The sequence below is a fragment of the Pinus tabuliformis genome, chromosome 8, assembly GCF_031772625.1.
Source record: "Pinus tabuliformis cultivar Carrire ecotype Pingquan chromosome 8, CPIR1, whole genome shotgun sequence".
Classification (NCBI taxonomy): domain Eukaryota; kingdom Viridiplantae; phylum Streptophyta; class Pinopsida; order Pinales; family Pinaceae; genus Pinus; species Pinus tabuliformis.
This window is the reverse complement of record NC_142294.1, coordinates 2038104255-2038176343: the sequence shown is the minus strand read 5'-3', so window position 1 is coordinate 2038176343 and position 72089 is coordinate 2038104255. Positions and strand designations below refer to the sequence as shown.

At 38.4% G+C, this 72089-nt stretch overlaps 1 protein-coding gene across 4 annotated transcripts; it reads left to right on the top strand.

Moving 5' to 3' along the window:
* The first annotated feature begins 34668 nt into the window (after positions 1–34668).
* On the top strand, positions 34669–65674 carry LOC149244624 (Ribosomal protein L18e/L15 superfamily protein). 4 transcript variants are annotated; one of them, XM_089374923.1, is made up of 5 exons: positions 34669–35028; positions 35135–35744; positions 64088–64171; positions 64364–64456; positions 64869–65674. In XM_089374923.1, the coding sequence occupies exons 2-5, from the start codon at positions 35328–35330 to the stop codon at positions 65121–65123; spliced, it is 849 nt and encodes a 282-aa protein (XP_089231049.1). In that variant the 5' UTR covers positions 34669–35028; positions 35135–35327; the 3' UTR covers positions 65124–65674. The 4 variants fall into 4 exon arrangements, with proteins under 4 accessions (XP_089231049.1, XP_089231051.1, XP_089231050.1 ...); XM_089374925.1 differs by having other exon boundaries at positions 35120–35744; XM_089374924.1 differs by having other exon boundaries at positions 34669–35041.
* The last annotated feature ends 6415 nt before the right edge of the window (positions 65675–72089 follow it).

Sequence of the window (72089 nt, the reverse complement as noted above, 5' to 3'; positions counted from 1 at the left end):
ATTTTCAGCCTCATTTTATTTACTAGGAGAAGTAAACTTTTGGAGTCCAAAAGTTCCTAGTGGGGAGGCGTGATCAAATTTTAGCTAAAAAAATGAAACTGCCTAGAATGTCTTGAAGCCAATGTCAAGTCGAAGTGCTCATCATTCTGAATCCAACGACATTCGTTTCACCTCAATTTGACACTGTATGCTCAAGTTATTGCATTCTGATCGTTTTTCCCAACAACTAAAAAAGGAGCAAGTTGTTGACTAGGATTTCATACTACTGACATCACTCAGGGTGATTGTGCAAGTATGGACCAACAAGATGTCGCCAAGTGGCAGGTTTTGGTTCATCAATTTTTGGTCTTGTTTTATTATTTGGGCATGGACCAATGAAATGGTGCCACCTTAGAGCGTATTAAAATTTTGGGTATGGTTTGATAAAGCCCCGTGCAGGGCTCGAACCCTCGATCTCCGAGGTAGCAGTGCAGGGAATTTCCATTAGGCCACATGGTGAGTCTTAATATTCATAGAGAAAAACCTCTATTTAAAGTTTCAACGGCGCTCATTTAGGGAGAGGGGTCGAACTGCCAGCCCCGGCCCTCGGTCACGGCTATGTCATATGACCCGTCGTTAACATGGAAAGCGCCAACAATGGAGGGGTTCGGGTCTGGCCTAGCCCTTGGTCACCTAACCACCATGAGACCATAGGCATTAACTAGAAGACACTAATGGAGAGGGGGCTTACCACTAGCCCAGCCCCTAGTCACCTTACCTACATAGAACCTCGGCAAGCACTTGGTGGAGGGCGCAAAGATTAATCCTCGGCCCAAGGGCATATGCCATTGCATAGGAACACAGCGCACGGAGTTAAGGGGTCTGGTGGGAAGGGTGGGGCATTGGCCTGGTGCTCAGTCTCGTGGACCCAATGTAACCGTAGCCCAACAATTAAGGGGCTAGACCAGCGGGGGTCGGCATTAAGGCCCAACCATGGCCACATGGCCCATGTGACCTTTATTTTCGCCCTTAAGGTTACTGGATGAATTAAATGTCCAAGAAATTGCACTGTCAGAGGGTGAAATTGTCATCTTGTTAGTGGAAAACAAGGTGAATTTGTAGGACATTTAGTCTATTGGTTCGATTTGTAGGACAGATAACAACAAAACTACATGGAGAGCTTGTAGAGCCATATCTTTGTGAGTTTTGGTCCTTTTGGAGCTTAAGGATAGTCCACTTAGGGGTTTTTGGACATTTTGGATCCAATGGTGACCTCTATTTCCTGATTTGAGCACATCTAAGGAGAATTTTCACAGGTTCAAGTCCAAGGGTGTATGGATCAATCAGGTTTTTGGAGTAGTTCTTGAAGGTGATTGAGCATCGAGAAGGCCTTATGGGGGTTTTATTACCTTCAGAAGTCTACTGCAGCAGTTATTACTTGCAGGGTTTAGCTGGTTTACTTTTCTCACTATGTCATGTCGAGAAAAGCTTTGTTTTTGCTCTTCAATGTGGAATTGAAGTGGTTTCATGCTCATGTAAGCTCATTTTCAGTTGGAGTATATGGTCTTTGTAGGATACACCTTATGTTGTTGTTTGATGTGAGAGTTATTTGCAAGAGAACATTTCCTTGAAGGGGAAATAGCCACACGTTTAATCAACAAAATCTTTATGTACTACTTTTCCACTGAATATATGGGGCGGTTTAGCTATGTTGGCAGGCTCGGAGATGTAGATGAATACCTGTATGAGTTACGTGATGTTGTGTTACTTATGTTTAAGTTTACATGTGAAGACTAACTCATAACTTGAAGAGAACTTTTGGAAAACTCGTTTTATGTTAAGACCCATTTTTCCTTGCAAAGCGTCGGAACAATCCTTGTTTGTTTTTGGAGAAGAGGAAATTGACTACCTCCTCCATTTTCAGATAAAGGTATGATTGATCTTGTTCCTCAAGCTTATCAGAGGCCAAGAGATGTAAGGGTTGGTTTGAAAGTATTTAGGACAAAGATTCGATAAAGCCCTAATTTAGGGTAGATCCAACACAAGTGCCAAATGAGATTTGAACCAAGGTGCCACAACCCTTAAGGAGCCCATCTAAGTGCATAACATAAGCTAGGAGTGTCTCCATTAGAATCTTGGAAAAAGCTAGTATCAAGAGAGGTCTATTGGCCAAGTTAGTGAGAAATTTGAGCATGTGTTGGGCTTATTCTTATTGAAAATAGAGCCAAGGGTTTTTGTGTTTTTGAAGGTAAGATTAAGACCTAGATTAGGGTTTATTTGTGGTCTAATAAGGCTGGTACAACATATGAATAAGGCCAAGTGACAATGCAAGACAATGTGGAATATTATAAGGGTCATCGAAGGTCTAGGAGGAGGTTTTTAACTCTGATTTGTGGTTGGTTTGGTACCCTTGTTGGGGAAATTAATTGCTTAATAAATAAAACAACTAATCACCTAAACACTAATTATCAATTCGAGGAACAAATTTTTGTTTCAAGGCAGTCTACAAACTATATGCAATTAATTACCAACAACTAACACTCGTTCTACATGATTGGGTTCTACACTCTCAAGCTCATTTGACAAAAAATAAAATGTAAGACTTGAAAAACAATACTAAATTTAAAAAGCAGAAAGTAAATGACAGGAAAAGAATTATGCTAATCACACGGTTTGAATCAATACTAAATTAAACCACACCTTGTTGAATTGGAAATTTAACCTATTGCACCCAACAAAATTCAAATGTTAATCTAGAGAAACAAATTAAATGAAATCTAGAAATTGCAAGAAACAACAAATCTAGAAAATGCAACAACCAACAAATTACTTTAAAAAAATGAAATTTACTTTAAGGAACAACAATTGAAATTCAAATAAATAAGCACACAAATAAACTACTTTAGATGTTCAAGGCAACACCTCATCCAAGGTAGTGGGCCCAATTGCCCAAGAGTAAGTTCTGCCTTGAAAAATAATTTAGATCATATTACAAGTATACAAATATGAAATTCCACTAATAGCTCCTTTCATTAAAAATCAAAAATAGATACAATACAACTCTGAGCTCTACCTTTAATTCAATAATTGTCCATCCCCCTCTATTTGATCTCTATTCTCATTTAAAGACACGGAGACCAAAGGGAAATTACAACTAAATTGATTACAAAATGATTTCCCCTTACAATTTTGGGTTGATTACAGAATCTCAATAAACAAGATCAAATCTCTCCATCATGATTCAACTGGAACTAGTCGAATCTGGTATTACAATTGGGAGAATTTGGAAAACGGCCACAACAACAAATCTGAGAAAATTGCCTTCAGAGAACCTTGCATTTCTTTCAATCCATACCGAATTTGGAAATTGCTCAGTGGAAAACTAATTTGGTTTGTTCTGCACAAAACCTGTGTCTCAGATTTTCAAGATTCATCTTCATTTGCCTGAAAAGTCCAACGCAAAACTATCACTTTTTATCCCAACGAATTTCTGAGTTGGAATATTTGATTATGAGATGAAGATCAAATTTGCAATCTGGAAGAGATCTTGGAGGCTAAAATCATGAGTGATGTTATAACAAATTCATTAATAAACCATCATTGGCAAAATCATGCATAATAATCATCAATTTATTAAAAATAAAGGAGAACAAATATTACTTATACACAAGAGCATAAATTATTATGAAATGGAATTATATGATAAATTGTGATAAATGACGTGATAAAATATTGTAGAACTAGATGAAATATGTGTCAATAAATGGTAAAAATAATGACAATTTAGTGGCCCAACATCTCCCCAAACTAAACATGTTGCATGCCCTCATGCAACCCAATGCCTCTCTATTAACCAAGTTGTAATACAATAACCAAGACACTCACTCCAACTGCGGATATTGATGGAACAAAAGGCTTCTTCCCCATAGGTTTCTTTAAAACAATAGTTATTCAATTCTAGCAATGTTGGTGGAGTTGTAACATTTTGCACATTATTTTTCTATATTATATTTATGAATTTGCAGCGAAATATGATATAAGCAACAATGAACTTCATTAACCATTTTCTCAAAAACTACAAACCATATTTGTTGAAATTTTGCAGACATATTTTTATTATATCAATGCTTCTCCACTCCGAAAATCAAAGATATCTGATGCACAGATCCCGAGATGGAAGCAAAATGGTTGCAAGTGATAATGTTTAATTTCTCAAAAACCATAAATGAGTTTTGCCTAAAATTTCACATGTTTGTTCCTAATACCTTAATGCTTCTCCACACCAAAAATCAAAGTAATCTAATGAACAGTTTTCAAGATATCAACAAAATGGATGTGGGTGACAGTGCATGATTTTTTCAATTTTACAAACTGGTTTATCTTGAATTTTTTTGGGTTTGTGTATTTTAATGATGCCTCTTTGTCATCCAAAAATCACAAGAATCCAGTTCATGGTTTTAATGATATACACGAATCAATTTATGCACTGTATAAAAATGAAATTGTATGCCTTAAATGAGGAAGAAAGGAGAAAACATCCATCATGCATAGCAATTTCTCTGCCAAACTGGAAAATTAGCATGCCCTCATGCTACATTAGAAAATAATTTGACGTTGTTGCTACAATCGTTGGTTAAATCTCTACTTGGTGTAAAACAACAAGGAATAGGCAAGGAATAGGGGAGGTTTTGAGAATGAATAAGGATATCGATGGATGATAAAGAGTATTGCTGACATAGTCATGATAAATTAATTAATGAGAAATATGCTCCCCCAAATTGAAATCTTTTGTGGTTCTGAAGAATGCGAAGTGGTAAAGAAGGGGAGATAATGGTTGAAAAATATGAGTGAATAATGCTCAGTGGTTTTTCATGACATTCTCCTAAACTTTTAATATATCATAAACTTATGCTATTTTACCTCAATTTTTACCTCCATGAAAGCGTGGAATGACATAGATGGACTGATATTTGTTGAAGCTGATGTAGGCTAAGCTAATGCTGAAAGTGATACGAAAGGTGGAAGCCATGCAAGCTGAAATAAAGTAATCATAAAGTGTAGCGGGGTTCCTTCCCCTAAACTGATTAGTTTCCATGTCATCAAGGTTTCTATAACACATCTCATGAGTAGCCTCAATCAATAATTCATCACCTCAATTACCTCATTATATATAAAAGTGGCATAATCATGTTATGAATTCTATGGGATAATAATGGATAAAAAGGGAATATAAAATAGGGTAAAAATGATGAAAAAAATATGCATTCCCTAGACCCATTAGCTTTGGTTGTTATGGGCACACAAATGGTGATACATGGGATGAATTAGTTATCTCAGTCTTTGCTTCTCAAGATTTGATCAATTACCTGGCATTCACAATCAGAATTAGGCCTCTTTATTCTAACCCAAAATAATAGAGGTGTCATTAAGCTACGAATAAATGACGACTAATTGGGTAAAGTAACTATCTTTATGAAACATGTAGAATAAAAGAATGATAGATTACATGATACAAAATGTCAAATGTCAAATCTCAAATATCCTAAAAGTTTCATCTTTGACATGTAAAGTGAATATTTAGAACTCATTAATAGATATAAACCATAACCATCATCATCTAAGAACTGATTAAATATGGCCCCATGAACCATGACTTCTAGAAAGCCTTATATATGTAACAATAGGCTTTATCAACAATTAGTTTTGAGAAAACAAGGTAACCAAGTATATCATAGTAGTGAATTAACTTCTATACCATATGCATGGCCACTGCTGCTAGTAGGCGTCCATAGTCTCGACAATGATGCCTTTTTAACCTATTGAGATGCTAGTGTCCCATCTATTAGAAATAAATACATAGGTACAAGAGCATTTCAATTTACTTAGATGTCTACTGAAGATCATTATTCTGGCTTGGAAACCAGTTAATAACAATGCCATTGACGGGAGCTAACAAAAGTGAACAAGTCGTCTCATGATGAGACCTATTGCCCTTCAGTTTTACAGCCAAAGGCTATTACCCTAGCTTGGTGACTAGTAGTGGTAATGTCACTTTATTAGGACCTATGATCATAGTAGATCGACTCGTGATGAGACCTCCTGTCCTTCAGTTGACTATTTATGTTTAAAGTTCAACTATGGTTATTATTAATCAACAAAATATTACTTAATAAATGGGGTGGCAGGTCAACTCCTTAAGAGCTAGGGATGGCATAAAAAGTTTTGTAGTGAATATTTTTAACTTGGATAATCTTGCTTCTCGAAAACTAATAACCTTAAAATGACTGTTGATAAATATATTTTGCTTTGTTAAGATTGGGTTGAGGAACAATTCGTTAGATAGTGATGGAAATATTTAAGTACAGTTTTGTGATAATCATCATAAATTTTATAAGATCAAGGACTTGACAAATTAAGAAAGTATTAGGTCCCTATACTACTAGTGTAACCCCTTATTGTTATTAATGCAACCCCCTTATTGTATTATTGTGCCCATATAGTCCCCTTGTTGTTATTATTATGCCCCATAAAAGCCCACTATTGTTATTGTTGTGCCCTTACAATATTATTGTTATGTAGGCTCAAATTGTATTGGGACCCCTTAGACTCCTATATATAGAAAGGAGGTCTTGTCATTTCTATCATCCAAGAATTGTTCATTTTTATAATGTAAAGGAGGTTCCCCCTCAAAGAGGCTGATTTCTAAGTCATTGATATATCTTTTCTATATTTTTGTCAGCTGGTTTCATAACATTTGGTATCAGAGCTTTGGATTCTAGGGTTTTGCTACTCCAAATAGGTCATCGTGGAATTTTCGCTATAATGTTTTCTCTACGAAGTTTCAGAATATAAAAAATAAACCCATTTGATCTGAAATCATTATAAACCTCGGGTCCGAATTTCAGATCTTGTCTCGCTATATTTTTGGAGATATGATCTAAGGAAGTTAGGGTTTTGGTAAACTCCAGAATTCCATCACAAACAGGTCATCGTGGCATTTTCGCTATAGTTATTTTTCTACGAAGGTTTAGACTCTGAATTTAAAACCCATTTGAGCCAAAATCTTGATGAAGCTTAGGCCCGAATTTATGATCTTGTTTCACTATATTTTCGAAGGTATGATCCAAGGAAGTTACGGTTTTGCAGGATCCCGAATTACATCCCAAACATGCAACCTTGGGAACATCGTCATAATTTTCTCTTTGAGCATCAAATTGAAATTTCGTAAGAAGTTACAAAAGAGGACGGACTTTAGTTTTCTTTATATTGATGTTAGGTCCAAAGGTCGAAACAGTGACACACAGCAGGTCGTACAATTTCACTCTACTAAACAATCTATAATCAAGTCATATTAGGAGATTTGGCATAACTCTTTATTCAAGAATCCAATATTGATCAAACTGGTGGGGTTAGAAAGAGGACTCAGAGGGCTACCACAAGAAGATATTTCAGAACTTGAAGATCTAAAATTACAGAGTTAATGGCATTTAAATATTGAGCTCCTAAAAATAATGACTCGAATCAAGAAAATAGAAACACCTAGTAAACAAAATTGGATGGATGATTTGAATAATACGATCGAAGCTAGGATAAATAGTTTTATATGTGCCATGGAAGCTAATATCGATGGTATGGAAGCAGATTTGAAGAAAGGCATGGAATATTTGAAGAAAGACATGGAAGGTTTGAAGGAAGGTGAGACAATGTTGCTACAAGAAAGACTTCCTAATGATGAAAAGGTAGTAGACGAAACTCATGATGAGAAAAAAATAAATGTTAATCATGATTTCATAGAATCTAACATTGGATTGAAGACCCACCATATTTCAAAGATCTATATGAGGAAGTTTGATGGCAAGGATCCCATAACATGGATACTACAGATGGAGAAATATTTTGATCTACATGATGTGCAATTGTTACAAAAGGTACGTATTGCATATTTATATTTAGAACCGAATAAATTTTTATGGTATAAAGGCTTTTTTCTCATAAACCACTTGTTACCTGGTCATTTTTCATGGAGGAAATGATAACACATTAGGAGGATACAAAGAGCAACACCTTCTTTAGCCAATTGATAAATCTCAAACAAAAGGGTTCAATGGCATAGCAGATTGAGGACCTACAAAAATTGAATATAAGGGTAAATCATATTCCGGAGAAGCATGGGATTGATGTCTTCATAGGGACTTTAAAGGATAACATTCAGCATGAGGTTCGTCTTTGGGGACCTGATTCATTGGAGAAGACATTCAAGTTGGAAAGAAAAATTATGGCAACAAGGAAGCCTACCACTCACAACTATAAAGATGGAAGTGTTGTTGTTCCTGCCTTTCAACACCTATAAGGTTGACACCACAATAATTGGAAGAAAAAAGAGAAAAAGGGCTCTGTTACAATTGTGATAGAAAATACACTAAAAGTCATAAGTGTGCTGAGAATAAATTAATTTACATACATAGGGAAGAGGAGCAAGAAAAGGAACAAGAAACGTCAAAAGAAGAGGATATACACCAGGAATCAATTCCAGAGAAAGAATAAATGAATCTGACCATATCTAGTAATGCATTGATAGGAATTACCACTCCTCAAACTCTCAATATAGAAGGGCATATCAAGAAGAAAAAGGTAATAGTGTTGATTGATTCGAGTAGTACCCATAATTTTATTCATTGTAAGATAGACAAAGAATTGAAGTGCTTCCTATATCCAACACCAGAGTGTCAAGTAATGGTTGCAAATGGAGGAACCATAAATTGCTCTGGAAAGTGCCATAATATCAAGCTATCCATGGGAGAATATGTCTTGAATAGTCCAATACTTTCCATTCCAATGGGTGGTGCATATGTTGTACTAGGAGTCCAATGGCTACAATATTTGGGTATGATAGCTTTTAATTTTCAAGAACTTTTCTTGAATTTTTTTTGGGAAGGAAAGGAAGTTGAATTAAGGGGTATCGCAGGAAAATCAGGAAAGATAATCAGCTCTAACAACATGACAAAGCTTCTAAAGAAAGAACAAAGGGATGTAATTGCACAATTATATTCACTAGAAGTTCCCACATCGAAATCATCTATTTCTCCAAATCTCCAAAACGTTTTGGACAATCATTCCAAGATATTTGAGACTCCCAAAGGTCTGCCACCTATTCGTGATGATGATCATGCTATTCATTTGATTCCAGGAAGTGTTCCCCCAAACATCAGGCCTTACAGATATTCATATGCCCCAAAGAGTGAAATTGAATGTATGGTTGTAGAAATTTTAGAGGTTGGCATAATTCAACCTAGTCAAAGCTCTTTCTCTGCTCTAGTGATATTGGTACACAAGAAGGATGGATCATGGCGCATGTGTCTGGATTATAGGGAGCTCAACAAGCTTACTATTAAAGATAAATTTCCCATTCTTGTCATTCATGAATTATTGGATAAATTACATGGAGCAATTTACTTCACCAAGTTGGATGTTCATTCAAAATATCATCAAATCATAATCAAGACTAAAGACATTCCAAAAACAACATTTAGAACTCATGAGGGTCATTATGAGTTTTTGGTCATGCCTTTTGGCCTTACCAATGCACCTTCTACATTTCAAGCTTTGATGAATTCCATTTTCAAACCCTTCCTTAGAAAATTTGTGCTAGTATTTTTTGATGATATACTAATCTACAGTAAGTCTTGGAAGGATCATGTTCAACATGTTGACAGGGTGTTCAAACTATTGGAGGAGAAACAATTATATGAAAAAAGCTTCAAATTTTTCTTTGGAGTACAAGAGGTGGAATATTTGGGTACTGAGTTAGCTCATGGCTCATCTTATCATCTGCAATCTGATGGGAAAACTAAGATAGTGAACAAATGTTTGGAAGGATATCTTCATTGTTGTTTATATGATAAACAAACACAATGAGTCAAGTGGTTGCGTCTGGCTGAGTGGTGGTATAACACTTCCTTCCATACTCCAGCAAAAATGACCCCATTTATGGCACTTTATGGATATCACCCACCGTCCATCACATCATCTTTAAAATAAAATTCTAAGGTTCAAGCAGTGGAAGATCACATCAAGCATCAACAACAAGTTCTCAAACTCTTAAATGATAACCTCACTTTGGCGCAGAATAGAATGAAACAACAGGCAAATCAACATCGCAACGAAAGAAGTTTTGATGTAGGTGATTGGGTATTTCTACGACTACAACCATACAAACAAATGTCCCTCAAGAAAGCTAAGAAGGATAATAAATTATCACTAGAGTATTATGGTTTGTACAAGGTGTTACAAAATATTGGTACTATGGCATACAAATTGGAGCTTCCTACATCTTCTCGAGTGCACCCAATTTTCCATGTTTCATGCTTAAAAAAGGTTATAGGTGAGAAGATCCCATTTCAAACAATATTGCCAGAAATTGACGAGGAAGGAAAAATCATATTGCAACCAGAAGCAGTCACAAAAAACAAGAAATCGACAGCTACAAAATTGATCAATTTTAGAGTATCTCATCAAGTGGAAGAACTTACCCGCTGAATATTCCACATGGGAGGATGATAATTTTATACAGAAGCATCTAGAGCTACTCAAGCGTTGAGGACAACAATTTTTTAAGGAGAGGGGCATGTTAGGTCCCTATACTACTAGTGTAACCCCTTATTGTTATTAGTGCAACCCCCTTAGTGTATTATTGTGCCCATATAGTCCCCATGTTGTTATTATTATGCCCCATAGAAGCCCAATATTGTTATTGTTGTGCCCTTAACAATATTATTGTTATGTAGGCTCAGATCGTATTAGGACCCCTTAGACTTCTATGTATAGAAAGGAGGTCTTGTCATTTGTATCGTCCAAGAATTGTTCATTTGTGTAATGTAAAGGAGGTTGCCCCCTCGAAGAGGCTGATTTCTAAGTCGTTGATCTATCTTTTCTATCTTTTTGTAAGCTGGCTTCATAACATAAAGTTGAGAGTTGGCATGATGAAATCATCTCTACATAATTATTCCTTAAAGATAAGATCATGTTTATATATAAACAAAGATAAATTGACTACCCAATCATTATGTCAAAGAGGACCTCGAACATTAAATTATTTCCCATTCACCAAGGAGAAAAAAATGAGAAAGACCTATAAGTGTTGAACCAAAAGCGTGAAAATGGTCTAATAACAATAGTTGTGACTGAGGTAACGACGACCATGACTTAGGTAACATCAATTATGACTTAGGTAACAACAATTGTAATAGAGGGAACAATAGTTGTGACCTAGGAAACAACAATTGTAACTAAGGGAATAACACACGTGACTTAGGAAACAACAGGTGTGACTGAGGGAACAACAAATGTGAGTTAGGAAACAACAATTGTGACTGAGGGAACATCAATTGTGAGTTAGGAAACAACAGGTGTGACTGAAGGAACAACAATTGAGAGTCAGGAAACAACAATTTTGACTAAGGGAATGGAAACAGTGAGTCAAGAAACAACAAATTTCACTGAGGGAACAACAATTGTGAGTCAAGAAACAACAATTGTGACTGAGGGAACAACAATTGTGAGTCAATAAACAACCACTGTGACTGAGGGAACAACAACTGTGAGTCAGGAAACAACAAATGTGACTGAGGGAACAACAACTGTGAGTTAGGAAATAACAGTTGTCACTGAGGAAACATCAACTCTAGCTAAGGTAGCAACAATTATAATTCGATGACTATTTATCCAACAATACCATTTTAATCTTGTGGACATGAAATATCAAGCATGACTGTGTCAATCCCTCCCAAAAACTAATTCAATGGGTGATCCTAGCAAGGTGACATGGAAAATGGTTATTCATCCAACAGTCATAATCACTTTACAAAATAATGAGGAATTAAGAGTAAATCATTCCTGACAAGACTTACCATAAGAGTGTTTAATATTAGATATGAGGCAACCATATACTTGATAACACTAGGGAACAAATGGACAGATGTGGAGCAACATCATGAAACTTAAAAACTTTCTTCTTTTATTTTGATGAAGGAACAAAAGTCGTGACTTTGAAAGAAACAACACTTGAAACATAAAAACATAAGAGAAATCAGAAAAGAAACAACACTTTATTGAAAAACAATAAATAAATAAATAACATAAGTTACAACAACTGTGATTTCAAGTGCAACAATGTTGTTTCCTAAGGGAACATCAATCTGTTTCCAAGAACAACAATATGTCAATGGTGAATGAATGGAAACAAAATATCTTTTGGAAAAATGATTTGGTAGCAATGACTTGGATCTTCAAATAAATTCTTCATTTCTCTTGTTATGAATCCATCAAGTAATAAAAAAAAGTCTTCACATTGTTTTCTTTGTGTTGGTGGGCAATAACGGGAACAATTTTGCAACAAGCTCTTATGATCCAATTTTTTTTAGATCATGGCACCTAGAAAGACTCAACATCATATGATATTAAATTTCTTAATAGATGCTTAGATGAAATTCCCTTATTTCATTAACATTGCCTTCAAGTATCACTCGTTCATAAATTAATCTCCTTTATTCTCCTAGGACCTGCAAAAAAACAACATCTACCTGCAATAAAATATGAAATCATGAAATAAGAGAGGCGAACAACCTCTCTTAATCCAATACATATGAAAAAAATAACAAGTAGTTACTCTGTAAAACAAATCCATAGAAAGATAAATAAAATGCATTTGTTACCTATGGGAGAGCGGTGGCCAACCATACTAACCAACAGTAATCATAACTTCTTCGTTGTTTGTCTGATTTGAGTGATTCTAAAGAAAAATGAAATTGAATTTAGAGATATATCTCCAATAGAAACATGTTTTAAAAATCTCATGTGATGATATGTTAAACATGCTCAGAACAACCTACATAAGAAAGTTGTTTTCAATTTCCCAGTTTATACCAACAATCCATATTTTAAGCATAAATTTTTCGTTTGATGATGGATTGAGTTAATTCAAATTGTAAATGAAAGTAGATTCATGTATCGATATCCAATAGAAACATGTTTTGAATACAAGAAGAATCGACGGGCCAAATGTGCTAAGGAACATCTGAAAAATAGAGTTTAAGAGCATTGATTTACGATAGGCGCAGTCAATATTTTGGTCATAACTTTCTCATGTGATATCAAAATAGAGTGATTCAAATTTAATTGTAACTATATTCATAGGGGAATATACCATAGAAATAGATTTTCAAAATCTAGTCATTTAAGCCTCCAAAAACTGACTATCCCAACTTTGTCCCTGAGCTGCCTATTAGATACCCTGTCGATGTTTTGGTCATAACATTTTCATTACAAATCTAAATTGAGTGATTCAAATTAGGTTAGAAAGTAGACATAAAGGGATAATGAAGATAGAAATAGGTTTTGAAAATATGCCTATTTGTGCCCTAAAAACATGATTGTCCTGAATTTTTTTTTTTTTTTGTTGCAGAAATTTGATCAAGCCCACATGCCAACAGCGTGTTGCAACAAAACAATTATTTTTACAGATAAAGAAATTTATTTATTTATCTCCTTATTTATTCTATTTTCTACACTAACCTATTCTACTTTGAAAAATAAAACATGCTTACATATAAGAGTACTTCCAATGGAACCATTTTCGAAATAAGGCCTTAAGTATGTACATACCCGAATTGAAAAATGCATGTTAATAAATACTAGGGTATGAGAAACCAACTTCCCCATTAAGGACGATGTCAAGAATTGTTGAAGTATGGAGTGATGTTGCAAGAAAATGACAGAGTGAAACCAATCTTCAATATAGCCTTTACTTTCTTGATTTCCCACAATTGTCATATCGTGAAGTTCTTGAGTTTCTAATGTCTGCTTTATCTTGATGACATGTTGATGTGGACTAGAAGAAACCTCATTTTCTTCCATAACTTCTATAATTTTTGGATTTGAAACCTTCCCAATCTCAATATAAGTTTTTTGCAATGGTGCAGGTGACATAGAATGGGTGTGAAGGGTGGGTAAATTTTGCAATTCAAGTTTCAACATTGTAAGCATGTTGTACTGGTTTATTATTGTGAGGAGGTGGAATTAGTTGAACATGAAATTGTGTAGGGCATGGAGGATTTTGATAATGTAGTTGATTGGGCTGTGTGACTGATCTTGATAGATAAACAAGATGTTGTTGAAAAGCTAGTAAAGAATATGGATGATGTCTTCGTGCTACAAGATGAGGGAGAGTAGTCATGTAATCATAAGATGAGGCATGCCAAGCTTGTGGACAAGATTGGCAGGGGTTATATTGAGATTGACACCGCTGCCCTAACACAGGAGTATGTTGAAAATGCAACAAGATGATGGACCTTAGTGGAAAGGAGTCACCTTCACTAAGTGGGCCCGCATGCTATTTTTGGCACAAAGTCTATTTTTAGACATATGGATCATGGTCTATGAGTTGCAGGATGCTATTTGTGGATGATTGGTCATGTTGGTAAAAATATATGGACTTCTATTTTAAGACATATGGGCGGAGTCTATTTTTAGACCACCAGTCTAAAAATAGAACAGTCGAATATTATTAGCTCTTAGTAATATTTGGACTATAAACATTATCTTATCCTCTTGGAGCACTTCAGTTCGAGCTACAGATGTGACACATGCAGCTGTTAGAAGGAAATACGCTTTTCTTATGGGTCAGTTGAGCTATTGCATGATGGACTTCAGTTAGAACTCAAGTGATTGAGTTTGGTGGAGTTGATTGAGGAGTTGATGGAGTTGTGTTCAGTTTGACTTGGTTGAACTAGTTGTATTTAGTTTAACTGCAAATACACTAGTGATGAGTGATGTGAATTAATTGTTAATTAATTCACTAATTATTAACTCATAAAGCAACTAAAGAGTACATCAGTTAACTCAGTGCATGGACAGTTCAGTGGAGACAAGTGTTAGAGGTTGAGACTGCTATCAGTTGTGACTATAGTTGTGCATGAGATTTTCACATGCATTGATGGAGATTGCCAATGAGGATTGCGTGGTTCAGCCAAGGGAAATACGAGTTTGGATCAGCCATTCTCATGCAGGATTGCGCACTGGAGGCAGGCAAGCAGCAAAGGAGATTTGAACCTGTGATTGATTCATATCTAAGCTAGTTTGTGTGTAACAGGTGAAGATAGTACTGAGTACTTGTGAGGAGTATTGTACTATGTATTGTTACATGTTCTCTATCATTATAATATACAGATAGTTGGGAGTTTCAGTTGTATGCTTTCCCCGTGAACATACTGCGTTAATGTGCGCATGCGATTGATGTTTCATTGTTTTTAATTCCGCAAAATTGATGATCAACGTAGAGGAGGTTATGTATTATGCATGCATTCCGCAAATAGTGTAATCAGGATAATATCTGTGAATAAGTGTCATATTATTCAAAATTTCTACATGGTATCAGATTAGAGTTGATCATCAGATCTATTATTCAGAAAGTGTTTACATTTTATTTCTTCAGGAAGAGTCTATAATCGGGCCAGGTAGCCTCTGGATTCATCCTTCTTTTGGAAGGTGAGATATCCGGTAAAAGCCCATACAGTCAATCTCTGCACGAGAGATACTTTGTTCTCACGAATTTTAGATCAGAAGCGGTTGAGTTTTGAGCTGGTGGAATTCGAATTTGCAGCAGTGTTTTCTTGGTGTCAAAGTTGAAATGTCTTTCAACAGATTGCGATTGGAGTATGCCCTTGAAGGCAGCTCGAATTATATTGCATGGAAAGACAGGATGGAGGCGGTGTTAGATGACAATGGTTTGAAGGAGTTCATAGAGGCTGAGGTCCCAAAGCCTACTGATATTGCTCAAGTTGAGGCTTGGCAAAAGAAGACAACAAAGTGTCGAAGGATTCTGTTGGAGGGCGTGAAGGATCACATTGTATCCAGCCTGCATGGAAAGGCTTCTCCATACTTGATGTGGAAAGCGTTGACAGATCTATTCCAAAGTAAGAGCGACCAAAGGAAGTTGGCGCTCAAGGATAAACTCAGAAACATTAAGTGTGAGAATGGAGACAGTATGCCTGAGTATCTCACGAAGTTCACCCAATGCCGGGATGAGTTGGGAAGTGTGGGGGATGAGGACTTAGTGAGCTTGGCTCTCCTTGGTCTTCTGAAGAGTTGGCATTCCTATCAGGACTCTGTCAATGGTCGGGAGAAATTGCCAAGATGGGACAGACTTTGGTCGGATCTTGTGCAAGAGGAGATCAAGCGGAATACCAGGGACGGATCTTCATCAAAGGCATCTGATGAAGAAAATTGCGCTTTGGTTGCCAAAGCAAAGAAGGGGAAGGAGAAGGGTTCTCTTTCCGAATCCAGTTCTTCCAATGATGGGAAGAAGGTTGACAAATCGAAAGTGTGATGCTTTCATTGTCTTGAGGTGGGCCATTATGCTGCAAATTGTCCACGGAGGAAATCCAAGAAGGGATCCGGGGAAGGATCTGAAGGTGAGGCACTTACTTCACAGTTTGAGTTGGATTTCACACTCTTCGCATGCATGGTTTCATCCATGGTGGAAAGTGGTTGGTTTCTTGACAGTGGAGCTTCTTTCCACATGACCGGTGACAAGAGTTTGTTCAGTACTTTGGAGGAGAAAGATCTCCAGATACTCATAGCGATGGCTAATGATGAGAAGTATAGTGTCTCAGGTGTAGGCACGGTTATTTTTCATAGGGAGCATGGAGCTCGCCTTACCTTGACTGATGTCAAGTATGTACCAGGACTGGAGCGAAACTTGGTGTCGATCGCGATGCTGGAAGACAAAGGCTATGATGTAGTCTTCAGTAAGGGAAAGGTTTTCCTTAGACACATCATCACTAGACAGGTGAAGCAGATTGGTTCACGAGTCAAGAACCTGTATGCTCTTGAGGTTCAAGATGCACGCAAAGCCTTGAGCAGCGAGGCAACTGATGGAGACTTGGTGGTTGAGAGGGAGCGTATATTACCTCTCAACATGCAGAGCCAGAAGAAGTCTCAGACGACTGGGGAGGAGCCACGATTTGTGCAGCAGCTTCAGGAGGTTGTGGAGCAGCCACAACAAGGGAAGCTGAGAGGAGATCGAGTAGAGACATCTACTCATGCAGAGACCTCCAGCAGGGGGAAAATTCGAGCCAAGTGGGCTGAGGGATCACATGCAGCCATACCTCCAGGTAGGAGGTGGGGCGATATAGAGTGATCATCCCAAGGAGGAGGGGCAGGATCCTTGAGGTACCCAACCTCTTGGATGAGACCTTGCTATGGGAGCCCCGATGTGGAGTAGTAGGAACTGACTGATTGGGTAGAGACAGATGCGAGCGGCAGAGAGAGCGATAGTGTAGGGAATCTCAAGACAACGCATAGCTAGCAAGCTGCAATAATGCGAGAGGCACAAGTGTTTTGCACAGTGCTAGGTGGCACAGAGAAGTGTGCAATGGTGCGATATGCATGGAGATGTTGCAGTAGCGCAGATGTCAGAGAGGGAGCACTTGTCAGCAGCAGGTAGAGCTTCAGCATCAGAGTATGTTCCTAGCCCAACAGAGTGGTCAGTTGGGAGTGTTCTTGTTCTAAGTGTTGTTGGAGCAAGTGGACCGGGCAAATATGTTGCATGCAAAACATTCCAGAGTTGCAGGATAGGGGTTGCAGATAATCCATATCTTGTTGAGAGGGAGTGTTGAAAATGCAACAAGATGATGGAGCTTAGTGGAAAGGAGTCGCCTTCACTAAGTGGGCCCGCAGGCTATTTTTGGCGCAAAGTCTATTTTTAGACATATGGATCATGGTCTATGAGTTTCAAGATGCTATTTGTGGATGATTGGTCATGTTGGTAAAAATAGATGGACTTCTATTTTTAGACATATGGGCGGAGTCTATTTTTAGACTGCCAGTCTAAAAATAGAATAGTCGAATATTATTAGCTCTTAATAATATTTGGACTATAAACATTATCTTATCCTCTTGGAGCACTTCAGTTTGAGCTACGGATGTGGCACATGCAGCTGTTAGAAGGAAATACGCTTTTCTTATGGGTCAGTTGAGCTATTGCATGATGGACTTCAGTTAGAACTCAAGTGGTTGAGTTTGGTGGAGTTGATTGAGGAGTTGATGGAGTTGTGTTCAGTTTGACTTGGTTGAACTAGTTGTATTTAGTTTAACTGCAAATACACTAGTGATGAGTGATGTGAATTAATTGTTAATTAATTCACTAATTATTAACTCATAAAGCAACTAAAGAATACATCAGTTAACTCAGTGCATGGACAGTTCAATGGAGACAGGTGTTAGAGGTTGAGACTGCTATCAGTGGTGACTATAGTTGTGCATGAGATTTGCACATGCATTGATGGAGATTGCCAATGAGGATTGCGTGGTTCAGCTAAGGGAAATACAAGTTTGGATCAGCCATTCTCATCTATTCTCATGCATGATTGCGTAGTGGAGGCAGGCAAGCAGCAAAGGAGATTTGAACTTGTGATGGATTCAGATCTGGGCTAGTTTGTGTGTAACAGGTGGAGATAGTACTGAGTACTTGTGAGGAGTATTGTACTATGTATTGTTACATGTTCTCTATCATTATAATATACAGATAGTTGGGGGTTTTCAACTGTATGCTTTCCCCGTGAACATATTGTGTTAATGTGCGCATGCGATTGATGTTTCATTGTTTTTAATTCCGCAAAATTGATGATCAACATAGAGGAGGTTATGTATTATGCATGCATTCCAAAAATAGTGTATAATCAGGATAATCTCTGTGAATAAGTGTCATATTATTCAAAATTTCTACAGAGTATTCCATAATGAATTATGCAAGTAAGAAAATGGAGAGGAAGTGCTTTGAACCATACATATAGGCCACAGTTTCCATGGTTGTGAGCTTGTTGCAACTATCCATGGGATGATCCTTTAGGCACTGAGGGCAAAACACTTTTTCATTTTTTTCTTGATTTTTCTTAACCTACAAAACATCCAATTGTGAATTTAGAGAGCTAATAAAATCAATTTTAAAATGTTCAAATACATCATTGATTTCAGTTCCTATATCTCCTGTTCTTATAGCAGATTTGGAAAAGAAAGAAGATTTTTTTCTAGAATTCTTACCAACCTTGGAGATTCCTCTTGAATACCTTATGCATAAATCACAAACATCATCATATGATAGCTGACAAACATCAAATTTTTCCTAACAGATTTAAGAGTTCTAAAAATCCGTCTTTGATTCCTTTAAGTAGGAGTGTTTTCAAGGCCTCTTTTGCCAACTGTTTATACATTGATTTTTAAAGGTTGTATTGAAATCACTCCACATAGTTCTCCAAGTTTTTGTCTTTCCCTTCTGTCGTATTACAAATATATTCATTGGCTTTGCAATAGTCTTGGTACTTCTTCGAGAATACATTCTCCATGTCCTCCTATGTTTGAATGAAATTCCCACAAAGGCTCATAAATCATCGGAGAGATGCTCATTTTAGAATAAGAGGAAAAACTTTCAACCTTTGAGCATTAGTATAGTAATCATATCCTCTACAAAGTACTTCAAACTCAAATAAGAATGTATCTGGGTCTTCGTTTGCCAAACCATGAAAATTTGGTAGAGCAGATGGGGGAATGATGTGCATTTGTGTCACTCCTAGATCTCTTATAGGCAATTCAAAAGTAGCAATGTGTGGAGTTTCTTACCAAAACAGAAGATGTTATTCATATGTTGCTTTAAGGCTCCTCCTTCGAATGTTCCTGCCAATTGGCTAGTGAAATGGGTGGTGCTTACAACACCACTTGAGTGAAATCATAATTTTTTTTCTTCTTTCAAAAGTCTACCTTTAAACTTCCTACTTTTGTCCATGCATGCTATATGACTTGAAACTATTTATCGAGGGAAGACCTCACCACAAGTTATCTAGGGTGCGTGTGCAGGTTCTTACCTTTCGTCTTTAATATCCAACCCTCTCAGAGTCAGGTATGCATCTACAACTAGATATTAATGTGGTAGTGTTATTTGACTGTCTCCCCAACAACGACACCAAAATGTTGGGGAAATTAACTGCTTAATAAAAAGACAACTAATCACTTGAACACTAATTATCAATCAAAGGAATGACTTTTTGTTTCAAGGCAATATGCAAAATATATGCAATCAACTACCAACAACTAACACTGGTTCTACATGATTAAGTTCTACACTATCAAGCTCATTTGACAAGAAATAAAATGTAAGACTTGAAAAATAATACTAAATTTAAAAAGTAGAAAGTAAATGATAGGAAAATAATTATGCTAATCACACAATGTAAATCAATACTAAATTAGACCACACCTTGCTGAATTGGAAGTTTAACCTAATGCACCTAATAGAATTCAAATGCTAATCTAGAGAACCAAATTAAATGAAATCTAGAAATTGCACGAAACAACAAATCTCGAAAATGAAACAACCAACAAATTACTTTTTAAAAAATAAAGTTTACTTTAAGGAAAAACAATTGAAATAAAAAAAATAAATAAGCACACAAGTAAACTAATTTAGATGTTCAAGGCAACACCTTGTCCAAGGTAGTGGGCAAAACTACCCAAGAGTTAGTTATGCCTTGAAAAATAATTCAGATCAGATTAGAAGTAGATGATTATGAAATTCCACTAATAGCTCCTTTCATTAAAAAATAGAAATAGATATAATACAACTTTGAGCTCTACCTTTAATTCAATAATTTTCCATCCCCCTCTCTTTGATCTTTGTTTTCATTTAAATACACAGAGACCAAAGGGAAATTACAACTAAATTGATTACAAAATGGTTTCCCCTTACAATTTTGGGTTGATTACAGAATCTCAATAAACAAGATCAGATCTGAAAGATCTCTCCATCATGATTCAACTGGAACTAGTTGAATATGGTATTGCATTTGGGAGAATTTGGAAAACGACCACAACAACAAATATGAGAAATTCACCTTCAAATGACCTTGCATTTCTCTCAATCTAGACCGAATTTTGGAAAACTGCTTTATCGAAAACTAATTTGGTCCATTCTGCACAAAACTCGTGTCTTGGATTTTTAAGATTCATCTTCATTTGCCCGAAAATTCCAATGCAAAACTGTCACTTTTTATCCCAACGAATTTCTGGGTTGGAATATTTGGTTATGAGATGAAGATCAAATTTGCAATTTGGAAGAGATCTTGGAGGCCCAAATCATGAGTGATGTTCTAACAAATTCATTAATAAACCATCATTGGCAAAATCATGCGTAATAATCATCAATTTATTAAAAAATAAAGGAGAACAAATATTACTTATCCACAAGAATAAATTATTGTGAAATGGAATTATACGATAAATTATGATAAATGACATGATAAATAATGGTATAAATGGATGAAATATATGTCAAGAAATGGTAAAAATAATGACAATGTAGTTTCCCAACAACCCTAACCGAACTGGAAAAACCTCAAGTTTGTAGCATATTTTGAGCCTAGTTGTGTGGCAGTCCCTTCAGTGGTAAGTGATCAAAGCAGTTGTGATTGAGCTCTTCATCAGCTAGACGATCAATGTATCGTGTTCTTATATGCACTTGTATCATTGGATGTATGAAGGGATTTATCCATGGTAAGGGAGGCCTAAATTGTTGTATTAAAGTTGTTAATATAATGAAGAAGGGTTGATTTTGTTTTTTTAAATAGTTATGTGCGCTAGTTGATTCATTGATGTGTAATTTCCATTGTGCAAAGTAGGATGGTTGAGGTACATGAGTAGGTTTATGTGAGTGATTTTAATATCTAACCCAGATTCTCATGCTCCATGGAAAATCAACAATGGTCTGTATCCAAGGTTGGATTGTAGTAGACACTAGCTTCATTCTTAGATGGTTTGTGGTTATGGCTGTATTATCGAAGGTTCCCTTGAGGTAGTGGAGTAATTCAATATACATCACGATAATGCACTAGTACGATTTTGCGTATGATATAGCTCTTAATCAACCACATCTCCTCCATCTTGAGTAGTTAGTGAGTGCGCTTCATGCTTTGCTTCTAGTTTGGTCAACGCTTGTTATGAATTTGTGTTTTTGGTTGAAGTTTGGCCTTCAAGTATAGTAGGCTAGTCTCATAGGTTCTATGTTTGGTTATCATGATGTGCTAGAAAGTTCACTATTGTAAAGGTGGAGGTGACAACGATGGAGGGGGTTGGGGTATTGCAGGTGGTTCACGAGCTTGAATGTGGGCTGTAGAATCAATACACGCCTTTCATCAGTAGAACCATGACAAAATTAAAGGAGAGTTAAAGGATGTGGAAGAGGATGTTATGGTGGAATGAGCATACTTGTCAAACTCTAAGGTAATGGAATCCATAATAGCTTGGCTTCCTAACATGGGTAATACATACAAATGATGGAGCCAATACTTCCATAGAGTGGAACTCTATTAGAGAACAAAGATACACTTAGGCCAAATTTTGTTGGATGAAAACATTTCCAAGAATGGAAATCTAATGGTGTTGGATGATGTGGTCACATAGTTGTAAGATATTGACAAATGACATGTCAGCTTGTAGGTTGAGGGAGTTGTGGGTCTTTGTCCCAGTGACGGTCACCAAGCTAAGAAGGTTTGAATTGAGGTCGATGCCTCCCTTTTCACCTAGTTTCTATGTTTGTGCTCCTTATAAGGTCTTTGTTTTATTTCCAATGTTGATTAGGTAGTTGGGATTTGATTATGGTTAATGTTTTGGGTATACATAGGATCCAATTTTTGTTTTCCACTATTGTTTATCGTATGCCCATACAATGCCTATGGGCCAAGTTTCAACTTTCTTTTAAGTTCGCTAATACTATGGATATAAGATCTTTGAATCCTCCTTTGTGTTGGTTTCCCAAGTAGCATGCCAAGGAGGAGCCAATGCCAATGGATATATGTAACCATTTAGTATGAATGAATATAAGTTTTAATTGATTAACAAAAAAAACCAACACAACCTTTATGCAAAGTTCCTGTGAAATGCATGGCCATGGCCTCTTACTTATAGATTGATGTTGAGCTTGTGTGGGTATTGGTTCAAGAAGGAATGCCCAAGTTTTAAGAAACCATGCCTAATTTGACCAAAAGGAGGGTCAAATGCCCAAATATTGATGAAATGGGAGTCTTAGGTTGATCTAGGCTCATCTACTAGCTATTTTTAGGTACCCTTGGGCACTTATGTGTCATGAAATTCCCTATTTAGGGATTCATAGGAGTTGCATGAGAATCAAAATATATCTCACACCATTAGACAAGTTTAATGAGAAAGCTCGTATGGATCTTGATTCGGTTATTTGTATTGTCAACAACAATCGAATTTTATTCAAAACATAGTGTCAAGGAAGAAAGGTTGAGATTGAGTCACATAGGCAAAAAGAACTTGGTTGTTGTAGTGAAGGTTGAGTTCATTGTTGGCCTCAACATTCATTTGATTGGTTTTTGTTTGCATGCATTTGTTTCATTTCATCTAGGGAATTAATGAGAATATTGATAGGCTTGCCTTGCTCCTCTTTGACATTGTAAAGCCATGTGTACGAAATATTTGCAATTGTCTATTGCTTACTTGCTCAAAGACAAATTTGATGTCATTACTAGTAATGTTTCTCTAGTAATGATAGTTAAGTTAAAGAAATATAGAAGTGATAAGCATGTAAACACTACTTATGGTTTTGTGGGAGGTTCACACAAATAAAGAAGTGAGCTCACTTTTGCAAGTAACGAGATCATTGTGGTGCCTAAGACAAAGTGTTGGTAATTGTAATCAATGTGACATATGTTATATACTTTGGTTAGGGAATTGACATCATTATACGCTTCAATAGCTCATTGAAAGCACTTTCAATTATGATAGATGCCACTAATCCCGTATTCACTAGGAGAGGGTGTGGCAGTTGATCCTCTACATTAGCTTTGGAAATCTCCCCTATAATGGGTTAACTTGTTTTCATACCATGCCCATTTTTAGTAGCACAATCTATTGACATAGATTTATCCATTTTTTGTCGTTTGCATCGCTTTGCATATACACAAGATAAACTCATCTTTTCCATTGCAACCAAGGTGATCATTGTTATTAATAACGTCATGGACTTCATTTTTCGGACTTTAAATTAATTTTGCTTGCGGACCCAAAGTCCTTTTCAATTCTAGCCTTGCATTTCATTGGGTTTTTGGGTTGACATATATAGTGACGATTTAAGCAAAATTGGATTCAGTAAACTCTTACATGTCTTTGTCACTCAAGACTTCAATTATAATCACCAAAATAGAGATGGACATGCCATTTTTACGTGACGAATCACACTACCACATGGAATTCCCAAAATGGCATAAGATCCTCCCTTCCTTGTGCAACATATCCATCCCTAATTCTATTTAGTGTCTAATTCCCCTATTTCAAGGGTATACTAGTTGCACAAGAGGATGTTCACAATGGTAAAGAAGTGGATTGAAACTAACAAACTAAAATGTATTGGGTTAATTGTAGTGTCTTAAACTTGCCCTTGGGTAGTTGGGGTTCCTAGGTAGGCCACCTATTCCAATATGACTTTAGCGCAAGCACACTCAACCATTGAGTTTTTCTCGATAATTAACCCTATTTATCTTTCCACCCCATCTCTCTATACACAAGTTAGGAAGGCCTAACTATGAGAAAAACTCCACGGTTAAGCAAGTTGGAGCAAGAGTAGCACTACAAGGGTGACCTTTTTGGGATGTTTTAGATATCAAATGCAAGTGTCAAACATGATGATTGACACTACACAATTCATTTCCTTGGTTTTAATCCACTTGTTCACCCTTGCAAGTGTCACATGATGCAATGAACATTGTGGATTCTTCATGTCTATGTAAAATTGCCATCTATGAATGATGTCATGGGAAATGGAGTAGAGTGAATGACTCAAGTATTAAATATTAATGTTCTTGTGAGAGATGTGTGCTAGTAAATGGCTTGGATATTAAATACTCCACACAATTAATCTTGCAAATGATATTTCATAATGTTGCACTGCTAAAGCCCTATATTTTTTCCACAGAAAAAATTCCAACCTTTTATTAATAAAAAGGGTTACATAATGAGGTATGTAAGGAAGACACCGAGCCATAACCGCCATCATAGGCACGACTCAGCAAAACAAAGCGATCTCTGACAGAGACCCATTACAGGAGTGGAAAACCTCCCAAGTCACTCAAAACAGTTGAGTAACGTCCTATCGCCCACGCAACTGAAACGAGAGCCACCGCGAGGGTATGGCACCGAAATGACAGCAGCAAAGAGGCATAGGACTGCGTGGATCCAATACAAAAATCCACAAAGGAAGCCGCTAAGAAAAATCTAAAAACTCTGCCCGGGCATCCACATATTGGGAAAACAGCCCAAGAAAGACAGCAGAGGAAAATTAGGAGAGAGTGGAGACATGGAAAAAAGGAAAACGACAACATACACAGATATATACAGGAACAGAGGAAGCGTGAAGGAGGATTAAGCAAAAATGGGTTGATCAACAGGCCGAACAGACCCGTTATCAACCTCCAAAACAGTCCACAACCCCATCTCACGAGCTACTCCTTCTTTAGAAAGACGATCCGCTTCAGAATTCCTTTCCCTGTAAATATGTCTTAGAGAAATCTCCATAAAACGGTTCCTGAGCCGAGAGACTTCTTTAAACAGAGGAAGCAGAGAAAGATTATGACAGCGATGAGTCCCATTGAACCATTGAACCACATTCATGGAATCCCCAAAAATCTGAACTTCTCGCACATCTCGGAGGATAAGCCAGCTGAGGAGGAGATGAAGGGCTTTTAATTCGGCAAAATTATTTGAACCCTGACCCAGACCTACTGAGGCTTTGAGAATCTTTACTTCTGAAAAATGTATGACCAAGCCAGCCCCACATCGACCATTGTTATCCGACGCCCCATCAAAATAAGCCCACGGCATAGATTGTCTTATGACTTCTTGACAAACAGCTCTGGAGGAATTAGGAGCTTGAGGAATAGGGATGCTTTCATAGATGGCCGCTCCCTCAGCTGCAAGCCTTCCTATAGGGAAAGCAGAGTCCTTGAAGATGGCTTGATTCCTGGCCAGCCATGTCCCCCAAGTAATGATTAAAGGGATGGATCGTTCCCTTTCGTTTAATGAAGAAAACCACCAGCTCTGCCAGGCCTCTAAGAGTCCCTGCCCTTCCCATCTATGAGGCACGTTTATTAAGCCAAGCGTTGCTGCCCAAAGACTAGAGTTGAAGGGGCAAAAGAGAAATAGATGCTGGACAGTTTCGACACTGTCTTTACACAGAGGACATCTACCAGGACCAATTCTGCCTCTTCTTTGAAGGAAATCCCACGAAGGAACTTTCTGGAAAAGGACACACCAGAAGAAGAGTTTTGTTTTAGCAGGTCCTTTTAACTTCCATAAGGGTTTAGCCCACCAGCCCGGAATTTCCCACCCCTTTTGAGACATCATCCATTTGTAACCTTCCTTTGGGGAATAAAGGCCATTCTGAGCAAAAACCCATTTTAACTCATCCGGAGAGTCTGAAAGCCGCACCGAAGAGTTGACGAGATTCCTTATGTACCTGTCCCATTCCTCCAACCTGTCTTCAATCAAATCTAAGTCTCGTCCTTTAAGCCACCCTTGATTCCAAATAGAAGAGGCCCTGGGATCAGCAATCTGGTTTAAAGTGAATAATCCTCTGTCTCTTAAGAAAGCCACCAAATCTTGTGATAGATGAAAATCCTCAGAACAGCCAATCCAAGGATCGCGCCCCAAGCGGATCTGAGTTCCATCTCCTACATACCAAGCCAACCCCTTCTCAATGATGTTAACCGAAGCAATCACTGCTTTCCAGACCACCGAGGAATTTTTGGACGATTTTTGCGGCAGTCGGATCCAATCGAGTGTTGATAATGGATCTATATATTTCTTTTTAGTCACTGTAGTCCATAAATTCTCCGCTGAAATGATCCTCCAAGCCAACTTTGCTGCAAGGGATTGGGAGAAGCTAGCAAGGTTTTTTATCCCCCAGCCCCCCCACTCTTTAGGACGGGTAATTTTGTCCCATGCGATCCACGGGGTAACTCTCTCAGACTTAGACCCTGCCCACAGAAAGTTGCTGCAAAGTTTCTCAATTGAGTTTATAATACCTTTGGGCACCCAAGTCAAGCTCGCCCAATAAACTGGGATAGCCATTAAAACAGATTTTATTAAAACAAGTCTACCTGCCCGGGAGAGCCACTTGTGGCTCCAATGCTTCAGATTTGATTCCAATTTTACAAGGATCCACTGCCAGTCTTTTATCCTGTAATTATCTGGCTTCAGATAGAACCCCAGATATTTGAAGGAATCCTCAAGCGATTTAACTTCAAAGTTCAGAACCAAAGACACCCGACGCACCTCCTCTCTAGCCAGACCTGCACAGGTAATAGTAGATTTTCTCTCATTGATGCAGAGGCCAGTCGCTTTCAAAAAGAGGTCCAAGATCCTCTTAAGCATCCTGCAATCATCAAGGCTGCCATTGCTGAAGAGTATAATATCGTCCACAAACAGAAGGTGAGTGACCCAGAGATTTGGAGCAACTTCTATTCCTTTCAATAAACCTTGACTTTTTGCTTCATGGATCAAACGACTGATACCGTCTGCTGCCATCAAAAACAAGAGAGGAGATAGTGGGCAGCCTTGGCGTAGGCCACGTTCAGGACGGAAGAAACTGGAGGCTGCTCCATTGATCAGAACAACTATGGAAGAAGACGAGACACAACTCATAATCCATCTTACAAGTTCAAAACTAAAGCCCAGATGAGTTAGCAAGAGTCTCAGGAACATCCAGCTGATTCGATCATAAGCCTTAGATAAGTCTATTTTTACAACGACTCCTTTTTTCTTTCCAACTTTGAGACTGTGGAGCGTTTCTTGAGCAACTCCCACAGCTTCATGAATTTGCCTGCCATCTAGAAAACCAAACTGCTCCAGGGAAACATTTTTAGAAAGGAAGGGTTTTATCCTGACAGCAATGATTTTAGCAATTATTTTATACACACAGGTACACAACGAGATGGGCCTGAAATCGGCAAAAGAACCTGGGATATCAGATTTTGGAATGAGAGTTAGAAATGTAGCATTAAAGGGTTGATAGATAGAACCTGAGAGTCTAGATTCTTCCGCCACCTCCACTAACTCATCGCCAATGAATTCAAAAAAATGCAGGAAAAATTCAACAGTCCAGCCATCCGGCCCAGGACTTTTGTCTTTTTGCATCGATTTGAGGACGCTTTCAACTTCCTCTTTTGTAATAGGAGCCATAAGAAGTTCATTATCTTCCTCCTCTATGAACCGAGGAAAAACCTGGGCAACCCTTATAACTTCTGCAATTGTGGCTTCACCTGGGGCTTTAAAGAGGTGTTTGAAATAGTTTACCCCTTCAGTTGCCAAATCTTCAAATGAGAGCGCTATGTCACCGTTTGCTTTCTTCATTTCCCATATAGTGTTTGTATTTTTTCTCCCTTTTGCATAATTCTGAAAAAACTTAGAATTTTCATCCCCTGCCTGTAACCAGACCGCTCTACTTTTAAGACGCCAGCTTTGCTCCCTCAGCTGCAGAATTCTCCTTCTTTCCATTTCCAACTCATGTATCCTCGAGCGCGATGCACCTGTGTCATAGCCCTGACTGTCTGGATCCTCAAGAAGAGCAAGTTCTGCGTTCACTACTTGCATTGTTTCTTCCTCCTTTAGCTTCTTTTGATGTGCCCAACTTTTTGAAGCAGCCTTCATCCTTAATAAATTTTCCATAAACAGTTGATTGCGGTTCTCATTTTCACTTACCACAGCTTTCCTCCAGGTTTTATGAAAAAGACTTATGTAAGATGCATCCGAAAGCCAAGAGGAGTTAAACTTGAAGGGGATACCTGGTTTAGTTAAGTTACCTTTCACCTCTAGAAGAACCTGGAAATGATCAGATAGGCCACCATCTCCAACCCAATGCCTGAACGCCTGAAGTTTCTCCGACAGCAAATCGCTTATTAAAAAGCGATCTAATTTCTTCCCAATCCAATCATCGCCAATCCTTCGGTTGCTCCAAGAGGGGCACATCTTTGATGGGTTAACATCAATAAGAGGCGATAAGGCCAATTTCTGATGAATGAAAGCAGAGAGGGGGTCCGCTCTAGCATTGACACCCCAGGATTCAGCCAGGCCCAAAGAGAAATTGAAGTCTCCGCCAATAATGAGATTTGGGTGCGCCAAAAAGGACTTCGCGAAGAAAGAGTTCCAGAACTTCTCCCGCTCCAAATTAGGGCCATAGATATTCAGAAAAAGAAAAGGAATACAGAGCTCGTTGGAATAGAGTTCCACCGCCAAAACGTTTTCTGCTCCCCAGGATGAAATTTCACGCGCTGCCTTCATATTAAATCCCAGAGCCGCACCTCCTGAATGTCCAGTAGCATCCACGGCATGAAAACTCCATCCCGGCAAAAGTTTATGCAGACAGCCTATAATGTCTTCTCCTTTCCCAAGCGTTTCCTGAAGGAGGAGGATGTCAGGTTTATTCTCCTTAACCAGATCCTTCAGAGCTAGTTTTTTGGGGGTACTAGCAAGACCCCTGCAATTGAAAGATAAAATAATCATTTAAAACCTTCGGGGGGTGATTGCTTTGCTCTAAGCACCCCTGGCAGGGACAACTGCTTTCCTCCAGCAATATCTATGATAGCCTTCAGCTTAGCTTTTGATAAGTCCGACTTCCTCCCTCTTAACTTCTTTGGACCTATGGACACCTCGTCCGTTGCCAAACCGCCTGCAACTAGCTCTTTTCCTTTTCTGGTAGCTAAAGGCCTTAAATTGTAATGAGGTTCACGTCCTCCTTCTCCGAAATGCAACGGAGCCAGATGAAGGGGAGATGTCACCGTCAATAAAACACTATCAGTTGTGTTTTCTCCCTTCTTCAAGTCTGTTATAACTGATGAGAGTTTACATGAACGATCTAACTCACCACTACACACCACATGCAAGTCACTTGATAAAATAGGTGATGAGAATAAAGGGGGGGAGGACAGGCCTGATATAGATCTTCCATTGCAGTAGCTGCTTGGACACCAGCTGCAGAGGGCTGATTTGATACAATAGCACTCGTTTCCTCCTCAGACTGAGATATTCCAGTGCCCTCCATATGTTCCAATCCTATCCCCTGGATATCAGCCAGAGCTTCAGCCTCCTTGGACTGGACCACTTCCTTCTGAGCAATGTTCTTCATTTGATCCTTTTCCTCTGACTTAGAACCATTTTTCCTCTGCCTTCGACGTCTACGATGACCCTGTGGGCAATCCCGAGCCAGATGTCCATATACTTTGCACCGGTGACACCTGAACGAGAGGTTTTCGTAGTCCAGGGTCTGGATGAACTCTTGGCCTCGGTAATTTAGTAGGATATCTCCCGCCAAACCTTCTTTTGGATTTAAAATTACCATAAGGCGGGCTGCACTCCAGTCGTGAGAATGTAGATAGGATTTGTCAGCCTCGAGGAACTTACCCAGAGTATTTCCTATGGAAGAGAAAACCGAATCGGTCCAGAGGTGAATAGGAAGTCCCATTAGTTTGACCCAAACTGGAAACTCCTCTGATTTTTCTTTCTGGGCATCAAAGAGAGGCGTCCATTTCCTGAGTAACACAGGCCTCTTCCCAAGGCTCCAATGCTTTGACAACACCCATTCGGCATGCTCCTTATGCCCAAACCGGAGACAGAACCACCCTCTATCAAGAATCTTGACCTCTTCTGGTTGTCCAGGAGCTTCTTTCCATTCAGCCAGAGCCCATTTCTTAATGAAGGCCACTGTTAACTTCCTTCCTCCAACTCTCCCGACAAGAAGGGTTTCCGATGCTTCCAACGCCATGTCTATGTGGATATCCACTCCAAAGACACAACTGGGCCTTGCCTCTTTTTTCCTGCAAATTTTGGGCTTCTTCCTCTTTCCACCCTGATCCTCCGGCTTATCTCCTCCCTCTACAGCCTCAAAAGACACAGAGCGCTTTTCTGACTGTAGGTAGCTGCCTTCGTTAGTTTCCTCAGCCCACCTGGAGACCCCACCCGCCGATCCTTCCGGGTAACTTAGAATTTGTCTTTCTTTTCCTGCGACTTTAGCATCTGATCCCAGCTTTTCCGGCCGAGCAGAGCTATGAAGTTGCCCTTCCCTCATTATTTTCCCCCCAGGGCTCCTGGCGATGACATCCGATGCCTTCACTCCCGCATCCGCTGACCTTTCCTTGTTTCCTGACAACACTGCCTGCAACGGGAAGAAGTGTTGCAGGTTCTCCTCTGAATCTTCCAGACCCCAACATGCAAGGAGGTCCTCGGGAGACGGATCGATATCCAGAGATTCCTTTTGTAAGAAAACCATCCGCCTTCCACCTGCATCCGACGCCATCTTTGCCCGGCAGAAAAAACAAAATGCCTAGATGCTATCGCCTTCGGACCCACTGCGCCAAACTCCAGAAGCTCGATCATGGCCGCCATGAACGGCCGCGCGGGAAAAAAATTCGAAACCCTGCGTGCTCTCGGCCCATTTTTGCTGTATCTACTACAATAATGCCCTGCTAAAGCCCTATATGCTTATCATCTTTTTTTTTTTTTTTTTATTCAAAAAGAAAAATATTCATAGATTTATATTAAGAAAATATAAAGATCATAAGATATGGCAAGGGACAGACACCTTGCTAGCATATTAGTGCATATAGATCAAAATTGACAGTCATAGGATCCCCAAAGAGATCAAAACTAAAACTCAAAAGCTGTACAGATCAAAAGCTAGGACAACTGCTATCATAGACAAATATAAAGAAAGGGACCAGAGTGCAAAGCATGTGAACCAGATATTGAAAGAGAACGATCACATTCCCGGGATGACGAAGTCCTGAATAAGATAGGAAAATTCATCATCTGAAACCTTCAAAGACCAAGAACCCGGCTCCATTGCAAGACCTTTCTTGGAGAGAAGGTCAGCTTGATCATTTCTGGAACGAGGAATATGTTGAATTGAGTGCTGTTTCATAATGCTCCAGAAGTGCATGATTCTGTTTAACCATCCGAACAGATGAGGACAACTAATGAGGCATGCACCGTTGACATGATCTATCAATGATTTTGAATCGCCATAAATTGAAATGCATTGGATGTCCAAAAAAACACAAAAAGCAAGCAGGCCTGTAAGGGCCCTAGCCTCGGCCATGCTGTTTGAGCCATGCCCACCGTTCCAGGATAGGAAGTATTGCAGCTTGTCATTCATGACGATGTGGACCCCACATCCACAAATGTTATTTTGCTCAGCTCCATCAAAGAAAGCACAGGGAGCCTCGAAGGAAAAGTCATCCGACATATTTTTACAGACTTTTTTCATCTTGACTTTTTCCAAAGGAATCATGTCATGAAAGGCCGAAATGCGCTGCAGAGTTGACTTAAGGGGCTCCTTTGAATCTTGGAAGATTTTAGCATTCCTCCACTTCCATAAGCACCAGCAAGTAATAATAAACAAGGATCGCCAAGAGTGCTTTTGCTCGCTCCACCATTGGAAAGCTACCTGAACTGAAGCAAAAACAGCGTGAGGGAAACCATAAAATAGAGAAAGTTCATACCAGATTTGAAGAGTCGAGTTGCATTGGAAGAACATATGGAGGTTAGATTCCTTTTATATTATACTAATAGTGATTTGTTAGGATATAAACATTTTCCATGTCTAAGATGACCACTTGAAAGTTCGTCACAATGTCTATGATTGTTGTCATAGTGATAAGTCAGGTTCAATCTTAATAAATAGAAAATAATGGATTATAGACCAGTCAAATTTCACCACATATTCATATAAAATATTAATTAAAGGAGTAGTCAGTCTAGTTAACCAAACCTCCAAGACATCAAAGGATGTGGATAAAAGTTGTTCATGCAACATTTTTCCCAACACAAAAAATATATAGAGAAGTATGAAACTACATTTATATAGAAAAGTACAATGTAGTTTAAATACTCTACTTTTTAAAAACTTTTTATTGGGGCACACTTTTTCCAGCAACTTTGCCCAAAATCCCATTAATATTTTTGCAGAATTATTGGCATTACAGATATTGAGATTGTGCAATCTAAGTGCAATAAGGTTTTTTCAGGGTGCTGAATCTATTTATGCATTCAAAAATACAATTCAAACAATATAAAATCACTTTTTTTTTTAACAGTAAGAATAGAATTATATTAAGCAAAGAATGTGCTTAGGGCACAACAAATTACACAATGTATGTAGAGTAGATTTTAAGAGACTTAACCAAGAGTTTGTCCCGAGTTAGATCCAAACTATCTAGACCATGACTATATTGGATTACAATAAACCAGGGGTGTGAATATGTACATATTCTGTAAGACACCCTTAGACATAAGCAAAATTTAACTAGAATTGATAGATTAATCCGAAGACTAGCAAAGATGTTGTCCATCAAGTTTACCTATGCTCGATTGGGTAACAACCAGATTCAGGTGTAGAAGGAGAAACTTGTGAGGTGAAGCAGAGCAGGTCAAGACTAATGGAGCTGTAGAACATCTGAATTCCCTAGGTGACGATGGTCCCCCTTGCTTGATGAGTTGTGAACCTTCCAATTGAAACCTCATGTTGTCCAATTCATCTTTTGTACGTTGCAACTAGACCCTATGATTGATCAATATCTCCATAATACAGGCCAATTGAGATGTCAATTGCTTCACTTTGACTTGGAAGTAGCATATAGTTTCCTACATGTTAGTAATTTTGACCATGGAGATTAGGGGATCCTTGCTTCGATAATGTGCCATGGAAGAGATCCAAATGTTCATCAAGGTGGCGACCAAAAGTTATTGCAGCGAAATATAGAAAACGACCAAATCACATAAGAGCCAAAAGTATAACAACCCATGTATGACAGGACGCCATGACCAAATTCACAATCCCCTTCCATAACTGCTTCATATCATTAGCATGCCAAGCAATGCTCCTTGCTCCGTGAGAGATATACACATCTGTTTCCTCCATGATGATCCTCATAACTCCCCACATTCAAGCGTGTGTCCACTCAAATATCAATGGGACAGACTAAGTTGCCCAATGCTGTGTTAGACTTATGCTTCATGGCATGAGTAAAGGTTAAGGAATAGGTAGGAATGATGCCCTTGAGTTGGTCCACAAGGTTTCAAATGGGTGCCTCGTATGGGAGGTTAGAGAGTTTGCCAGGGAGTTATTTTCCTCGAGAATGTGATAAAGGCTAGCTCATGGAATGTAGTTCAACCCAAAACAAATACACCTAAAGATGGTTTTTAACTTTAGATCGAGTGTTTAGATGCCTGACACCTATGTTTGATAGAATTTTTTGAGTTTGCAATAATAATTAACTTAAAGGAACAATTGAAAAGGGCCAAGAGTGTTCCTTGAAGCAAGGCGTAAGACTGTGCTTGATTATTTGAAACATGACCCTAGCTCTAAAATAAAATTTGTTCAATTATTTCCTCAAAATTATAAATTTCCCTTACACTCAGCTCGTCTATAAATCACAATTTTACCAATAATTAAATAACTAAATTTTCCAAGATGATTAATTAACAAAAATCCAAAAAATAAAATAGGCAAAACAAAACAATACAAAACCCACACAAGCCATGCAAAAGATAAAAAGACAAGACCCAAAACCCACACAAGAAATGCAAAAGATAACAATACAAGACCCACACATACTTCAGTTGTACACATAAAACCTATGGTGTTTACCGTACGCGAGAAGAACACTCGTCCATTCCAACCGAGTACAGACGTGGGAAGGGATTGCCCTGTGCTTACATGAATTATGTTACACTTGAATCCTTTCTGAATTTCCTATCTAAAAATTAAATTAATCCGAGCTTAACTTATTTGACATCGGTTAAGTTTAATCCGGTGCACGTAGCCGATTCCTTCCCATTTTTGCAGGTTTAGGGTTCGGGGCTCGACGATGATTTCCGAAGTCACAGGTCGAAAGGCTTGAATCAGGCAGCTGCTAAACGTTTTCCGTAGATTTTTCAGTATGTTTGCTCGGTATATGATGATTTCCCTGCGCCCGTTCTCAGGGTTTAGGATTTGACACATTTAATACAATAACTACGCTTAATGCAGGTTATCTTATTGCAGGTGCATTATGGGTGCCGATTTATTCACGCAATTCGGTAAACTGTTGGCACTTTATACTTACCCGTCTACTAGATGGTGAACACGCAATAAAACATGAGCATTTTCTGTTCTCGTATTCTGCATTTGCTGAAGATTTAGGACATATACACCACTGTTATGATCCTGTTAGTGAGGGTCAGTGAAATATTACACAATGATGATGATGATCAGGCGTCAGTTCCTCAAGAGGATTTCTAATTTTGCAGTAGCCGCGGCATCTCGTGCTTTTTCTTACCTTCCTGCTCCCAGTAGAGTTTGTAATGGGCCATTCACGACAAAAGCAGCGACATTTACCTCCGGATCAGCGTTGTGCAGTGGAGCAGCGCTAAATGCAGTAGGGGGCAGGAGGCTCCTGCTCTTAAATGATTTGCGGGACAACAAAGGGTCCAGAAAGAAGAAGACCCGCAAGGGCAGAGGAATTGGGTCTGGCAAGGGCAAAACAGCAGGTAGAGGGCACAAGGGTCAGAAGGCGAGAGGTGGTCATAAATTAGGATTCGAAGGTGGTCAGACCCCTCTTCGAAGACTATTGCCCCGCCGAGGGTTTAAGAATCCCTTCAGTCTTAGTTTCCAGGTACGGAACAGCATCTCCTCTACCTCTCCATTTTTTTTCGTCTGGGTAGAAAATGCTTCTTTAGCTATTAATATTTCACTGTACCTATCTGTCTCGCATAGCTACAGGATTCCTATCATATCATGCACTCCAGGGCAAACTTATCATGCATAAACCATATCTGAAATTCACTTAAGGAGGTAGCGAGCGAGGTAGTGACTTTAATGAACATTACCTTTCCAATAGCTATTTACCTATCTTTGGGCCCAAGTTTTGGATGTAATTCTTGTAACTTCGCGTTGGAAATTTGTGGGAAGGCAATATTGCAAGCTTCTATGGGAAGGGGATGTGTCTCTCTATCATTAGTAATAATTTCTTTTGTAGTTTGCACAACCATGTTTGCACATGTGTCCCACTTTCTTTTGTATGTCAACGTCTTCAAAGTCGCGGTTTAAATGTCAATTACAAAATATTCATATTGTCTTTTGACGCCTTCCTCTTCAGTTGATAGAATACTCTATTATTCCATAAACCAAGGTGCCAATTTGATTGTTTGATTTGTTGATTCAATTATAGCATTTTCAGCCTACTTATCTTGAGCATCTTATTCTTCTACCGCTTGAAAAATATTGGATTGTTTCCATTCCATGACAATGGTAAGCATTGGTTCATTCATGGAAGCTATTTGCCTTTCATGGCACTTATGGTCTCTTGGGCTCAATTCCTGAGATGCCATAGTGACAATTGTTACAATTGGCTTGAATATTTGTACATTATTGATGTTTGTTAAAATTGGCTTTGATATTTTTCTTAGATTCCTCTCATCGAGAGGTGTAGGATTGATCTAAAGATCATCCGATTCCGATAAGTATTTATGGAGATATGAATTTATTTTGATTATGGACAAATTGTCAAGGTCGGCCAGCAAACTTATGTAGGCTCAGAAGCCCAACAGTCATGTCTATTCAACTTCAACGTTTGCATATAAATACAAGGAGCATTCTCTTCATTTGGACAATTCAATTCACTCATCTTCTCTCTCTCTCTCTCTCCTACGAATAAAAGGAGCCTCTCTCTCTCACACATGTGGCTGAAAGGAAGACGTCCTAGGGCAAGGAAGACGGAAAGAAGGACGCTAGGGCAGCAGGTCATCTCTTTGACCAATGTTGACCAAGCGTTGACCTTCCAGAAGTGCGGATTGGGTGTGGTTGCCTCTCTTAGGCAGGCCGCAATTTTTGGCACAGAAATCGAGGTGATCTTACTTCTGGTTTGACCTGTGTTGACTGCCCTAGTTTAGGGCTGCAAGTTGACTTCAGAAATCTGCAAATTGATTGAACTTTTGGGGCTGTTCAAGGGCTGTTTCTTCAGGATGTTCGAGGACAAGTTGACCAGAAATTGACCAAGTATTTTAGAGGTCAATTTCAGCTAGTTTGACCAAATTTGATTTTGCTGATCTAGGGTTTGTTGCTGTTGATATAAAATTACAGAATTCAAATTTTGTACTATTTCTCTCTGCTGAACTATTGAAGATAAAAGAATATTTGATGAAAGGGTTTCCTCGCATTGGGGTTTGTCCATGGCTAGCCGCCACATCTTGTGTCTCTTGTCTTGGCTTGTTTTCTGTTGATCATTTAATGTTCTATCTGCACTTTACTTAATGTATATGTGATTGCTAATCTGTGGCTAATAAGAAGAAAAACAAGTAAACTGCTCTAAGCATAGAACATACCATAATTTAACATGGTATCGGAGCTGAGGTGAAGACAAAGCCCAAGCAAGAGCAAGAGTAATAGCAAGAGCAATCACCGAAGAGAAGGTTGGCAAGGCTATCTTGAAAAGAAATCATGGGGTCTTCAACACACTTCCGTGCTGAAGACAAACTCCGTGAGAAGTCTGACTATCACAGATGGAAGATGTCTCTCGATCTAACATTAGAAGAGCAGGAAGTGTTGGACCATGTGAGAGGCGGGATTGTTGAGCCTCCATCAAATGTATCCACTGCTGCTAGGAACAAATGGACCAAGGGAGAAGTCAAAGCAAGGAAGATCATCCGAGACTCTGTCGACAAGTGCTTGGTGGCCTATGTTTCCGAGCTGAACACCTCCAAGGAAATCTACGATAGACTGGTGAGTTTATTTAAAGTTAATGATGCAAAACAAGTCTTGTTTCTTAGAAATAAGCTGAAGGAAATTAAAAAGGGCAAAGATGAGAGTATGCAAGCATATTTCTTAAGGATCAACGAGATCAAGAACGATCTCCTATCTATTGGGGAAGTAATTCTTGACAGGGAAATGACACTCACAACTCTTGGAGGACTGCCATCTGAATGGTATATATTCAGGACTACTCTTCTCAACAATAATGTAATTCCTGGATTTGAGGAATTAATGGCCAGATGCATTCAAGAAAAAACGAGGATGGAAGAGCAAGAAATGCCCATACTTAAAGGTCATCCCTCTGCCTCTTCTTCTCATACTAAAAGAAGAAACAATTCCGGGGCTCAATTCAAAGGAAAGGCTGGACCAAAGGGTGGAAGAAAAGGACGATGTTACAATTGCAATAAAACGGGTCACTATGAAAGGGAGTGCCTTAATAAAAGGGACTCACACTGGGACGATGATCAAAATCCCTCTCAAGGCAATCAAAGGAATGACAGGTCAAATGGCAGAAGTAAAAGAAGTGCTGGAAATCAAGGAAGAGGACAACCATTCAAGAAGGCAAGAAATTCTAGGTATGAATCTAACACTGTTAACAATAAGCAAGATGAATATTATCTACCAGCAGCTCTATCTACTACTGCTCCCCTGGACTCGCTGGGAAATTGGTTTATTGATAGTGGTGCTTCAAGGCACTTCACTGGTTACAAAGAAGCTCTCTATAATCTGACAGAGAAGGAAACCAACCTGGAAATTGTTCTTGGAGATAATTCAAAATATCCCGTGAAAGGCGTAGGAAATGTCACTCTTCAATTGAATTAGGGTAATACCATGCACCTACAAGATGTATTATATGTACCTGATCTAAAAAAGAACCTGGTGTCCATTTCGACAATGGAAGACAAAGGCTACAAGGCGGCCTTCAGCGATGGCAAGGTATGTGTATGGAAAAAGAACTTTAAAGATGCTTTTACTCTTGGGTTTCGAGTTGATTCATTATATCAAGTCGGTGGAATTTCGCTGGGTGTCATGTCTTGTGACACATCTCTTCAGTTTGAACTATGGCATCGAAGGTTTGCTCACCTTCATTATAAAGCTCTACCCAATGTAAGAAAAATGGTGACTGGGATGCCCGAGTTCAGATTAGAGCAAGAAGGTGTATGTCCAGGATGTGCCGAAGGGAAGCTCAAAAGGGGACCATTCCCCTCAAGCCAAAGCAAGACCTCCGATATATTGCAGTTGGTTTACTCAAACATATCCGGTATGATGCCTGTGAACTCCTTGGGAGGATATTTATATTACCTCACTTTTACATATGATTATTCTCACAAGACTTGGATATACTTCTTGAAAAAGAAGGATGAAGTGTTCTTCTGGTTTCGGCACTTCAAAGCTTTGATCAAGAATCAAACCGAAAAGAAGATCAAGATCTTAAGGACTGATAATGGGACTGAATATGAATCCAATGAGTTTCATGACTTTTGCAAAGAGGCTGGCATTAAGAAGGAGACTACTACACCATACACTCCTGAACAGAATGGTGTGGCGGAAAGGAAGAATCGTACAACTGTGGAAGCTGTCCGTGCTATGCTCCATGATCAAACACTTTCGAAGTTTCTATGGGCCGAAGCTGCAAATACCGCCGTATATGTACAAAACTGATGCCTTCATCAAGCATTGGGTTCCAAGACTCCTGAAGAAATGTTCACCGGTAAGAAACCTGATGTATCTCATTTTAGAATTTTTGGAAGCCCTGTATATTTTCATGTGCCTAAAGAAAAAAGGAATAAATTGGGTGCATTTGTAAAGAAAGAAATCTTCGTGGGTTATAGCGAAAATACTAAGGGCTATAGAATCTATGTAGTTGGTCAAAGGGAAGTCGAGATTAGTCATGATGTCACCTTTGATGAAGATATGGCTCTTAGTAAGGTAGGCAATCTTCCTACTTTAAGGTGATCTAAAGAAGCTAACACCGAGCAACCGAAGGAAAAAGAAGATGAGACAATGCCCGATGTGGAAGAACCTATGGATCCTATTGATCCTCCTCCGCAAGAGCCTTCCTCTTCTAGGAAGAGGCCTTCATGGCTTAGGGGGACACTTGATGATGCTGAAGGACACATTGCACCCCAAGGAACCTTCCGTGAAAGTAAGAAGCCGAACAGGTATCAGGGATACTTGACCATCATGAGCACGATCATCCAAAATGAGCCTTCGTCATTCGTAGATGCCATCAAGCTTCAAGTATGGAAGGATGCTATGACCGAGGAATATGAGTCCATTATGAAAAACGATGTTTGGGATGTGGTCCCAAAACCCTAGGACAAAGCAGTTGTCACTTCAAAATGGCTTTACAAGATAAATCATGCAGTTGATGGAAGTGCGGAAAAGTATAAGGCTTGTTTTGTCGCTTGTGGCTTCTCTGAGAAGGAAGGTATAGACTATGACGAGATATTTGCACCAGTTGCACGATATACCACCATTCGCTCGATCATAGACCTTGCTGCTTCGCAAGGATGGAACCTACATCAGATGGATGTCAAGACTGCGTTCTTACATGGTTCAATCAAAGAGGAAGTCTATGTGGAGCAACCCGAAGGATTTGAGATTTATGATTGAGAATCTCATGTGTGCAGGTTGAAGAAGGCCTTCTATGGGCTAAAGCAAGCACCCTGAGCATGGTATGAGAGGATCGATAGCTACTTGATGAAGCTGGGATTCACTAGGAGTGAAGTCAACCCTAACCTTTACTTTAAGGTTATAGATAACAAGCCTCTCATACTAGTGCTATATGTTGACGACCTCTTTCTAACAGGTGCAAACCCTCTCATTCACGAATGTAAGAGCGATTTGGCTTCTGAGTTCGAGATGAAAGACCTAGGACTTATGCACTATTTCCTAGGACTGGAAGTCTGGCAGAAACCAGGGGAGATTTTCCTATCTCAAGGAAAATATGTGGTGAAGATATTGTAGAGATTTGGCATGGTGGACTGCAACCTCGTAACTACCCTGATGGAGCTTGGCTTGAAGAAGTTAAGCAGTAGTGCTGCTGGACCTGTTTTACGAAATGCTACCGAGTATCGTCAACTTGTTGGAGCATTAATGTTCTTGGTGATCTCTCGTTTGGATATATGCTTTGCAGTCAACACATTGAGTCAACATATGGTTGAGCCTCACCACTCACATTGGATTGGTTCCAAGAATCTGTTGAGATATCTTTGTGGCACAATCACTCATGGGTTGAGATAAACTGCGAGAGATGTGAGACTACTTGGGTATACTTATGCTGATTGGGCAGGCAGTTTGGTGGACCGAAAGAGCACTTCCGGGTGCTGTTTCTCTTTGGGATCTGCTTCGATATCTTGGATGATCAAGAAGTAGAAGTCGGTGGCTTTGAGCACCGTTGAGGCAGAGTACATTGCTGCTAGCATGGCCTCCTGTGAGGCAGTCTGGTTGTGAAAGCTCTTTAGTGAGCTGTTTGGATTTACATTGGATACCACCGTGATTCTGTGACAACCAGAGTGGGATCCGTTTATCAGAGAATCCCGTATTTCATGATCGCTCCAAGCATATCGATATTAGGTACCACTATATTCGAGATATGGTGTGGCGAGGAGCAATAAGGCTCCAACATATCGGTACAGATGAACAGGTCGCCGACATTTTGACAAATCCCTAGGGAAGGTCAAATTCCTGACTTTCTGAGAACAACTTGGTGTCGTTCAGAGACCCTCTTATGAGGGTCGATTATGATGTATTGAGCTTTGGGAGCTCCAGGGGGGCGTGGGGTACTTCTTGGAGCGACATGTGACCATAGGGCGACTCACCATCCCCTGGTGGTGCACTATGTACAGGGTAAAGGTTCAACCTTCCCCTGTGACACCCCGTGGCGACTGTGGAATAGGATGATTAGTTCTCCTGTGGGCCAGGATGATTTGTTCTCCGTGGCGACTGTGGAGCAGGATGATTAGTTCTCCTGTAGGCCAGGATGATTAGTTCTCCATGGCATCCACTGGACATGATGATTCATTCTCCTGTGGACAGGATGATTAGTTCTCCTATCGAGGCATCCTACCCATGCAGTCTGGGACTCATGGGAAGTACCTCTCATCTGATCAATGAGCAGGGAAATGAGGATAGGGACCATAGTAGTACTATCGATGGACGCATCGCTGTATCTATCGTACTCCCTATGCTAGGATGACCTCCATTGATCTGGGATCAATGATATTGATCTAGGATCAGTGAGAGTGGTTCACACTCTGAGACTGACTTTGGGTCAGTGGAGGATGGTATGATACATCCTCGATCATTTCTTCTTCTTCATAGTTCGAGCAGAGCAGAGTAGAGCAAAGTAGAGCAAAGCAGAGCAGAGCAGAGTGGGGTCAAGCTGTACAGGACAGTGCATTTGATGGATGGATAGCAGCAACAGTCTAACGGATTGCAGATGAAGTTCTCCCTAGTTGAGAGGGAGTGGATCACCTTATTTATGGCTTCTGATATTTTTCTTAGATTCCTCTCATCGAGAGGTGTAGGATTGATCTAAAGATCATCCGATTCCGATAAGTATTTATGGAGATATGAATTTATTTTGATTATGGACAAATTATCAAGGTCGGCCAACAAACTTATGTAGGCTCAGAAGCCCAACAGTCATGTCTATTCAACCTCAACGTTTGCATATAAATACAAGGAGCATTCTCCTCATTTGGACAATTCAATTCACTCATCTTCTCTCTCTCTCTCTCCTACGCATAAAAGGAGCCTCTCTCTCTCACACGTGTGGCTGAAAGGAAGACGCAGAAAGAAGGATGCTAGGGCAGCAGGTCATCTCTTTGACCAGTGTTGACCAAGCATTGACCTTCCAAAAGTACGGATTGGATATGGTTGCCTCTCCTAGGCAGGCCACAATTTTTGGCATGAAAATCGAGGTGATCTGACCTCTGGTTTGACCGGTGTTGACTGCCCTAGTTTAGGGCTGCAAGTTGACTTCAGAAATCTGCAAATTGACTGAACTTTTGGGGTTGTTCAAGGGCTGTTTCTTCAGGCTGTTCGAGGACAAGTTGACTAGAAATTGACAAAGTATTTTAGAGGTCAATTTCAGCTAGTTTGACCAAGTTTGACTTTGCTGATCTAGGGTTTGCTGTTGCTGATATAAAATTACAGAATTCAGATTTTGTACTATTTCTCTCTGCTGAACTATTGAAGATAAAAGAAGATTTGATCAAAGGGTTTCCCCGCATTGGGGTTTGTCCCTAGCTAGCTGCCACATCTTGTGTCTCTTGTCTTGGCTTGTTTTCTGTTGATCATTTAATGTTCTATCTGCACTTTACTTAATGTATATGTGATTGCTAATCTGTGGCTAATAAGAAGAAAAATAAGTAAACTGCTCTAAGCATAGAACATACCATAATTTAACAATGTTGGCATTGTTACTACACTATCTAGCACCCCAGTGAAAACCCCCACTAAACAATCTAGATTGAGAGCAACATTGGGAAAGTTGCGATTGTCATGTCAACAACTACTACCCTTGTTTTTGTGTTAGAATACAATCCCCACAAGGGAGGCTTCCCCAGTAGATTGTAGAGCTCAAGTAACTTAAATAGACTTGGGCTAAATGCTCTGTAAGGGTTCTACAACAAGGCCCACCCAAGTTCAAGTATGCAATGATTAAGGTTTTGGGCCACCAAAGGTATAATTTCAAGAGAGCAAGCTCAACAATCCCTATTGATAAATTTAGAGGGCTAAGTAACAAGTTTGACCATTAGAGGTTCAAATAGGTTTTCAAACACATGCAATCAAGAAATTGTTGTTATAAACTAGGGTTTCAATAAACAATTTGTAGCATGCAAATATTTTATAACAACAAGAAAAAAATGATCCTAGAATCTATGATAAGCAAGTGTAAAATTAGGGTTGATATGAGTAAACAAGAGAACAAATTACAACACGTTTCAATGGATGAAAACACATATAACAACAAAATAAAACCCTAGACGTCATCCCTAATGTATGTTTGAAAAATGTATGTAAAATGATTTTTTCACTTTTCCAAATGCAAGTCCTAACCCAAGGACAATAAGGTCCAAGGCAAATGATGCTGAAAAATGAAGTTTTTGTTGTAACTTAGCCTAATTTACCCTAGATAACATAAAATATAAAAATTTAGAGTTTTACTTATTTATTTATTTTATGGGATTGACACGAGATAAGACTAGTGCCTTTCTCAATCAAGGCCTAATGGAGTCTAAGAATAAAAGTTTATGGAAGAATTAAGATGGAAGCGAATTCAAAGAAAATGAGGTATACAAACTTGTGTTTCTCACACCTTTACCCTAGTGTCCTTCTATCTTTTTGGGAGACTCAAAGGGAGGAAGCTAAATCTAGATTCCTCAAGAGAAACTTGGTGATGATCTTGTGCAAGGAGATTTTAAAACCATAAAATATCAACAAAACTATTGGTGAAAATTTCATTAAACCCTAATTCATCGACAAGTAAAAGATGGAAGAAGATAACTTACAATATATTAGCACATATCATTGAAGAATCACCAATAAGCATCTAAGAGACAGAACCATCCAACCAATATCCTTCGTAAGAAGTTTGCTTAACTATTGCTCCATAGTGCACAAGAGAGAAGAGACAAATAACTAGTGTGAGTTGATCTCCAAGTGTGACAATGATCCTTGTAAATTTGACTTCCCTCTATTTGTATGAGGGCAACCAAGTTTATTTCCATTAATTCTAGCCTAAAAGACCTAAAACAATATTAAATTATGATTACAAGGTGGTTTGGTCACAGGTTGAACCCCAAAGATAGCTACTCAATGATAAAACATAAAAATAAGCCTTAGTTAACCTACACTTATGAGTTAAACTCCCTCCATGGGTGATTTTATCCTCCAAAAGGTGTGTCTCTCCACAAAAGGTGCAATTAATGGCTCTAAGGGGTGCATTTGATCCCAAAGGTCGCATCTCCTTATCAAATGGATGTCCAATCATCAAGCTAAGCTCCCTCACCCAAACATCATCCTCAAATTTGTACATGTTATCAAGCTGAGCATCATGAAGGGGATGTGTTAATTTTAGGTATGTTCTCTGCTTAGAGCAATTTACTTCAATTTTTCATATTAGCCCAATGACAATATTCAGATTAGCAATCACATCAGCATGATAGTAAAGTGCAGATAGAACATAAACATAAACAATCGAAGACAAGCCAAGACAAGAGGACACAAGATGTGGCACCAGCCAGGAACAAACCCCAAAGTGAGGAAACCCTTGATCAAATCTTCAATAGTTTAGCACAGAGAGAGAGAGATAATACAAATACATTTGAAGTCAATACTTGACTTGCCAAAATAGGAGATCAGACATCAGAGATCTTCACCATGAAGATGACACAATAGATTTGATGACAAGGACTGAAGATATGCAGTAGATGATAGGTCTAGAACAACTCAACCAATTACCCCAAAATACTGAAGCTTTCCTTCCATAAGACTCTCCTTCCTTTGCTACTTCACTGATCATGACAAGGCTGCCCATCTGGCAACTTGTATACTCTAAAAGGCCTGAAGCATATTTTGGCAAACCTGATTATTGGTTAGGGCACAAACTCAGTGTGCTACAACACCCCACATTCCACTTATAGACAATGACTAGCCTTCATACAATCCTCCAATGAAACGCTGCATTATAGGACTACTTACCTTATGAACGCAACTCCTAAAAAGGTCTCCAACTGTTGGCTATGCCCTGCGGCCTAGCCTAGCGGTCGACTGTAACTTGATCCCTTCAAACAGTGACCCAATCAGCTCTTAAACTACAATCCATTGCTCCTCCTTTCAGCGACTTCTTCTGCTCTTCAAATCGTGCTCAAGAACAACATTAACATGCCCAAACAACCACGCTGTCACCTACAACTACGTGGCATTAACACAGATCCTTCACACTGTAGTATAACTACTTTGCTACGGCTAGGTCCAACCTTCTAGTTGTTACGTAGGGTCCCTTTCAAGCTGAGATTAGGGCTCTTCTAACTGCGGTTTTAGGCCTCCTTTTAGGGCCTCACAAATTGTGGCTAGGTGAGTTATGTAAGGCCTTTTTATGACAACAAATAGAAGCCTTTCTAAACTGTGTATGTGACTCTCTTGACAATAGATTATGTCTCCGCCTGAAGTTGCGTATTAGGGTCTAATAGACTATAGATTTAGTCCTCTTAGAACAACAGATAGAAGTCTCTTCTTTAGCTGCGTTTAGGGCTTCTCCTTACAATGGATTAGGGTCTCTTCTAGACCTACGACACTTTAGGACTGCGGCTAGGGCATGATCTCTGTAGCTAGATTTCCTTCATTTGACTGCGGCTAGGGCAACATTACTTGGACAATGTATAAGTCTCCTTCATGACTGTGATTAGAGCTCATTACGACAGCGTATAAGACTCCTCCATGGCAGTGTATAAGACTCCTCCATGGCCGCGTCTATATCTCATTAGGGCAGTGTATAAGGCACCCCCACTAAATCTCTCTGTCACCAAAACCGAAACCAATGAAGAGAGAGATCACAAGAGGTGCGTGTGTGTGTAAAATGACTTGAAGTCCTCTTCTATTTATAATAAAACATAGAAGATAGGTTGGGGTAATTTGGTTGCTGGCCGACCTTGACGAATTTTCACATAACACAAATAAATTCATATCTCCATAAATACATGTTGGAATCGGATGATCTTTAGATCAATCCTCCACCTCTCGACGAGAGGAATCCAAGAAAAATATCAGCAGTCATAGATAAGAAGACCTGCATGGAGTTTGGCCCTAGTTGCCAATTTTAACACTCCCTCTCAACTAAGGAGAACTCCATCTGCTAATCCATCTGCCAGTTCGTACTATCTCAGCCATCAATGTAGTGCCCTGCACTGCTTTGCTCTGCTGAACTATGAAGAAGAAGAAGTGATCGAGAATGTATCATAGCATTCTCTACTGACTCAAAGTCAGTCCCATAAAAGGAGAGTATCTCATACCACTCTTACTGATCCGAAATCAGTTCCAAACAAAGAGAGTGTCTCATACAACTCTTACTGACCCGAAGTCAGTTCCAATTGATCCCAGATCAATATCATCCTAGCATAGGGAGTACAGTAGTACATGATGCATCCATCAGTAGTACTATGGTCCCTATCCTCATTTCCCTGCTCATTGGATAGATAAGAGGTACTTCCCATGAGTCCCAGACTGCATGGGTAGGATGTCTCAGTAAGAGAAGGATGAATCACTCATCTTGCCTACATCTCGCCATGGGGTATCCCAGGGGAAGGCTAAACCACTCACCCTGTACAAAACAAATCACTAGGGGAAGGCTGAACCACTCACCCTGTACAAAACAAATCACTAGGGGAAGGCTGAACCACTCACCCTATGATTGTGTCTCAGCAGGAAAAGGATGAACCACTCATCCTGCCTACATAGCACACCACTAGGGGAAGGCGGAACCACTCACCCTATGGTTGCTCATTGCTCCAAGAAGTACCCCCAAGCCCCCCGGACTCCCAGAGCTCAATATCCATATCATATAGGACCCCAGGAGAGGATCTCTCCACGACTCCTAGTCGTTCTCGGAAAGTCAAGAATTTGATCTTTCCCAGGGGCTTCGTCTGAATATCGGTGCCTGCACATCAGTCCCAATGTGATGGAGCCTTATTGCTCCTCGTTGTACCATAACCCATATAAAGTGGTACTTGATGTCTATATGCTTGGAGCAATCATAGAACACAGGATCTCTCAACAATTGAATCCCCCTCTGGTTGTCACAGAAGATCACGGTGGTATCCAACACGTGTCCAAATAGCTCATTGAAGAGCTTCCAAAACTAGACAACTTCACAGGAGGTCATACTCTCAGCTATGTATTCAGCCTCAGCGGTGCTCGAAGCAACCGACTTCTACTTCTTGCTCATTTAGGATATCAAAACAAAACCCAAAGAGAAAGAGCACCTAGAAGTGCTCTTGCGATCCTCCACAGCTTGCCCAATCAACATCAGAATAATCATGCAGCCTCACATCTTCGACAATGTCTCTCAGTCCATGAATGATTGTGCCTTGAAGATATCTCAAAAGATTCTTGGCACCAATCCAATGTGAGAGATGAGGCTCAACCGTATAATGGCTCAACATGCTAACTACAAAACATATATCCAGACTGGAGTTCACCAAGAACATCAATGCTACTATGAGTTAAAGAAACTCAGAGGCATTTCCCAAATCAGGTCCGACAACACTACCGCATAACTTTTTAAAGTTAAGCTCCATCGAGGCAGTGACGCGCTTGCAGTCCAACATTCCAAATCCAGAATCCAACTCCCTCTTACTTTTGCAAATGAGAGGGTCTGCACTTGTTAGAAAGAGGTCGTCCACATGAATTACCATTATGAGAGGTCTATCATCCACAACCTTAAAGCAATGGTTTGGATCGGCTTCATTCCTAGTGAATCTCAACTTCATCAGATAGCTGTCAATCCTCTCACACCAAGCTTGGGGTGCTTGCTTTAAATCATAGAGAGATTTCTTCAACCTGCATACATGAGATTCCCGATCATGAATCTCAAACCCCTCGGGTTGTTCCACATCTGTGGTCTTGCTATTACATGAGGGGAATGGTCCCCTTGTAATATTTCCTTTGGTACATCTCAGACATGTACCTTCATGCTCTTCTTTGAATTCAGGCATCCTTGTCACCATCTGTCTCACATCAGGTAGGGCCTTACAATGAAGATGGGCAGACCTCTAGTGCCATTGAAGAGATGTGTCACATGACATGGTCCCCATTGGACTTCTTGCAACTTGATACAAATTGCCAACCTTGAACCCAAGAGTAAAAATATCTTTAAAATTCCTTTTCCAAGCACGTACCTTTCCATCGGTGAATGCCACCTTGTAACCTTTGTCTTCCATTGCCGAAATGGACACCAGGTTCTTCTTGAGATCAGGTACATAAAGAACTTCTTGTAAATGAACCCTGTTACCCTGATTCAATTAAAGGGTAACATTCCCTATACCCTTTACGGGATATGTGGCATCGTCTCCAAGAATAATCTCCAAGTTTGTTTCCTTCTCTATCAGATTAGAGAGAGCTTCCTTGTATCCGGTGAAGTGCCTTGAGGCACCACTATCAATAAGCCAATTTCCCAACAAGTCCGGAGGAGAGGTAGAGGTAGAGGAGAGGGCCGATAAAGATAATACTCATTTTGCTTACCATAAACAACATTTGATTCTCCATACCCTGAGTTCCTTCCTTTCTTGGAGAGTTGGCCATTTCCTTGATGTCCTGCATTCCTTTTTCCTTTGCCATTGTACCTGTCATTCCTTCGATCATTGAAGATGCCCCTGGAATGATTGTGATCATCATCATGTGATGTGTCCCTTCTATTTGGACACTCCCTCGCATAATGGCCAAACTTATTGCAAGCAAGGCATCTGCCCTTCCTTCCACCCTTAGATCCAAACTTTCCATTGAAGTGACCTTTAGGTAGGCCACTAGATGCTTGTCAATGGAATCTCTGATAATCTTCTTCGCTTCGACTTCACCCTTGGTGTATTTGTTCTTTGGAGCAGCTGGTGCATTTGATGGAGGCTCAGGGATTTTACCCTTCACGTAATCCAGCACTTCTTGCTCTTCCAATTCAGCCGGGAAGTGGGATGAGGAACCCATTGAGCCTTTTACCTTGTCCAACTGTCTTCGGTGATTGCTCTTTCACTCTTGCTTGGGCTTTGTCTTCACCTCACCTCTGATACCATGTTAATTTTAGGTATGTTCTATGCTTAGAGCAATTTACTTCAACTTTTCATATTAGCCCAATGACAATATTCAGATTAGCAATCACATCAACATGATAGTAAAGTGCAGATAGAACATAAACATAAACAACAGAAGACAAGACAAGACAAGAGGACACAAGATGTGGCACCAGCCAGGGACAAACCCCAATGTGGGGAAACCCTTGATCAAATCTTCTTATATTCTTCAATAGTTCAGCAGAGAGAGAGATAGTACAAATACATTTGAAGTCAATACTTGACTTGCCAAAATAGGAGATCAGACATCAGAGATCTTCACCATGAAGATGACACAATAGATCTGATGACAAGGACTGAAGATATGCAGCAGATGATAGGTCTAGAACAGCTCAACCAATTACCCCAAAATACTGAAGCTTTCCTTCCATAAGACTCTCCTTCCTTTGCTGCTTCACTGATCATGACAAGGCTGCCCATCTGGCAACTTGTATACGCTGAAAGGACTGAAGCATATCTTGGCAAACCTGATTACTGGTTAGGGCACAAACTCAGTGTGCTACAACACCTACAATACACCCCACAGTCCACCTATAGACAGTGACTAGCCTTCATACAGTCCTCCAATGAAACGCTGCATTATAGGACTGCTTACCTTATGAACGCAGCTCCTAAAAAGGTCTCCAACTGCTGGCTATGGCCTGCGGCCTAGCCCAGCAGTGGACTGTAACTTGATCCCTTCAAACAGTGACCCAATCAGCTCTTAAACTACAGTCCATTGCTCCTCCTTTCAGCGGCTTCTTCTGCTCTTCAAATCGTGCTCAAGAACAACATTAACATGCCCAAACAGCCACGCTGTCACCTACAGCTACGTGGCATTAACACAGATCCTTCACGCTGTAGTATAACTACTTTGCTGCGGCTAGGTCCAACCTTCTAGCTGTTACTTAGGGTCCCTTTCAAGCTGAGATTAGGGCTCTTCTAACTGCAGTTTTAGGCCTCCTTTTAGGGCCTCACAAATTGCGGCTAGGTGAGATGTGTAAGGCCTTTTTATGACAGCAAATAGAAGCCTTTCTAAACTGTGTATGTGACTCTCTTGACAGCAGATTATGTCTCCTCCTGAAGCTGCGTATTAGGGTCTAATAGACTGTAGATTTAGTCCTCTTAGAACAGCGGATAGAAGTCTCTTCTTTAGCTGCATTTAGGGCTTCTCCTTACAGCGGATTAGGGTCTCTTCTAGACCTGCGGCACTTTAGGACTGCGGCTAGGGCATGATCTCTGTGGCTAGATTTCCTTCATTTGACTGCGGCTAGGGCAACATTACTTGGACAGCGTATAAGTCTCCTTCATGGCTGTGATTAGGGCTCATTAGGGCAGTGTATAAGACTCCTCCATGGCTGCGTCTAGATCTCATTAGGGCAGCGTATAAGGCACTCCCTCTAAATCTCTCTTTCACCAAAACCCAAACCAATGAAGAGAGATATCACAAGAGGTGTGTGTGTAAAATGACTTGAAGTCCTCTTCTATTTATAATAAAACGTTGAGGATAGGTTGGGGTAATTTGGTTGCTGGCCGACCTTGATGAATTGTCACATAACACAAATAAATTCATATCTCCATGAATACATGTCGGAATCGGATGATCTTTAGATCAATCCTACACCTCTTGACGAGAGGAATCCAAGAAAAATATCAGCTGCCACAGATAAGAAGACCCACATGGAGTTTAGCCCTAGTTGCCAATTTTAACAGAATGTCATCATGTAAATCAATTTAGGGCTCTATGTCATCATTGACATCAAATATCCCCAAAAACAAAGCAACATCCATCAAGTAGGTGTAATGCTAGCTTGGTGTGCCTTTTCAACTCCAGGGTACATCAGCTCTCAAGGCAATGCCCAGGTTTTGTACGACAACATCCAAGGTTGTGGAGGTAAGTGAGGGTGTCATCGACTATGTTCAAGCATTACAAGCTCAACACTCCTCAAAGAGTGTCCAATGTCCCTTATCAAAATGTCCTATGCAGTCATTAAGTGGGGTTGGGTCCTCTCTAAAGTGCTAAAGAAGCATCATACAATCCCTCAAAGGATGGCAATTACACCTAGGTGCAAAAGTCTAACACATGCTCATAGAATAAAGTGAGATCGACATGATGGGTGCAAGAACAATAATAGTATCAGAGTGGGCCATATTCAATGTAAAATGCATCAAAGTACTTCACATAAGCATCTTCTTGCAATGTCTTTCTAGCTTATGATTGGTATACAAGTTACCCTGCTTAGGTGTGGGAGGGTTATCACAAGGCCCTCCCTAAAAGTTCCCTTTTAAGTGCTTCCAACCCTAAGGGGAGGAACAATTCCTAGGCTGATTTATCAATCAATAGATGTAAGTGATCAGTGACATGGTGTGATCTCTACTTTATGGAGGATGCCATTGTCTTGTATTAGGCTATGAAGTTCATGACATCCTTGAGTGTTATAATGTGAAGAGGGAGCAATTGTGGGGGCTTAAGTTACCCCTTTCCTTGGCCTGTCTTTACCACCACTTGTGTGCGCTTTTTTCATCCTCTTTTTGTATACAACTTGGATTACAAGCTTTCATTGGTTCATGATAATCATTATTGACCCCTTAAACATGAAGTAATTCCTTGTTCACCGAGTTGGGATATTCAAAGTTCCTTTCATTTAGATAGATCATAATTTTGTCAGGATCTGGGTGAGGGGGGTAGAGCTCAGGCTCCGACCCACATATGTTATTTTTTTTGTTTAATCCCTGCCACTTTTTTTTCATTTTAAAATTTGGCTTATGCTATTTCTTTTCTCTTTGCTACATCAACCTCTTAGGGAAAGTTTTCAGGCCTCTACTCAAAGGATGAGGAAAACAGGGAACCAATATAAGCGTCAGATAGCAATCAACCTGAAGATGGTATGTGGACACATGGGGAAAGTGGAAGGTGTTAAGTATGGAAATCATGGAGCACTACCATCATCAGAGCCTTCTATTTGTGCCCCTCCTAGACAATGAAACAAAGGCCTCAAAGAAGGTCACATTGGACTAGGGGCAAGTAATAACCACCAAGGAGGATGCAAGGGAATAAGTGTACAACCAAAAGCAGTCTGTCATCCAATTAAGCCTGTGATCCATACTAAAATGCCCTTAAACATTAAATGAAAGCACTTGAATACAGAAATGCTTATTGTGCCTCATAATAAATGACCCAACTTCATCACATGAGTAGGCTATATGAAAGAAGCACTGAACGAAGAGTGGATGAGAAGCATCTGAGGCTAGCTCTGTGGATCATGATAGGGTTGCATAATTTTTGTCTGTTGAGGACAGCCTGAATAAATTCAATGATCTTTACCCAAATAGCGACACTTGATTGAGAATGGAAACTCCCTCTATGATATACTTGCATGTCCATCTTGATGGAGATGATAACTGTAACCATCAGTTCTCCACAATCCACTATCAGGTTTGCAAATGCTGCCATTTTATCTCCAATAATTTGTTGAAATGCCCTAATGCATTGTAGTCAGAATTTGTCTCTTAATATTGAGAGGATTATTTCCACTACAAGTACCATTCCTAGTACTAAGTAAGCATTTTTGGTACCTCACATGCTTCAGTGTCAACCTTAATACAATTGTAAGGTGTATTTGATTTATTCCGATTTTCTTACCATAAAATCTATATTTTATTTTAATTTCAATTCAAACATTTCAACTTTCAAAATTTTTAATGATGACAAATGTTGAGATTTCTAGGGCAGAGCTAGATTTTTTTTTTTTCAACAGGTAACTGCATCAAATGATTATTTAACAATATTTATCCATAGCATCATCATGTAACTTACACAGAAGAAAATTCAACATTTTAATCATGACAAGAGCACTAAAAAATAATAGAGCAACAAAGAGACAAGAGACACAAAGAATTAGGTCTGAGGTCAAGGCGAAACCCACAAGGGGAAAACCTAGGAAATGCTTTCCTTATATGAGAGAGAATTCAATGTCCATCAAAATAGAAACAACATGATAATCATGACAACTGACCAGAACAATATAAAGAAGCAAGCCTGTACTCTTTCCCTTAATTTCGTCCTCCTTTTTCCTTCAATAGCTCGCAAAAACACAGAGATAATCCTCCGAAAACGAATTACCAAATGAGGAGCAATTCCTCACATATATATAGTCATCATAGGGGGTCGAATGGGTGCCACAAAGGGGCCAAGCCGACCTATCTTTTAGAGGAGTCTGTTGACCTCTTCTGGTCAACTATCCATGCAGTGCACCCCGTTTTTCTTGACAGAAAGAAGCAGCACCTGATCAGCATGTCCGTGCCATCCTGCCATCATCAGCAGCTTGATATTTTTGATTGTAAACCCAGTCTGCATGTATTAAATTGTAAATAATTTTAGCAGACATGAGTCATGTATGTAATTTGCCTAGGTGGACCTAACTTTCTGATGATAATTTACGTCCCGAAAGTTTTTTTGTCTCACCGACCCACGGGTCGGCAGAGTTTTCCTTCAAACCTGACCCCAAAGCCGGGATTGATTTTGTCATTAGAACTTTAGGAGAATCCTAGTGTGTTGATCTGCTAGATTATCGTTGTGTCGCAGAGCTGGGTGTTTTGTGAGGGTCTGTATTAAATGGGTTTGTCCCTTAAGAAGTAATTTTGTAAAAGTCATGATGTAATGTGTCCTGAGGGTCGAGAAGTGTTTTAAATCGCCTCATGAGTCCCAAGTCCTAGGTCCTAGGTGATGTTTCCGAAGGCTTAGTTCAGTGATCCATTTTAAAATGATTTAAAAAATTAAAAAAATGAATAAAAATAATAAAATAATAAAAAATAATAAAAATTTAAAAAATGAAGCAAAAACCCTAACTAATAAAATAATAATATTTTAAGTTATTAAATCGACGGATGAGATCAAGAGATGTCTTGATCCTCATCAACGGTCGAGATCATTTCTACATGGATCACTCGAACTAGCCGTTAGGATCATTTCCTTTATATAGGGTCTTAGGGGGTCATTTCAGGTCATCTGATCTGTGAGTCTGTACTGAAAAGCTCTCTTGTAATCTGATTTTCTGGTTAATAAAAAGACTTTGGGGTCCAAATCGTGTTGGTGTTACTCTCTGGAATTGCTGTGAGATCTTTAATTTTCTGCATATTTCAGTTTTCAGCCATTAATCATAGCTTGTTTTTAGAGTAGTTTGAGCACAGGTATCTTGTTCACCTGCTAGGGTTTGAGGGCTGCTAGGGTTTCTGAAATAATGGCAGGTATCTCCATTATTTTCTGAGATCTAGCAGCACTCTTTCTCTCTGTGCTGATGGTTGCTTGAGATGTGCAGGGAAACTTTTTAGTGAAGGATATTTGTGGGCGTTTGGGGAAGTTCTGGGCTGAACCAGCCGACTCCCACTGGCTTTTCTGTGCAGAGCCCAGCTGATTGTTCCCTGGGTTAATCATTCAAAGTTTTCTTTTCTGTTTTACATTGAGAGATTTTCTTTCTGTTCACAGTGAAGTTCAAAATTTCTGATATACTGAAAACATTACTGCAATTATTGTCAAATCTGGCATTTCAGGGGCCAAATCTGTAAATTATTAAGCTGTCTTAGGGTTTCATTTTTTTTTTTTTTAGGGTTTTCAAACTTCTGCTTTTCACAATTTTTTCATTAGGGTTTTGTATTTCTGTGTTTTCAGCTACAGGGTTTTCAGAAACTATCTGTCAGAGCGTAGCTGCAAAATCAGTTTTCAAAAAGGCTGCGTGCATGGGTGATAATATCTGTTGCTGTCGACAAATCCTGCTGCGAACATCCAATGATTTCTCTGCATACAAACAAAGATAAACAAGTGACCTGCCTGCGGATTTAGCATCGACTGTCAGCGTGGGAAATATACGTGGATTTGCTTGGTCTATCATTCGTATATTTGCAGCGGCCAGCATATACATCTGCGTTCACGAATTTTGGTATCATTCAACACCGATTCCATCCACGTCAATCCGAAAGCAGCACCGAGATTCAACGCTGGCTCATCCGCCGTCCCGAACTGGAAAACCGCAGGTGAATAACAATCCATCACGCAGGTAAAATTCGCTTCATCGCTTCAGGTAATACCTCATCGTCATCATTAAGTTCCAGCGTTTTCCCGTGGATCGTTTAGGTTTCTATCTGTTATGCTCGGGATCCATCATTTTAATGCACAGTGATATAGTGTTTTACGCAGTGAAGTTTTTGTTATGGTCACGCCGTCTTCTTTCTTGAAAATCTTTTCCGCCTGCAAATAATCGTTTTTCCTTTTCGTTCAGCGGTTTGGGTCTAGTTACGTTAGGTTAGCATTAGTGTTGACGACTCCGGGCTTAGTGTTCACGCAGTTACGTTTTACAATCAGCATTCTCGCCTTCGAAGAGCCCTGCAAATCATTCTCTCGGCCTCTCATACTCACGCCGGTCGGTTCTGACTGCATATCATTTTACAGTTGGGCGTTTCTCGTTTTGATCGCATTTTCCAGGTCTTTAGCCATTTCGATATGCTTGCGTGATTTCCATTGTTGCTGCGGCTAGGGTTTCCATGCATAATCTTCGTGCCCTGCTATGCCTTGCGTTTTTTATTTCGATGCATTTTGTTTATTAGCCATGCGATTTAGTCTAGTTTCGTTATGTTTTTTTTTTACTTCTCTTTCAGATCTTAAATTTATTTCTTTTAAGTCTTTTATGTATATGTAGAAAAGATTTTGAATAGATAGATTTTTTTTATTAGTTTTTATATAGCTTTCATAAAAAATAAAAAAAAATAAAAATATAAAAAAAAATGTTTATATTTTAGAATTTGATCTAGGTTAGAGCTGTCTAGAATTTAGATTTAGATTTTAAATTTTTGATTTAATGTTAGCGTTAGTTTTATGCTATAGTTAGATTTTAGATTTTGATTTATGTTTTAAATTTTGTTATAAAAAAAAAATATAAAAAATAAAAATATTTTTGTTAGATTTTTTTAATTTTAATTTAATTTTTTGTTTAGTTTAGTTTTAAAATTAGATTAGTTTTAGAATTTTAAATTTTTTAGATTTATTTTTAATTTCCATAACATTGAAAAATAAAAATTGAAAAAAGATTTAAAATTTTTTGAAAAAATAAAAATTTTGTGGAAAATCATTTTGCCAGTTTCAGTTGCTTTCGCGATATATCTTTCATGCTGAGATCTGAATTTTTAAGTCGAAACACGAAATCCAATGTCTGGTTAATAATTCATGATGCTCATGGTGGTTTAAGGCATTTATTCCTTTAAAGCTTTCAGTGGTCGGATATCGTTTTGGTCACATGATTTAGCTGATGATAGATGGTTGCTGTTCATGGTCCATGTTTCTTTATCATTTAAAAAGTAATCATTTAAACTTTGACTCCACAAGGCACTGGTCTATTAAATCTCTAAATCCATCTAGTGCTTATCATATCGTGTATCGTGTCTCCCACCCAACTGTTTGGCAGTTGGTCTTCACTATCTCGCAGGGTCTACCCCCCTTAGCCGCGGGAGACAGGCTTAAACGGAGGGATCGGGGATCAGAGTGACAGCCCCCGGTCTGAGCGTTGTCGTGCCAATCTGCGCGACAACATTTTTTGGCGCCGTTGCCGGGGACATTTTATTCTCGGCGTTTCAACGACAATCATCCTTCTCATTTCTTATCTTTTCATCTGGCCCGGCAACGCCAACATTTTTTGGCGCCGTTGCCGGGGACACTTTTTCTCGGTGTTTTCAAACGACTTTTCATTCATCTTCTCATCTTTCTCATCTCTCATTTGAGCTGGCAGATTCGACCTTTAAGGTTATCATTCGGATCTTTAAGCTTTGAAGGAATAAATGCCTTAAACCACCATGAGCATCATGAATTATTAACCAGACATTGGATTTCGTGTTTCGACTTGAAAATTTCAGATCTCAGCATGAAAGATATATCGCGAAAGCAACTGAAACTGGCAAAATGATTTTCCACAAAATTTTTATTTTTTCAAAATTTTTTAAATCTTTTTTCAATTTTTATTTTTCAATGTTATGGAAATTAAAAATAAATCTAAAAAAATTTAAAATTCTAAAACTAATCTAATTTTAAAACTAAACTAAACAAAAAATTAAATTAAAATTAAAAAAATCTAACAAAAACATTTTTATTTTTTATATTTTTTTTATAACAAAATTTAAAACATAAATCAAAATCTAAAATCTAACTATAGCATAAAACTAACGCTAACATTAAATCAAAAATTTAAAATCTAAATCTAAATTCTAGACAGCTCTAACCTAGATCAAATTCTAAAATATAAACATTTTAGAATTTTGTTTATATTTTAGAATTTGATCTAGGTTAGAGCTGTCTAGAATTTAGATTTAGATTTTAAATTTTTGATTTAATGTTAGCGTTAGTTTTATGCTATAGTTAGATTTTAGATTTTGATTTATGTTTTAAATTTTGTTATAAAAAAAATATAAAAAATAAAAATATTTTTGTTAGATTTTTTTAATTTTAATTTAATTTTTTGTTTAGTTTAGTTTTAAAATTAGATTAGTTTTAGAATTTTAAATTTTTTTAGGATTTATTTTTAATTTCCATAACATTGAAAAATAAAAATTGAAAAAAGATTTAAAAAATTTTGAAAAAATAAAAATTTTGTGGAAAATCATTTTGCCAGTTTCAGTTGCTTTCGCGATATATCTTTCATGCTGAGATCTAAATTTTTAAGTCGAAACACGAAATCCAATGTCTGGTTAATAATTCATGATGCTCATGGTGGTTTAAGGCATTTATTCCTTCAAAGCTTTCAGTTGCCGGATATCGTTTTGGTCACATGATTTAGCTGATGATAGATGGTTGCTGTTCATGGTCCATGTTTCTTTATCATTTAAAAAGTAATCATTTAAACTTTGACTCCATAAGGCACTGGTCTATTAAATCTCTAAATCCATCTAGTGCTTATCATATCGTGTATCGTGTCTCCCACCCAACTGTTTGGCAGTTGGTCTTCACTATCTCGCAGGGTCTACCCCCCTTAGCCGCGGGAGACAGGCTTAAACGGAGGGATCGGGGATCAGAGTGACAGCCCCCGGTCTGAGCGTTGTCGTGCCAATCTGCGCGACAACAGAGTCGACTTGTTATTTTTAAGAGGCATAAGTATAATTTTATGTCATAATGAAAATACCAACCTTGCCTACCGTATTTCTCAACACTCCCTCTTAGTTAGGGAGGTACTTTTGATTTTTTCTCTGTCAAGATCAATCTCGCCGACCAATCTGTAGGTCTCATGGCCCACAACCTAAGGAAGAGATCATCAGTCTCAACACAAGGAAAGATACATAGCATCCTTCTCAAATCATCTCCTCGACCAAGAGCTCTCACAACACACAGCCTAAGGGGGGAACCAACAATACATCTCCCGGACCACAAGGTCTCACGACAACCTACATGAGGAATTAACAATACATCTCCCGAACCACATGGTTTCAGGGTGTGAAAATCCCTAGTTCTAATAATCACAGGAATCCTACTGCAACTCGCTGAATCTACTTCACCTAGATTGTAAATTACATTACAAGCTTATTTCAGATTTCTTCTTGAAACATTGAAGTAAATCACTGAAGCAGCCTACATCAATTAAATATGATTCTGAAACATAGAAACCGAGTAAGGAAAATAGAAACACATAGGACACAATTATTTATGGACAATAGTCCCCGGAAAAACCTAATGCGCGAAAACCGATTCAGCAGCTCTGAGGGTTTATTATTATTAAGCAGTAGCAAATTCTGAATACATCACTGAATACCTCACAATGTTATTCAGTTACAGACAATGTCACAAGGTTCATTGAACTTTAACCTTGAGGTTCAAATTTTGGCGAACTTTATTTTTTTTTGAGGTTTGACGAACCTCATCGAACTTCATAGCCATTGACCAAGTCCATAGATCAAAACTCATAAGCTCATGTCACAACTCAAGCTTGTAATCTATCCTTGCAGTTTCCATGTCCGTGATAACATTTTTGATGTTCACTGATGTTGATTTCTTACTATTTTATCCTATAATTCATTATATATATACGAACCTAATGGTGAACTTCATCCGAACCTCATCAAAAAATTCGAACTCAAACCAAACCTAATCAATGTCGAACCCGAACCATGTGACATTGCTTTCAACAAGCATCCCATGCTTTCAAAATACTTTTTACAATAAACATACCTCTTATGTCTACATGGGTTGGGATGTTAAGAAATTTCGGAGGATTTAGGCTTTTCTAGTCATTTTTCTGCATAGGGGATCCAAAAATTATGCAAATTTTTAGCCATACTTTCCAAGCCTCTTTTCTATGTTGCGTAAGTCCTTGGGTCTAAGTATGGTTTTGAATAATTGACATTCCACCCTATTCTTTGGGAAGACAACACTAGTTCTAGTTAACCTTTATTCTTTGTGTGGCTATCCCTTGTTATGCGCTAATATATGGAACCTGGGAGAGGGAGTAATGAATATGGATGACGGCCAAGATTTCAATCCAAAATTCAAAGTTGGCAACCTAGGTCATGGGTTATTTAATATATTTATCAATCTTCTTGTCAGTTCTTTAAATAACCACATCCCAAGGTTCTTCTGGGGAGGCTTGGAGCAAAGGAAAAGCCCCAAACTTACCATGTCATGATGCAACCAAGACCAATCGTGAGCAAACTATTAAGATGAAATAATTCACTCACTGTTCCTGTAACATTGGGTTTTGGCCTATTGACTGTTGCATCCTAAGGCTCTAGAATATTTGAAGTCAATCCACTGTGTTTTCCATTGAAACTTGCTTTTTAAAATGGTAAGAAAGGAGCCATCAATGAAGTGACTATATACCCACTGGACAGCTTCAGGCCCAAGGAGAGAATACCTTTGATAAGCCATCAGGCCAATCTGTTTTGGAGGAGATACAAGGCTTCAACAGCGATGACATAAAGTGCAGAAATCAGTAGACAACTTTGACAAGTTGACTTAAATATGTTGATTTCCTCAAATTTGGCTCGGTTGATGGAAAGTTAGGATGACACATCTGCAATTAGAGTTTCTATCGCTTATAAGAAAAATTGGCCAAATTTAAGGGCCTTAAGGATGGCCAGAATAAAAGACTATTTGACTTTGTTGTTGGGTTTTTCTCAATGTTACATGGGGACACATTCTGGAGGATAGTGGACATGCTCCCCAAATTGGGGTACTCCAAGATGGATGTTTCTCCATGTTCCCTTTTGGGAGAGATGCAAGGGGACACAAGAGGGATCATTCCTCTCAAAAAATGAGACACTCACATCCTTCCTTTTGACCAAAGTCTGTCTTTTCAAGGAATAAGAAGCCACAAAAGCAAAATAAACAATAAATGAAATGTAGACCTAATGCATAGGTAGATGAGGGACATGATGAACACAACGCCAGTCTTGGTTGGTGTGCTATTGAGTATTCTAGAGATTGCAAGTGATTTTGATTCAGATAGTGACATTCCCATGGTTGGTTCTTATTTCTTTGTGCAATAGTTGGATGTGGAGATTAGTGAGACATTGCCTTAAGTATTGATGCTCATTTGTCATTTGACCTGTTCTTGGATTGGTGATCTTAAGAATCGGATCTATATCTTCTAATTTTCTTAATATAATGAGAAATACAATGGTGGTAGATGATCTGTGTGCATTGTGATTATTATGTTGTTACATCATTACATGTATCATTTATGAAATACAATGGTGATAGATGATCTGTATATTGTGATTATTATGTTATCACATCATTATATGTATCATTTATGATTTATATGTTGTGTATTGATGTATGTTATTGGCTCATTGCTATGTATAAGATTTTAATAATCTATGTATCAGTTTTAAATTATTTTAATTTTATTTTTTTAGTATTTCGGGTAGTATCCCCAATGATGGAGACCTCAATGACCCCTATGATATTTCTTAGAATTGGTGGAGGGGGAGGGGAAGTGGTTGTGCTTCTATGCCCCCCAAATGCATTTCCCTGTTCTTGCGTCCTCTCTTCCCTGAAACTTGGTTACACCTTTCTTTTAAATTCTGGACAAGAAGAGCATCTAAGCCTAGGCATCTGGCTCACTCCATTCCTTTCCAAAGAACGACATTTCAGTTCTCTGTACCACTACCGATGTTTTGTGCCTTCCTTATTTCTGGAAACTTGTGCAATATAGGAATGAGGATATCTACCACAAGTTGCAAAAAATTTCAGCAACTGGGATTTTTGGGATGTTGACTTCAAATTGTCATATCTCCAGAACTATTGGTCCAATCGGGCTAAAAGTTTACCTGTAGATATTCTTCGTGATTACCTACCAAACTCCTTTGAATCACTTGATTTGGAGGTATGAGCAGAGTTATGCCTCCAGTAAGTCCATCTACTGTCTTGGCCTGCAAAAACCATAGTTCCTCAAAAGGTTGAATTGTGTTAGTCATGACTCTTGATACTTCTCAAAGTATCTATTATGACCATTTTCCAGAATGCTCTCAAAGTCTGCTTTCCAATGGTACTGATCTGGCTCCAACCTGAGCTCTTTGTCAAAAGTAATTGCCATTGTAATTTATGGGCCTTTGTTGCCCACTTTACACAGAATTACTCTCCGTGTATCAATTCATTTGTGTCTAAACACAAAATAGAGACACTACTACTGAAAATGATGAGAAGTGGAGAAATATCTTAGAAAAGAACACACATAACACATAAAAATAAAAATATATTCATGAAACATGCTTAACTCACAAAAAGAGGGTTGGGGGCACCTGCATTCTGAAGAGTGCATGACATCTGCAAATCTTGAATTAAGGAAGAGCTTCTGAAAAGTGCATTCAAAAGAATAATATGATTTGATCTATTGATAGGCTCAATCATAGAATTGAATGCAAAAATGGGGAAATCCCTATTTATACAAAAGGAGGGCAGGAAGCCCTGACTTGTTGCCCTGGTTAACTTTACTGTGTATTTAGGCCTTTATTAATACTAAACTCTATTTCTATTTTAAGCCATAACATTTGTAATTATAAGAAAGATTTGCTAAAGGACATACATACATAACTTTATGACTTCACAAAATTGCTCAGTTACATATTACAAATTGTTGTGTTTAAGACGTAACAATATTCCAATCTAAAAGTGGTATGCTGTCTCCACCTCTAACTATAATGCTTGCATTTATACTAGTTCTTGGTAATATGATACTAAAGCTAATTTATGATTTAATGTGCACCCAATCTTAGTTGACCTGCAACAAGCCCAATTAATTAGGATGGAAAGAAGTATTGTCTAAAATGCATAACTACTGTTTGACATAAAACACTAGGTAGGGGCTAAGGCAAGGTATGTAACCTGATATTTTATTGTCACTAAGAACAACTCTAATCTCTTCTGTCAGCTGGAGATTAAGGAGTGGTATAGAGACAGTGAAGATCTATGTATGGACAACATTTAGTTTGGGTTGTGGTCCTAACTGTCCAACTGTAGATTTGTCTCTTTACCTGAGCCCATGTTAATTAATATTGCATGGTGAAAGATGTTAGTCTGAAAATCATATTTGATGGACGAGGGAATGCAACAAATTTCATATAAACAATGCAATAAAGAAAGGGAGTGCAACAAATTTCATATAAACAATGCAATAAAGAATTGCATGTTAACAACACATATGTCAAAGAAGCATAATCACTGGACCTATCTCAATGCATGCCCAAGTTTTACTTGACTAAAATTTGATCCTTATATTCTGGAACTATAAAGATTGTCTTAGGACAAATTGTCCTAAAAATGTAGTTGAATGCATTGTCTATGCAAGACTCTAGGGAGGCATAACCTCAGCATGGATATGTTGAGACACATTACATGCTAAAGGATGATCTTGTAAAGTGTGTTCTTTGATAAACACAAGAAATGGTTGAACAATTTATTTTCTAATTGTGAATTGAAATCTTTGCTAGTTAGTTCTCATTTTTTTTCTGTATCCAGAAGCCATCTGGTCCAGTTTTCAAACCATTAAATTGTTGGTATGATTGCACGACTGACTCTTCCTCTCGTTTGTGATTGTTTGGATATTTTGAGCACTTGTGCTTTTATATTATGGGAATGGTCATCAGAGCTTCTTTCTTCTTCTTCCCTTTGAATGATTCTGTCTCGGATCTGTAATTAATTATATGCTCAGACGGCAGAGTAATTTGAGGACTACTTGGTATCAATGTACTCATTTGGTTCAACTATTGGAAGAGATGGAGGACTTCGTTAGTGCTAATGACTCCTTGAATGTTAATGACAATGTGATTTAGAAGTACCTTATATGTGGATATGATGAATTTCGTTACAATTTCTCATACATTGTTCTCATTCATCTTTTGTACACTGCAGCCTATTACCTTGGGGAAACTTGCAAGATATATAAATGCAGGTCGTATTGACTCTTCTGAACTGATTACAATGAAAACACTGAAGGTGAGTTAGTAAATTTTGTTTTAGTTGAGAATAACCTTTCGCAATGTCAAACTGTTACAATCAACTTTTACTTTGTCTTTTTTTCATTGCCTTATCCAGTTTTTGGAAATTTTTAATCTGTTAACCTCCAGTCTTTTTTTCATTGCCTTTTTCAGTCATGCCTACTTATTTATTTAATCTTAACACTTCCAGGACGTTGGAGCCATAGGAAAGCAGATTGAGGATGGTGTAAAACTGCTGGGGGGATCTGGGGCGAAGGACATCCAATGGCCCATTCATGTTGAGGTATAATTGCCCTTTAATTCTAGGTTCAAGCTAGTCAAAATGGGTTAGTATATTAATGGTTGAGTACCTTGAGGCTTGTAGAATGTTTTAGTTGCCCATAATGCTTTCTTGGGATCTGAACTCTAACAATTCATAGAATAAGAAGTCATTCAGAAACTATAGAGTTCGGAAATGTGAACACTTTTATGGTTCTTTCTTCAAGGTTTTTATTTTTATTTTTTATTCTGTTTTCTCTGGAATGCACATCATGCAAGTAAAATATGAATTTTAAATCTTTCTTATTTTCTGCGTGGTTCTTTTTTTAAGATATTAATACTTCTTAGATCCATAAAGCAATATCTGATGGAATGATGTGATTGTATGTTGTTATATTATTTGAGTTTCCTAGCTTGATATGAACATGATTTAACAGGTAAGCCGAGTTACGACACCAGCAAAAGAAGCAATTGAAGCTGCTGGAGGAAGTGTTAGGAGAGTGCATTACAATAGACTTGGCTTGCGAGCTCTTTTAAAGCCAGAATGGTTTGAAAAGAAGGGCCGTCTATTGCCACGAGCGGCACGCCCACCACCAAAGCTGCGACCTAAAGTTGACAGTATTGGTCGTCTACCTGCTCCAACCAAACCCATACCTTCTACAAGTGAAAACAAAACTGAATCGTCTGCTTAAACTAGTTAAAGTTCGAAATTGATTCTATTCCAGTAAGATTGGTTCAGAAAAGAATGTGATGGGTTTCGGAATCTAGATATTTTCAGTAATTTCTGTGGTTCGTAGAGAATCATTCTAGCTGGAAATCCTTGATACTAATCAGATTATACTACTCCGTTTTACCATTTTTTTCTTTTTAGAAAGGTCCCTTGGCCTGTGGTACGCAAGGGGCACTCACTGTGAAGAGATCAAGGTTTAAATCTTGGGGACATCTTGCATTGCACCATTCTCCAAATGGTGCTACGAAATAAACAAATCTTAACTTGCACAAAATTTTTTCTCCACTTGGTTGAGGTTATAAAAAGAGAAGTGTATTTGCCCTGAATGTGCATCCCATGTGGCAGTTGGCAAAGTGGATTGTATCTCCAGTTCCATTGTGCAATTTACCACTTCAGATGAGTGGCCCCGTATTCTTCAACAGATGTTTCTCAATATTTGATTGAATAGTCGCACAATATTTTTGACACTATTACAATTTTACAAGTACAACCAGACATGTTTTTGGCTGTTCATTCTATGGCATCTCCTATGGTTTCGATTTTATTTGTTCTGATAAGATAGTTTATGATAGGCAGGCTGTTCAGTTTCTGCTGTTGGCTGTTTAGGCTATGATGTGATTATTTCTTTTTGTATGTGGATAATATTCTTTTGCATACAGAAGTGCTTTGAGATTGTTGCTATTAGCTGAGGTGTGAATAATCACTAGATGGGGTGGGTGTTCCTCTCGTTTGTATTCCTTAATGTCAAATGCTTGGAATTATTCTATTTAATCATATGTTAAAAAGCCATTGTAACCAGCATGCCAAACGGAAAATAATAAAAAGTCACAGGGGTTCTTCAAGGTCTAGCCCCTTATTGAAAGATATTATTTTGGGAATATATTTTGTTACACTCTGTTCTCACAGAGTATCTAGAGTGATCTAAATTGATATGATATTTAACATAACATTAAGATTTTTTTCCTGGTGGGGGTATTATTCTGGAACAGAGGAGTTTCTTCCGAATAATGATTACAAGGTTTATTTCTGATCAATTTTGGTTTAAATACAAACTATGTCTAGTTGGTCATGATAAAAAAAGGTACGTTCTCTTTGGTTGGTCAAGGACTCGAGCCTTTTTGACTGGAGTTGGTAAAACTATTTTTAATATCAGCTTTACAACATTGACCTTCAACTACAAAGCGTTGACAAAGTTGCCCATGATAAAAAGTTCGTTTCTTTTTGGTTGGTCAAGCCCTTTGCCACCAGTGAGGGTAAAACTGCTTACAGTATTAACTTTAAAACTTTTGGGTGTTTTTTTTGGTAAATTCGGCTTGGTCAAGCTATTTATAATATCAACTCTACAACATGGTGGGCTTCAACTACAAAGCGATGACAAAGTTGGCCGTGTTAAAAAATTTATTTTCTTTTGGGTTGGTCAAGCCCATTTCCACTGGAGACGGTAAAACTGCTTATTCTATTAACTCTAAAACATGAGCTGTGAACAAGTGGGTCATGATAAAAGTAAAATTATTTTCCTTTTGGTCGGTCGAATCACTGGAGAGAGTAAAACTAATATTATCAACTTGCACCATGATGAACTTCCACTACAAAGCTGATCTTGTGAAAACCATCATAGACCGCATAAAGCATAGGTATATTGATTGATTAACCATACCCCACCTTTACAGTAGTGCATAAATATTAACAAGGATCTGCTTCTTCCCCTTGAAAAGATTTGGTCAGCCTCATTATCAATGTGAAGAGATGGTAAAAAAGGTTATGGATTATGCAGAGGTTATGATTAAGTTCATAAAAAAATTTGGTCGGTACGTGTCTTATTTATTTATTTATAATGATTAGGTTTCACAAAGAAAGTATGCAACTATTTTTTCACGAATAAATTTTCATGTGAATAAATTGAAAGCCAATATTGCTCTGTAAAGTTGAATTATTGATAAAAGGGATATATTTTTAGATATTGGCTATAATTTGAGAATTCTTTGGGTTTTGAATAGAAAGTCTAAGATTGCAGAGAAAATATATTTTTGTTTTCAATGAAACAAAATTATTAAATATTTATACAACAGGAAATTACAAGTACATAATGCACACCTGCACTATAGTAGCAGGGGCTAAAACCCGCTTAATCGCACAAGCCAATAAGATCTTGTTTTATCATAACATTGATGATCTTCTGCTCAAAATGCCGAAACAAATGAGCATATTTATCTATTTAGAAACTACCTACTTCACTGTATCAAATTAGACATGACAAAATACAGTTGATGACTATGATATCTTAGATACCACTTGGACTAGTGCTCTTTTTATTTTTTGTCATTCTCCCTTGAGAATTAAGTTTCAGTGTTCACACATGGTTGGTTTCCCTTGCTATTGGTAGAGAGTGATGAATCTGTTGTCACTTGAACTTGGAGGTGAATAAAAGTAAATTTCTTCATTCTCCCGGGAGGTTTATGTAGCTAAAATTCATTTAGCTTCCTCCCACTTCATATAATTCATCAAACTCACTTGTTTGCCTTTGAAGTTTCAAGCTCTCCTTGACAAGCCTACAGACAAGTCCTTGACTTGCTCCATGAATGACTTGTAGAAGTATTTGCCACTTTAACCCTAATCTCTCTTTCTCAAAGTGCATACCAATTGTCTTCTAGCCTCTTCACATTCTTTGTTAGCAACAATTTGAAGGATCTAATCATTCCTTCATTGAACCATTGTATTGAAACTAAGAACCAATTAGGTTGTACTATTTTTGTTGATTTGTCTTTTCTTCTTTATCTAAGCCTCATGTATCAATCTTTGAATTTAAAGGAATTGACATACCTCTATTCATAGTCGAACAAAAATTAAAAAGGAATCTTCCTAAGATTTGCTCCTCAGTTTACTAATTTATGTGTTGTTGAAGTTGCATTGGATATATACATAGTTCACACACTAAATGAAGGCCATTTTGGCTACATTACATACCATAAAAGAATTAGATTATTGAAGCCGTTTTGGCGAGGATACACATTATTTGTGATTTTTGAAATTAAAACTTTGCCATTCACTTGCTCCATGAATGACTTGTAGAAGTATTTGCCACTTTAACCCTAATCTCTCTTTCTCAAAGTGCATGCCAATTGTCTTCTAGCCTCTTCACATTCTTTGTTAGCAACAATTTGAAGGATCTAATCATTCCTTCATTGAACCATTGTATTGAAACTAAGAACCAATTAGGTTGTACTATTTTTGTTGATTTGTCTTTTCTTCTTTATCTAAGCCTCATGTATCAATCTTTGAATTTAAAGGAATTGACATACCTCTATTCATAGTCGAACAAAAATTAAAAAGGAATCTTCCTAAGATTTGCTCCTCAGTTTACTAATTTATGTGTTGTTGAAGTTGCATTGGATATATACATAGTTCACACACTAAATGAAGGCCATTTTGGCTACATTACATACCATAAAAGAATTAGATTATTGAAGCCGTTTTGGCGAGGATACACATTATTTGTGATTTTTGAAATTAAAACTTTGCCATTCATTACATATCATTTATACAAGGTCCCTAGCACATTAAGCTTTTGATACCTAATTTACTTGCTACAAATAATTTTTGAAGAAGTGTCGAGGCCTTGACTAGCACATCAGAGTTTTAATACCTAATTTACTTGCCACAAATAATTTTTTAACAAGTGTTGAGACCTTGGCTATGGTTACTAGTTTTGATATTTGTGTTTGTAGCAAACTTTGATAACATATATCCACTTGAATTTATGACAAACCACCTAGGGTGCATCAATTTATGTTAATTTAATTAGTATAAATATAGATTCAAATACATGACATGAATATATTTTCAATGACCATAAATATGCATTTTTTCAAAAGTATGCAAATTTTCAGTGCAAGGTCTATTGGAATAAAATAAAAATAAATATCATTTAACATGTAGAAATCTCTGGAATCTGAAGGTAGGTTTAACCTGATTTACTTGTTCAATGTACTACCCAAGATGGTATATGGGTGTGCCAGGTGGTCTCACCCAGTTGAACGTCTCTGTCAATCTAGGATCTTGGTTTTCCAAAGAGGGCAAATAATGGATCATCAATTTACATGGTCATGAGGGAATGAAATATATGCACACTTTGGATGGTCATGAGGGAATGAAATATATGCACACTTTGGATGGGGGCATGGTTCAACAAACAATACTGGGAGCTTCTCCCGTGCGGGGGTTATGATTTTTATGTTCTTGCAGAAATCTAAGATAATCCAAATTTACGAGATCTTTACAAGAAGGACACCTGATTGTTCAAGAGGTACACTGCAACACTTGGGCTAGTTCTAAAAGGGAAGTATGTACACAAGAGAGAGTCAATTTAGGAATATTTTTGACGGTTGTCATTTGAGATGGGGAAACATCCTTTCTGGAAGTAGAGGAAAAGGATATGGTAGCTAAATACGTGATTTTTGAAATATGTGTGGTGGTGATATTTTGGAATTTTGGTAATTTAGGAGCTTCAATGACCCAACGTTGGGGGAAAGTAAGGTTTTCCCATCTAATAGTATGATCAATTTTTTGATTTGAAGTGTCTGTGATGACAACTATGTTGGAAATAATACTGAGAGGGGGGGTGAATCAGTATTATCAGATCAATAATTTAATTTTCAAAACTGATTTGTATACGCTACTTCAACTTAGTGAACTAGCGTGTATACACAATTGTACTTAATGCAACCAGTGTATATGCAGAGATCTTTTGATTTACCCAAATTATCATGCATTGAACTTTAACTAGTATATCAGGAATTCATTAGACAGTGCAGTAAAAACATAATAAAGCATCACACATAAGCAACACATGAACACCAAGATATAAGGTGGAAACCCAATGTGGGTGAAAACTACCTGCTGCAATCGTCTCTGTTTTCTTTTAATAATAAGAAAATTTTGTTTACAATTTTTATACTGGTGCAGTCTTATACCAGTACGTAGGCTTCTACCTGTAGAAGGCTACAACCTTTTCTCGTTCCCCAGCTTCTATTGGAAGGGCGCTACAACCCCTAGCTCTTGTACTAGCTGATATGTTTACTAGTACATAGGTGCCGGCCTACAGAAGGCTATGACCTTCTCTTTTCTTCCAGGGACCACGTTTCATAAATTTCAGACTGGATCTATCAATAACATCATTCAATCATCAAATATATTTGCATCAACCAATCTCCTTTTGAACCAACCACAACCAAATCAATCAATCACTCCATCAATCTGATCATTCAGAATACTTCCAAAACCCAAGCAATAAGCCAGAACACTGCAACATTAAACAGAAACAACTAAAACATATTTTATAAGGTATACGCTACTTCCATGTGTCGAACTTGCGTGCATACGTGCTTTCCTCAAAGTGAACCAGCGTACAGATCTGCAAATCAAATTTATGATGGATATGCTGTTTTGATATGCAGAACCAATGTGTATACACTTCTTTTCTAAAGTGAACCTATGTACAGATCTGTAAAAGATGATTTAAACATAACAACTATTCCAGAGTTCAGTCATACCCAGATCATCATATTTACAAACTACAACATGCGCCCGTTATTCAGATACATGATCAAACCACATAAAGATAATTCACTTCAAGCCTTAAGATCTTGATACATCATTAGATCTTATCTTTCATCAAATGCTAAGGTTCATCCTTGGTTCAAATCAAGCACAACACCATAAGCCAATACCCTGCATATTAGATCTCACACTATATCAGATATTCGATACTTTCACACATGGTTTAATGATCTTCTCCTCCTTTTATAGTCTTAGGCCTTTCTCAATACCATGGACCAAAACTACTTAGGACCAATACCTTGGACCAAATACCTGAGGTCAATACCTCAGCCCTGATACCTTTTGGACCAATACCATGGATCAAAATACCATGGACCAAATACTTCGGACCAAACACTTAGTTTTCCAAGGTATACATGCTTTTCTTTTTGTGAATGTGCATGTGTACGTATACGCGACTTGTATACAGTGAACCCACGTGTATACGCGGCTTGGTCAATGGTGAACTTGTGTATACCTCTCATTCTTCATTTTGTGTACTTTGATCTGTACATCTGTGCTATTAACCTGCAGTATTGTGATTTATCATCTGAGTGAGTTGCTTTCTGAACTGATTCCTTGAAGCTACGTTGTATTTCATCACATTTGTACACTCCTGTCATGCATTTTGTCACATCTGATATCTCTTCTGTAGACTCATCTAGTTACCATATACAAGTGAGTTGTTCTGCCACAAGTGGATTGCGATCAAGTACAACACATACATCATAATGCCAACAAACTACACTTCACTGGGAGTCTCTACTTGGGGTACGAAGGACAGCATGGTAGAGAGTATTTGTGTGTCTAAAACAACCCCTTGTATGTATTGAAATGTTTGTCCTTTGCCTTCTCAGATCAAACCCTCTGGGTTTGATATGCAATTGTAGAATATTTTTTAGATGTTCATCAAAGTATACAGTGAAAAATTTGGGTAGCAATCAAACCAAACTGGTCCACCTGACAGAGGGGCTACTATCCCACCAATGAGTGTATTTATTATGAGTCAGGTCTCTTATAGTGGCGAGAACAAAAGTGTTCAACCCTTTAAGTGTAAGGGTTGACACACCTATCCTTATACAACCCAGATGTAGATAATTTGTCCCACGTCTTTTGGCTTCGGCCTGGGGTTCCTTAGGGTTAAATAGTGGTATAATTTTACTGTGCCACAGTTCTGTTGGACTTCAGAAACACGTGGTATATTTTGTACTGTGGCACAGTTTTGCTGGACTTCAGAAAAACATTCTTTAACAGAAACCCTGGTTATGGCTTTCAAATGAAACATAGACAAATCACTGTAAACTTCACTGGGAGATATAGAAGGAAGCTTCTA

Coding starts and splice junctions, on each gene's coding strand:
- LOC149244624 (XM_089374923.1), top strand. CDS start 35,328: ATGATGATGATGATCAGGCGTCAGTTCCTCAAGAGGATTTCTAATTTT. Junction 64,172..64,363: donor TTACAATGAAAACACTGAAG/GTGAGTTAGTAA, acceptor TAACACTTCCAG/GACGTTGGAGCCATAGGAAA. Junction 64,457..64,868: donor AATGGCCCATTCATGTTGAG/GTATAATTGCCC, acceptor ATGATTTAACAG/GTAAGCCGAGTTACGACACC.